The sequence below is a fragment of the Nerophis lumbriciformis genome, linkage group LG21 (assembly GCF_033978685.3).
Source record: "Nerophis lumbriciformis linkage group LG21, RoL_Nlum_v2.1, whole genome shotgun sequence".
Classification (NCBI taxonomy): domain Eukaryota; kingdom Metazoa; phylum Chordata; class Actinopteri; order Syngnathiformes; family Syngnathidae; genus Nerophis; species Nerophis lumbriciformis.
The window spans coordinates 6,703,593-6,775,681 of NC_084568.2; the positions used below are offsets into that span (position 1 = coordinate 6,703,593).

General features: G+C 39.3%; 2 protein-coding genes across 8 annotated transcripts; both read left to right on the top strand.

The window, feature by feature from the left end:
• The first annotated feature begins 5,963 nt into the window (after positions 1-5,963).
• On the top strand, positions 5,964-55,107 carry ago4 (argonaute RISC component 4). Of its 7 annotated transcripts, none has more exons than XM_061983166.2 (20): positions 5,964-6,169; positions 20,232-20,406; positions 20,538-20,658; positions 23,580-23,761; positions 24,054-24,190; positions 26,497-26,631; positions 27,774-27,815; positions 28,135-28,222; positions 32,160-32,307; positions 32,388-32,507; positions 35,865-36,026; positions 39,797-39,945; positions 42,181-42,365; positions 42,450-42,609; positions 42,713-42,884; positions 42,972-43,115; positions 44,426-44,560; positions 44,638-44,739; positions 46,917-47,116; positions 54,163-55,107. In XM_061983166.2, the coding sequence occupies exons 1-20, from the start codon at positions 6,151-6,153 to the stop codon at positions 54,269-54,271; spliced, it is 2,685 nt and encodes an 894-aa protein (XP_061839150.1). In that variant the 5' UTR covers positions 5,964-6,150; the 3' UTR covers positions 54,272-55,107. The 7 variants fall into 7 exon arrangements, with proteins under 7 accessions (XP_061839150.1, XP_072771636.1, XP_072771638.1 ...); XM_072915535.1 differs by having other exon boundaries at positions 26,497-26,630; positions 27,755-27,815; XM_072915537.1 differs by having other exon boundaries at positions 26,497-26,630; positions 27,755-27,815; positions 39,812-39,945.
• Positions 55,108-67,123: 12,016 nt separating this feature from the next.
• cldn35 (claudin 35) lies at positions 67,124-68,559 on the top strand. Its single transcript, XM_061983457.1, has one exon. The coding sequence runs from the start codon at positions 67,808-67,810 to the stop codon at positions 68,495-68,497; it is 690 nt and encodes a 229-aa protein (XP_061839441.1). The 5' UTR covers positions 67,124-67,807; the 3' UTR covers positions 68,498-68,559.
• Positions 68,560-72,089: the final 3,530 nt, after the last annotated feature.

Consider the following 72,089-nt stretch of genomic DNA (forward strand, 5'->3'; position numbering starts at 1 on the left):
CAATAAAAAAAACAGAACACGGAAGCTGATACACAATTTCCAAAATAAAATGTTTTAAAAGAAGATATTCCAAAAAAAAATTCAAAAAAGTTTGTCATCACTTCTGAGAATACAGAGCGTAGAAGAAAAGGTCATTTCAAACATCAGTATTCAAGGACAACTTTAAAACAAATGTGTATATCAGTGGTGGGGGTTAAACTATGGAATTATCTTTACAATGAGATAAAAGACTGTTAAAATATATTCAAATTGAAAAATATATATAAAGACAGAACTATAAGATCATATGGACATCCATAAGTGTTTACATTTTGCTTTGTATTTATTATTTTACTTATTTTTTGCCTGTGTTTATTACTTTTTTTTTTTTTTTGTTCGGTTTGTACTTCATGAAGTTTTGCACTTGTTGTGTTTTTTGTTTGTTTTCATTATATTCGGATGTAATTGTTGGTTTATATGATATCCATTAAGTAAGGCTACGTATTCTGTTGAAGGGGGCAGGAAAATATAAGATTTTTCTTCATCCTGCTCCTTCTCAGGCATTGCTGTGTAAATGTATAGTTGAATAATTGAGGTATAATTGTCTATCGATCAAAGATGCACATCAATAAAGGAGATAAATTAAAAAAATAAAAAATAAAAATAAAACGTTTTTTCACAAGCCTCGTGGTGTAAGTTGATCAACGCACATAACGGAAAACAATTTTTTTTAAAATAGAACACGGAAGCTGATACACAATTTCCAAAATAAAATGTTTTAAAAGAAGATATTCAAAAATTTCCGGATACTTGATGTTACCTGCACCTTATGTAACATGCATCCAGAGACTGTTTACCACCTGTTTTGGACTTGTGAAAGCACTCGATCGGGCATCTGTCGCTTCATCCTGGACAATATTCATGACAAATTTGTGCTATGTTTTAAAGATGCGCTATTTGGATTTACACTGTAAGAAAAAAAAAGAAAAAAAAGATTTTTACCTTTGCAACCTCATTATACTATTGGCTAAGTTTTATATTCATAAATTGTAAGTTTCTCAATGCCCGACCTGTTTTTTGTGCCTTTAAAAAAAGAATTAGAACTCTACGTTAAAACACTCTCTACCTCTAACAACCAAAAAGCTGTGAAAATGATGATGCTGTGTTCCAAATTTAAATTATTTACTGAACTTGTGTGAGTCTATGGCTTTGCACTTTGTTATATATATATATATATATATATATATATATATTGCATTCTATTTTAGTTACTTTATTGAGTTTACAACCCACTGGCGCTGTTTTGTACTGTTTTTGTAGTGTTTTTGTACTGTTTTTGTACTGTTTTGTACTTATTGTGATTATTATTATTTTTCAATTGTTTGTAAATGTTGCAATTTATAAATAAATGTTTATAAAATTCAGAAAAGAAAAAAAAATACATATATATATATATATATATATATATATATATATATATATATATATATATATATATATATATATATATATATATATTTCCAGATACAATGGTGATACAATTTATCGCAAAATAATGTTATTTTTCTGCATTTTATGAGGTCCTCGAGTTACATTAAGGCAGTGTTTTTCAACCTTTTTTGAGGCAAGGCACATTTTCTTCATTAAAAAATACGGAGGCACACCACCAGCAGAAAACGTTAACAAATGAAACTCCACCAGGTCGTCGTGCCTTATTTTGAGTTTGTTGGTGTTTTCCCGTGTGTAGTGCTTTAGTTCTTGTCTCGCGCTGTTATTTTGGTGGCTTTTCCTGTTTTGATGGTGTTTTCCTGTAGCAGTTTCATGTCTTCCTTTGAGCGCTATTCCCCGCACCTGCTTTGTGTTAGCAAGCAAGACTATTTAAGTTGTTGCTATCCTTCTTTGTGTGGACATTGCTGATTGTCATGTCATGTACGGATGTACTTTGTGGACGCAGTAAGTTTTTGCTGTCGTCCAGCTTTCTGTTTACTTTGTAGCCAGTTCAGTTTTACTTTTGTTTTGCATAGCCATTGCCTTTTCCTTTCGTTCATTTTTGGTTTAAGCATTACATACCTTTTTTACCTGCACGCTGCCTCCCGCTGTGGTCTGCATGTTGGGATCACAACAAACCATCCTCGTCTCACCCGACACATTCCGACTTTTACAACGCAATGAACTACCTGCTGCCACTTACTGATATGGACTATTATGTGGTTACTCTGCCGAGCTCTACACAGCACAGACACTAAGCAACAGCACATTATTTGCAGATTATAATGATTGATTTGCCAAAAATATTTTTTGGACCAATTAGGTGAAGTTGCATAATTTCCCACGGCATACCAGACAATATCTCACAGCACACTAGTGTGGCACGGCACAGTGGTTGAAAAACACTGCAAAGTTTATACTAGGCATACCCCTTTTACTGATAGCTTGTTCACTCCCTCTGTTTACACCAGAGGTGTCAAACGTACGTCCCGAGGGTCGGATCCGGCCCGCAAAGAGGTTTTATCCGGCCCGCGGGATGAGTTTGCCAAGTATAAAAATGAATGAAATAAATAGCTGTTCTAAATGCACTTTTTGGGGGGAGCATGTTGTTATTCAATCAATCAATCAATCTTTATTTATATAGCCCTAAATCACAAGTGTCTCAAAGGGCTGCACAAGCCACAACGACATCCTCGGTACAAAGCCCACATACGTTTTGTACCGACACAATTGTGCATGATTGTAGCAGTTAAAACAATCGACCAGATCTGTGAATTTCAATATTTCTGATTAATTTTTATTCATCCATTTATTGTTATTTTTGTTTAATTTATTCCACCCATTTATTTCGAAATAAAAAACAGCTACACAATTTAAACGATCAAGCATCTCCAATAGAATATATTTATCTGCAAAAAATAACCAGTAATGATATTGTAAAAAGAAAAGGAACAGGAAGAAGCAAAAGCTTATACTGCTAATGTAGCTTATATTGCTTATGCAGTACTGTATTGCTAACAAATATATTGCTATATTGTTTATATTGCTAAAAATATTGCTTATATTACTAAAAAAACAACAACAATAGCATTATTAAAATAAAAATTAAAAATTAACAAAGGCAATGGTATGTGTCTGAAAGGGAGCAGGAAGAAGCAAAAGCTTATATTGTACTCCCGATCACTCAGATAATCTGATTCTTAATTATCAATACAATACATAATAACATACACACACACACACACACACACACACACACACACACACACACACACACACACACACACACATATATATATATATATATATATATATATATATATATATATATATATATATATATATATATACACATATATATATACAATTTCATTCGCATTACCTTAAAAATAATAAACCTACTCATTTTTTCATCAATAGTTTTTTATAAATAAATTACACCCTTAAGATATTTTTTGTTACCAACTCTTGAATATTTTTATATATGTATTTATTTAAATATTTGGACATTGAACAATCCAGATACATTGTTCGAGTGATTTAGCACATGTGCTAATTCGCAACACTGGTCCATAATAAGATGATGAAAATAATTTAAGTACTTAGAATAAAAAGAGGAAAAAGAAAGAAAATGCATTGTGCAATATGATTATAATAATAAAAGAGAGGCATTTTTCTACATTAAAACATAGGCAACAAAGCATAGGCAACATGGTCAAGCAAACAGCCAATTAAGCTGCTAAAATATAAATAAAATAAAGTATATTTGCTCTGCTTTTATACGTATCTGAATGGGGGCCACCTGCAACATCTCTATTGCTATCTATACATATATATATATAATAATAATAATAATAATAATAACTGGGATTTATATAGCGCTTTTCTAAGTACCCAAAGTCGCTTTACATGTAGAACCCATCAATCATTCACACCTGGTGGTGGTAAGCTACTTTCATAGCCACAGCTGCCCTGGGGTAGACTGACGGAAGCGTGGCTGCAATTTGCGCCAACGGCCCCTCCGACCACCACCTCATTCAATTTACCGGTGTGAGTGGCACCGGGGGCAAAGGGTGAAGTGTCCCGCCCAAGGACACAACGGCAGCGATTTTTGGATGGTAAGAGGCGGGGAGCGAACCTGCAACCCTCAGGTTTCTGGCACGGTTGCTCTACCCACTATGCCATGCCGCCCCATAATATATATATATATATATATATATATATATATATATATATATATATATATATATATATATATATATATATATATATATATATATATATATATATATATATATATATATATATATATATATATATATATATATATATATATATATATATATATATGTCTTAATAAGGTTATCCAAAAAATAGTGCTCGATACCGTAGTAGAGCGCAATATATGTATGTGTGGGGAAAAAAAATCACAAGACTATTTCATCTCTACAGGCCTGTTTCATGAGGGGGGTACCCTCAATCTCCTGACGATTGAGGGTACCCCCCTCATGAAACAGGCCTGTAGAGATGAAATAGTCTTGTGATTTTTTTCCCCCACACATACATATATTGCGCTCTACTACGGTATCGAGCACTATTTTTTGGATAACCTTATTAAGACATATATATATATATATATATATATATATATATATATATATATATATATATATATATATATATATATATGTCTTAATAATCGTCAGGAGATTGAGGGTACCCCCCTCATGAAACAGGCCTGTAGAGATGAAATAGTCTTGTGATTTTTTTTCCCCACACATACATATATTGCGCTCTACTACGGTATCGAGCACTATTTTTTGGATAACCTTATTAAGACATATATATATATATATATATATATATATATATATATATATATATATATATATATATATATATATATATATAAATATATAAATATATATATATATATATATATATATATATATATATATATATATATATATATATATATATATATCCATCCATCCATCCATCCATTTTCTACCGCTTATTCCTTTTGGGGTCGCGGGGGGCGCTGGAGCCTATCTCAGCTACAATCGGGCGGAAGGCGGGGTACACCCTGGACAAGTCGCCACCTCATCGCAGGGCCAACACAGATAGACAGACAACATTCATATATATATATATATATATATATATATATATATATATATATATATATATATATATATATATATATATATATATATATATAATACACACACATATATATATATATATATATATATATATATATATATATATATATATATATATATATATATATATATATATATATATATATATATATATAAATATATTTATATATTTTTTTTATAAACCTTTATTTATAATATGCAACATGCAAAGAAATAATAATAATCAGAACAAGTACAGAAACAGTACAAAAACAGTACAAAAAACCGCCAGGGGGTTGTAAACTCAATAAAGTAACTAAAATAGAATGCAATATATATATATATATATATATATATATATATATATATATATATATATATATATATATATATACATATGTATCAAAGTGTTACTTTATTGGGTTGTAAACTCAATAAAGTACGGTAACTAAAATAGAATGCAATATAAATATATATGTATCAAAGTGTAAAGCCATAGGTTCACACAAGTTCCGTAAATAATCCAAATTTGGAGCACAGCATCATAGTTTTCACAGCTTTTTGGTTGTTAGAAGTCGAAAGCGTTTTAAAGTAAAGTTCTAAGTCTTTTTTAAAGGCACAAAAAAACAGGTCGGGTATTGAGAATCTTACATTTATAGTAAGTATAATAGTATAATGAGGTTGCAAAAGTAAAATTAATTTTCCAATTTTTTCTCATACTATGTAAAACAATATTACTCATGGATTTGCTGTAAGAGTTTAGTCAGCAAAGTTTTATTAGCGCTCAATTGTTTTACGCATGCGCACAACGCGACCGACTGCCTCGGACTGGCGCATGCGCAGTTACAAAATGCCCCAGCGCCAGAAGCGACAGTATCAGTAGTTCGGGTCAAGCAGCCCAGTCAGCAGCAGCACACGTCGCTGTCTTTTATTCCTTTTTCTTAAATTAGCCACTTTAAGCTTCGCGATACCGCCCCCAATTTCAGCGTCGGTACGGAGCCGCCAGGCCGGGACAGAGTCGGAGAGAGAGGCCTCGGCAATGGAAGCGCTCGGACCCGGTAAGGAAGCGAAGACAAACGAGTAGTAGGGGGGGGGAGGAGAGTGACGACGACGACGTGAGCCGCGCATGCGACTCGTGTGCTCAGGTGTGCCGCTTCACTGGGGGCCGCGGCTGCAGTGAGGCCTCGACGCGCTGGCGACGAAACCCACCGAGGGCCCACGCCGTGCGTCTCGTAGCGTGACAATGTTGACGCTGGGTGAAACGTTTCGCCTTTACGTCGATTCTGCGTGTATTGCGCGTACGTCCGTGGGCTTTTATTTATGTGAGGCACGCACAGCTCCGTCGTGTCGGGGCTGGTATTGTGTGAGTGGGGATTTAACTAGGACCTTCCTCCCTCCCTCCCTTCCTTCCTTCCGCGTCGTGGTGTGTTTACCTTCTTAACACACGTTTCCACATTTCAGACAAAACGAGGACAATTTTCGCTTAGGGTCAACTGGCGAATTTTTACCGATATTTCGTCGCAAACTGCGCGGCATGTTTTCACATCCGAACCCTTTCATCTTGAGTCGTCGCCATCAGCAACGGCGTGTCTCCGTCCAGGATGGCTGATACATTCAATATCAGACCGAGAATCTAACAGTGACTTCGAATCGGTCTTGATATTGGCAGCCATGCGCATGTGAGGGCACAGCGGGAATAGACGGACTGATGTCGCTTTTTAGCCATCACACACGGTTGCAGCATCTGCCATATGACAACAAAGCCACTTCCCGGCAGTGCAGTCGTCTCAGGGAAGCGTACACCCACAAAATTATGTTTTTTTTACACAAAGGCATCCTTCCTCCTCTTGTTTGAGATTGCTTAACTGGAAGTCTTTAGGACAGTGGTTCTTAACCTTGTTGGAGGTACTGAACCCCACCAGTTTCATATTCGCTTTCACCGAACCCTTCTTCAGTGAAAAATAAAATGTTTTTTTCTTAATTTAATCTTCCATCCATCCATCTTCTTCCGCTTATCCGAGGTCTGGTCGCGGGGACAGCAGCCTAAGCAGGGAAGCCCAGACTTCCCTCTCCCCAGCCACTTCGTCCAGCTCTTCCCGGGGGATCCCGAGGCGTTCCCAGGCCAGCCGAGAGACATACCGTATTTTCCGCACTATAAGGCGCACCGGATTATTAGCCGCACCTTCAATGAATTACATATTTCATAACTTTGTCCACCAATAAGCCGCCCCGGATTATAAGCCGCGCCTACGCTGCGCTAAAGGGAATGTCAAAAAAACAGTCAGATAGTTCAGTCAAACTTTAATAATATATTGAAAACCAGCGTTCTAACAACTCTGTCCCAAAATGTACGCAAATGTGCAATCACAAACATAGTAAAATTCAAAATGGTGTAGAGCAATAGCAACATAATGTTGCTCGAACGTTAATGTCACAACACACAAAATAAACATAGCGCTCACCTTCTGAAGTTATTCTTCATTCGTAAATCCTTCGAATTCTTCGTCTTCGGTGTCCGAATTGAAAAGTTGCGCAAGCGTGGGATCCAAAATGGCCGGTTCCGTCTCGTCGAAGTCATCGGAGTCAGTGTCGCTGTTGTTGTCCAGTAGTTCTGTGAATCCTGCCTTCCGGAAAGCTCGGACCACAGTTGTGACCGAAATATCTGCCCAGGCATTTACGATCCACTGGCAAATGTTGGCGTATGTCGTCCGGCGCTGTCTGCCCGTCTTAGTGAAGGTGTGTTCGCCTTCGGAGCTGTGTGAAAAAAGCCACCCGGCCTCTTCGCGTAAACTTCCCTTAACCACTCGCTCATCTTTTCTTCATCCATCCTTCCCTTCGAGTTAGCTTTTATGATGACGCCGGCTGGAAAGGTCTCTTTTGGCAAGGTCTTCCTTTTGAATATCACCATGGGTGGAAGTTAGCATGGCAAGCTAGAACCACAGTGAAGGATGACTTCTCATTCCCTGTGGTGCGAATATTCACCGTACGTGCTCCCGTTCCACAGTGCGGTTCACAGGAATATCAGTTGCTGTGAAATACGGTAGTAATCCGTGTGCGGATGGAGAGATTGCGTCTTTTCATGAACCGGGTCCTTGTCGCTTAGTAGGAGCCATTTTGTGGTCTTTACAGATGTAAACAGGAAATGAAACGTACGGTGATATCCGCGCGTTTTTTTTTCTTCTTCCGGGGGCGGGTGGTTGCTTACAGTAGAAGAAGAAGCGCTTCCTGTTCTATGGGGGCGGGTGCTTACCTTGGCGGTTGCTTGCGTAGAAGAAGAAGCGCTTCCTGTTCTACCGGGAAAAAAGATGGCGGCTGTTTACCTAAGTTGCGAGATCGAAACTTTATGAAAATGAATCTTAATATTTATCCATATATAAAGCGCACCGGGTTAAAAGCCGCACTGTCAGCTTTTGAGTAAATTTGTGGTTTTTAGGTGCGGCTAATGGTGCGGAAAATACGGTACCCGTATTTTCCGCACCATAAGCCGCCCTGGGTTATAAGCCGCGCCTTCAATGAACGGCATATTTCAAAACTTTGTCCACCTATAAGCCGCCCCGTGTTATAAGCCGCATCTAACTGCGCTAAAGGGAATGTCAAAAAAACAGTCAGATAGGTCAGTCAAACTTTAATAATATATTAAAAACCAGCGTTCTAACAACTCTGTTCACTCCCAAAATGTACGCAAATGTGCAATCACAAACATAGTAAAATTCAAAATAGTGCAGAGCAATAGCAACATAATGTTGCTTGAACGTTAATGTCACAACACACAAAATAAACATAACGCTCACTTTCTGAAGTTATTCTTCATTCATAAATCCCTCGAATTCTTCTCCTTCGGTGTCCGAATTAAAAAGTTGGGCGAATACGGGATCCAAAATGGCCGGCTCCGTCTCGTCCAGCAGTTCTGTGAATCCTGCCTTCCGGAAAGCTCGGACCACAGTTGTGACCGAAATATCCGCCCAGGCATTTACGATCCACTGGCAGATGTTGGCGTATGTCGTCCGGCGCTGTCTCCCTGTCTTAGTGAAGGTGTGTTCGCCTTCGGTCATCCATTGTTCCCACGCCGTTCGCAGTCGTGCTTTAAATGCCCTGTTGACACCAATATCGAGCGGTTGGAGTTCTTTGGTTAATCCACCCGAAATGACGGCGAGTGTTGTATTTGTGTGCTTCACTTGTTTTTTGACACCATCTGTGATGTAAGTTTAAATTCTGCGTTATACGCGTGTCGCTTAGTAGGAGCCATTTTGTGGTCTTTACAGATGTAAACACACAAATGAAATGAAACGCAATATCCGGGGGCTTCTTCTTCTACGGGGGCGGGTGGTTGCTTACAGTAGAAGAAGAAGCGCTTCCTCTTCTATGGGGGCGGGTGCTTACCTTGGCGGTTGCTTACCATAGAAGAAGAAGCGCTTCCTCTTCTACGGGGAAAAAAGATGGCGGCTGTTTACCGTAGTTGCGAGACCGAAACTTTATGAAAATAAATATTTATATTAATCCATATATAAGGCGCACCGGGTTATAAGCCGCACTGTCAGCTTTTGTGAAAATTTGTGGTTTTTAGGTGCGGCTTATAGTGCGGAAAATACGGTAGTCTTCTCAATGTGTCCTGGGTCTTCCCCGTGGCCTCCTACCGGTCGGATGTGCCCTAAACACCTCCCTAGGGAGGCGTTCAGGTGGCATCCTGACCAGATGCCCAAACCACCTCATCTGGCTCCTCTCCATGTGGAGGAGCAGCGGCTTTACTTTGAGCCCCCCCCGGATGACAGAGCTTCTCACCCTATCTTTAAGGGAGAGCCCCGCCACCCGGCGGAGGAAACTCATTTCGGCCGTTTGTACCCGTGATCTTGTCCTTTCGGTCATAACCCAAAGCTCATGACCATAGGTGAGGATGGGAACGTGGATCGACCGGTAAATTGAGAGCTTTGCCTTCCGGCTCAGCTCCTTCTTCACCACAACGGATCGATACGGCGTCCGCATTACTGAAGACGCCGCACCGTTCCGCCTGTCAATCTCACGATCCACTCTTCCCTCACTCGTGAACAAGACTCCGAGGTACTTGAACTCCTCCACTTGGGGCAGGGTCTCCTCCGCAACCCGGAGATGGCTCTCCACCCTTTTCCAGGCGAGAACCATGGACTCAGACTTAATTTAATCTTAATTTATAAATATTAATAATGAAATGATGTTATTATATTAAATAAATACTAATAAAGATATATTTTACAAACAGAACGTTACAGGATTGTACACATGATCCCATGTTTACATCTCATTGTGCAAAATGTGAATGTTTTAGTGGGAACTGAATGGGATATCGGAGAGGGGTACAAATTATTTCCAAAGCAGGACCCCCGCCCAGACATACAATACTAGTACACAGCTCATGAAAAACAATATGTTGTGTTACTGTCATTGTTAGTGGGCCAAAACACTTTATTTTTGAAAATAATCCCATGGAAATGACTGCTGTCATTTGATTATAATAATAAACCATCCATCCATTTTCTACCGCTCGTTCCTTTTGGCGTCATTAACTTGGTTATTAGTCAGGTTTGGGACAGGTGTGCTGCTGGTGTGTCCACAGTGTGCACATCTAAGTTAAAGTACCAATGATTGTCACACACTAGGTGTGGTGAAATTTGTCCTATGCATTTGACCCATCACCCTTGTTCACCCCCTGGGAGGTGAGGGGAGCAGTGGGCAGTGTCACGCCCGGGAATAATTTTTGGTGATTCAACCCCCAATTTCAACCCTTGATGCTGAGTGCCAAGCAGAGAGGTAATGGGTCCCATTTTTATAGTCTTTGGTATGACTCGGCCGGTTTGAACTCACAACCTACCGATCTCAGTGTGGACACTCTAACCACTAAGCCACTGAGTTAGAGGGAACATTGTTTGGGGGTATCCATAATACGCCGATAGGGAGAAATTTTATTTACACGATGAGTCGGGTGTGTCTTGACCTCCGCGGCGGAGGCTCCGCCGAACCCCTGAGGCCAACTCTCCGAACCCCTAGGGTTCGATTGAACCCAGGTTGAGAACCACTGCTTTAGGGGGAGATCATATCACCGTTTTCTTCAACAGTATCTGCGTTTACATACACCACGTAAAGAAAATCTGAATTATGGCACGGTTTGGTTTGAAACTAGTGTTCTTAAATACAATTTTAATTAGTTTGTGTTCTGACGCGTGTATACCAGGGGTAGACCGCGCTTTTTCTGCCGGCGAGCTACTTTTCAATTGATCAAGTCGAGGGGATCTACCTTCATTCATATATATATATATATATATATATATATATATATATATATATATATATAATGTGTGTATATATTTATGAAAGAGACATTTTTGTTAACAAGTTAAAGGTATTTAATAACAAGAGCATGTTTAACACATATAAATTAATTTCTTTCATGAAGACAAGACTATAAGTTGGTGTATTACCTAGGGCTGGGCAATATGGCCTTTTTTTTTAATATCGCAATATTTTAAGGCCATATCACGATACACGATATATATCTCGATATTTGCCTTAGCCTTGAATGAACACTTGATGCATATAATCACAGCAGTATGATGATTCTATGTGTCTACATTAAAACATTCTTCTTCATACTGCATTAATATATGCTACTTTTAAAACTTTCATACAGAGAAGGAAATCTCAACTAAAAAAAAAATCACTTTTTTTCATACGGTGTTGATCTGGAAATGTTTTCCTCGGCATTTTGATGGTGTGGGCGTGTGGCACCGAACGAAGATGTTGACATGCGGAGTAAGCACTCTTCATTCTCTAGCAGGTGACTTTTCAAATGATGCTACATATTAGCAGTAATGCTACTTTTTATAGCAACGCTTTCGCCCCACACTTGACAAATTACGGTTGTCTGTTCGACATATTCCCACTTGAAGCCAAACGACCGCCAGACGATGGACACCCTGCTGTTGTTTGGGGGAATTAATTATTCCTTTATTTGTTACCAGATCCGCACCGTCTCTCTCGTATTAAAACTCGCACGGCTGCGCTAGCATCACAGCTAACGTTACCCATGCTGCTACCTCTTTGCTGCGCGAGAGCGTATACATATGTGACGTATGTCGTGACAGTATGTGATGTATGTAAGAAGGTGCGCTTGTCTGTCTGTGAGAAGGAGACACAGGAAAGAGCGAGGAGAGCCTGTTGTGTAATGTTAGCAGCTAAATGCAACTGCGTGAGAACGTATACTCGAATATCACGATATAGTCATTTTCTATATCGCACAGAGACAAACCTGCGATATATCGCATATATCGCCCAGCCCTAGTATTACCTGATTCTGATGACTTGCATTGATCGGAATCAGACAGTAGTGCTGATAACGTCAGCATTTTCAAATGGAGGAGAAAAAAAGTCCTTCTTTCTGTCCAATACCACATGAAAGTGGTTGGTTTTTGGCGTCTTATTTGTCCAGCTTCCATACTCGTTTTTATACACTCTACGAGAAATACATTGCACGTTGCACGCCAGCTTTCTGAGACTCTTATTTTGTTAGCGCAGGCAGGATGAAGTTTATTGTGAAGACAGGAACTGTGCAGTCGGTCTTTAGAGTTTTGACGGTACGGCGCGAGAGTCTGTTGAAATAAAAAGGGCTTCTCGCCTTACTGTCGGTCATTTTTTCTTAATAATGAGCTCGCAGCAGCCAGCGTCATCTCAGAAGACCCTCAGGTGCCGTGAATGTCAGTCAAGTGACGAAAGTGACGTCTTGGTGAAGACTTATGATCGCTAATTTTTAGGTCTATTTTTCTAATACCTGGCTGGCGATCGACTTAATGAGCCCCCCTGGTGTAGACGATGGCACTTCACACAATATACCAAATCTGATTGTTTTCCTCTCAAGTGACACAGATTGGATATCCAAGGTACTTCAAATGTGATCTTTTCACATCAGATGAGGGCCACATCAGGAGGTAGTCTCAATCTGATTGGAATCTGATATTTCAAATGTGACTGCAGTTTAAACGGAAATGCGACCTGATTGCGACTTATACGTCATCTTTGGTCAGCTACGTCATTCGTGTAGCTGTAGGTTCCTTTTTGAAATTCTCTTCTGCCTCTGCCTGCAGTTGTTTTCCGTCATCTGCCGCCTTCCTCTCCACAACAGCCATGGCACAAACCCACTAACATGCTGATCCATGGCGTCCATGTTTTCACGTGTAGTAGCAACTTCCTCATTTACGGAATTTGGTATTCTGTCGAAATTAGTTGTCTCGTCAAAGAAAGCTACCAGCGGTGTCTTATCGATTTGCGCTCTTGCCACATCAAAAAATACCGTACGTTTCAAAACGGATTTAGATATCAATTTAAATATTTAATGAAACGATTACTTGTAGCGCCAATGACAAGTCCACTCTTAATCTACAAGCACATTTTGACGGATCAACTTCCTTTGTCTGCACTTTATCGAACTGCACATGCAAGTGACGTCGTGGCCACATTGGGCCTGTGCGCGTTTATTCTGGAGTCTGATAAAGATCACATTTTACTTGCAATGTAAACAGTCTGCTGGAAATAATCTCATTTAGAACACATCAAATCTTGGGCCACTTTGGCATGCAGTGTAAACGTAGTCTTTTAATGTTGCCTGGACGTCACTTGCATGCTCAGTTTGATAAAGTGAACACAAACAGGAAGTTACATGGAACAAGAAGTGACCCGGAAAAACAACAACAGAAGAAGAAGAGCAATGTACATGGACCCGTTTTCCTGCTTGATAGAGAATAAATAAAATGTGTAACTTTCTTTGTCTCTGGACACTTATAGTAAAATAAGTAAACATTGATTGATTGATTGATTGACATTTAAAAAGATAGAAGAGGGAACTCTTGACCCCGACAAACTTGTTTTGACGTCGCCGTTCTTTGTCTTCTTCTGTTGTTGTTGTTCCATGTCATTCACTGACAAGGATACAGAAGAGACAATGCGCATGATCTTATAATGATAAAAAATTTAATTTCTAATGCACTTTTCATCAAACAAGATCTCAAAGTGCTACAAAGACAAGATTGAAAATCATATTTGTAATTGGCAATCAAATTGAAATACTTTTCCATTTTCGATTTTCATATACATCAATGAAATCGGATAATTATAAACGATCTGTTTTCTGTTTTTTATTATTATAAAACCAAAAAGCAGGAAACATTGATTTTTATGTTAAATATTTTTTCTATTCCACACAAAAAACAGATGTCCGTGACATACACAGACCGAAAACAACTGCAGGAGGAGGAAGAACAGAATTGCAAAAAGGAAAGAGACTGTCTTTTAGTCTTTTCTTGCGTACACGAATGACATAGCTCGACCAAAGATGCCATAAAAGTCACTAAAAGGTCGCGTTGCCGTTCTGACTGCAGTTATATTTGAAAAGATCAAATTCTAAACAAAATCAGACCATCTCTTGGTGTGGCCCAAATCTGATGTGAAAGGATCAGATTCGAAGCCCTTTGGAGCATTTAGACTGGCAAAAAATATCCGATCTGTGCCACTTGAGTGCAGAAAAATCAGATTTGGCGTCCCGTGTAAACAAGGCCTTTGATCAGATCACATCATCTTTTTCTGGCAGAGTATCTGCGTTTACATGCACCACATAAAGAACATCTGACATTATTACATGATTTGATTTGAAACCAGCTTTCTAAAACACATGTTAATTGGATTGTGTTCTGAGGAACCGACTGACATGTGTAGACTGTCATCAGAAACCAGATCCCTCTTGCGTCTGTACACTTACTTGATTGATCGATCGATCATAAGCGCCGGTCTCACCAACATTAAGTTCACAGGAGAAGAAGAGAAGCCCAAAGGAGGGGGACTGTTTTACGTCAGTGGTCTCCAAACAGAAGAATGTAACCATGCGAGGGACAGGGGGTCCACTTTGATACATCACACTTAAGCTACACTATCTGGAATAAGTAAACATTTTTATGGACACAACACATACTACCCGTTCAATACATATAACTTTTTCGATGAAGACAGCACATCCCCTGTGGGTAGAAACGTATCAAACACCCTTTTCAAAATAAAATAATTTTATTCAAAATTAAAATGTACTGAAAATAATATGTCTGTATTTTGTTCGTCAGTGATAAGTAGATAACAATAATGGGGTTAAGAAAAATCCCTGCCTCTCAATGCCTTTTAAATGGGTCATAGTATAGATCTTTTTTTTAACTTTTAAAACACTCATGGTGTAATGGTGGATTTTTGATCAAAATGTTGCATTGTAACAGACCATCCAAAACCTGTTTTCTGGCTGTCTCTTCAAAACGCGCTGTTTTGTAGTCTGTCTTATTTACGTGCCTGAAGCTTTCCCTCCAGGCCAAGCCTCCTTCGACTGCATCTCGACCCTGTTGTAGTTTTTAGCGCTTCCATACCAAGTCTACTGACAGATAAGTTAGAAATATACACTTATTTGTATTAGAAATGGCAACAGCCTAGGATTTTTGCATGCAGAACTAGATCGATCGGTCGGATCTGAGTCTGACTCTGATCTGAGTCTGACTGGGGCGACGTGGCTAAGCTAGTAGAGCGGCTGTACCAGCAACTTGAGGGTTCCATGTTTGATTCCAGCTTCCGCCACCCTAGTCCTTTCTCCCAGTGCCACCCACACTGGATTAAATGTAGCCTAAATATGGAGATTGGGTTTCACAAGTTAAAGCACTTTAAGTCTCTTGAGAAAAAGCGCTATATAGATATAATTTACTTAATCTCACACTTCACTAAAATGGGTCGGATCTGAGTCTGACTCAGATGGGTCGGATCTGAGTCTGACTCAGATGGGTCGGATCTGAGTCTGACTCAGATGGGTCGGATCTGAGTCTGACTCAGATGGGTCGGATCTGAGTCTGACTCAGATGGGTCGGATCTGAGTCTGACTCAGATGGGTCGGATCTGAGTCTGAGCATAAACTGATTTAAGCCTGCTCGAATGGAAGGCGAAACTAAGACAAACTGAAAAGTTCAGTTGCGACCGATTGAACGCCCTGAGAAAAATAAATTCATAAATTAAAAATCATTAATAGCGTAGTGGTAAAGTTTGTTTTCAAATAATCGCGGTCAATGCAAGCCATCACAATTGTATTTTCTCCTAAGCCTCTGAGGAGCACCATAACTAGAAGAACTAAACTAAACTCCCGTTAAAACAGCTATTGGCATCTGGCATTCTCTTCCTCTACCCACAGCTAAACGAGCTGAAATGACCAAAATCCCACCCCCTAGCATTTCGGAGTCATACAGCGTTTGGGGAAGGAAATAATTTGTGCATGTAAACGAAGACATCACTTTGAAAATATAGAGCGACCGAGCATTTAAATTTACGCACTGTGGAGGTACATTTAATATCCAGGGAGAGAGAACTGGAGAAAATAAAAATATGTGGAGAACCTAGTATATATTTTATTTAATGTCCCTTCCCATTTACTGTATATTAATTTACACACTTTATCAGGATACTTTATCAGGTACACCTGCTCTCTCTACTCGGACTGATCATATCATTTTGAGTCTACAAAGAAAATATTGCTTTGATAATGTGTTTTACTGTGGCGGTAGTTCACTGTTAATAATCTACGCCCTAGAAAATATAATGTTCACTGGTGTTTCTAATATTTTGGTCTTATTTTATCTGGCTGAATAGAATAGTAGAGAATATTTGCAATGCTCTAGATTTTGCAGCTGTAACCAATGCTCTGACTTCTACAGAAATTGTGTGGTTATGTAGCTTTGTCAGGAAGTGACACTGACTCAAGCTTGCAAGACATCCTACTCTCTCACTATCTGGGATTTCTTTACAAATGCAAGCAGGAAAACATAATTTTCCAGAGATGTACAGGTACCTTTTTATTAACTCACACTCCGGTACCTAGTAGAATTCCCCCAATGTGTGATTGATAAAGTCTATCCTATTTCTACAACTGAGCAAACTGAAGACTAAATAAACAAGAACATGCATAACGTCAATGCAAACAAGTGAACCTTTTTTATAGTGTAGTGCAGTTCCTTAATCCAGGTATTTGCAGGTGTGGGCGTAAGTGCACCGCTCAGTTCTGTCAGTCCCTGAGTCATCAGGCCCAGCCATCATCCTCATCCTCGGTACAGTCCTAACTGCCCTACTGCTTGATCACGCTGTGGTTACCAGGGACACATTTAACGCTTAGTAGACTTTCTACAGCTACGATGGGAAAAAATCAAATGGCGTGTCCACGCAATCGGAAAACCGGGGACGGTACCAAAATAACTGCTCTGTAAAGTGGCAAGTGCGTTTTGAAGCTAGTGGAAAGAACATACAGGGCTAGATGTTCTCCATTGTTGTCATTTGTTTATTATTCCATTAGGTTACACTACAGTATTTCACCTCGTTACATGGCTCTCTCAGTTCCGCCTACACACCTTTTTATAATGGAAAAAACAACCAGATGACTGCTTGTTAAAAACCTGACTTTGGTCTCTGTTTTTTCTACCGCTTGTCCATCTTGAGGTCACGGGGGGGTGCTATCAGTTTATTTTATTCAAATGAATTGAGGCATGACGTCTATTCAAAACAAGGCCTCTATTTGAAGAAATATGAGACTGTATATTGTTAAGATTAGAGTAAAGTTGAGATACTGATATTGACAGTGAGCTCTGAGCAGCATACCACAAAGGAGAATGTTCTAAGGCTTTCTTGCATGGAAGGTTTCCTGCATACACAGGTAGCACGCAACACAAACTGATATACTTATGAATACTATAACCATTTCAATGTACACTTGGAGAACACCAATATAATGTTTTATGGCTCAAAGTACAGTGTTGAATGCAGCACAGAATGAATATATAAATCATTGTGATGAGTGTTGCACAATATAAACAATAATAAAGGCTTTTAATACTACCGTTATATCGAGATAATGCATGTTGATGACACGTTCTAGCTGTGTCCCGCAAGTTTGACAGCGACAAGCAAACAGACGCGTCCTCGACACACTGTAGCATTCTCGTTAGCGGCTAACGTCCCTCCACACTGCAAAGCCACTTCTAATTCAGCAATCTTCGCCTCCATGGCAGCAAATAAACAAAGTTTCTGACAAGTAACATCACTGGAGGACAAGCTAAACATGCTACACGACACACGTTAGGAGGATATGCCAACTGATAAGTTAAAGCTCTTGAACGTAAACGGAGGTGGGCAGATCGATACAAATATTGACAGTAACGATGCCAAGTATACTATCAGTATATGTTCGATACTACAGTGTTTGTTAGATTGATAAATTAGCATTTAAAAAACATTTTTTGTTGTTTACAAACTCTGAAAATTAGTCCCCGGACATAAAGAAGGCTTTCAGGTCAAAAACCAAAGGATTTAGATTAGAATCAATAATAATTTGAATATTTAATTGCGATGCTGTGTTATTGTCTGACTATAATTGTGATCAAAAATTGACATTCAATGATCTTTAAAATTTGAACTTTTAGCATTGGTATGGCCAATACTGGGCCCTTAACTAACTTGGTACTGGATTAATACCCATATTTTTAGTATCGCTCAACTAATGTAAAGTTTTCAAACCGAAGAATAAATGCTTATTACATATTAACGTGTGTAGATAAAACCATGTTACAATAGAAAGTGACCAGATATTAACAGTAAATTAGCAAGTAGATGTAATAATAGTTTTGACATAATAATACCACCGGAAATGACGCAATATGTCAGCAGCCTAATTTGGAGCCTTTGTAACCCGTTGAATTAATCTTTTATCTTTACTATAACAAATAATGTATCGTGATATACATTATCGCAATGTAGATTTTAGGCCCTATTGCCCATTCCTATTTTTGATTGACAAACCGATTCAATGCTTAATTGAGAACCAAGGCAAATGTATGCAAACACATAGACAAGCTGACATTCACACAAAGCTAACAATAGGAAGACGGCACTCAAACCACCGCTATTACGATGGAGGAGTGGTAGTAGGGAAAAGGGGGGGAGGACATTTGGGGCCCAGGCTTGATAGGGGCATGCAGGCAAATGTGTTTTCAAGAAGCAATGGGGTCCCGATTGTCTGTGCTCTCGCGCCTCACTTGCTAACTGGAGCGTGCGGCCGCATGGAGTTCAGTAGGACCCCCACAGTCCTTTTAGCTGTCAGTTGACAAAAGCATCTCCCCAGCCTCCTTTAATACCACCTACGCCAATGACGACATGTGCATGTGTTGCCAATGGATTCAGACTAATTCTATACAGAGCAGTCAAAAACAATTTAGACAGAACTACGAATTATTATTCTATCGTCCTGCCATTTAAATATTAATGAGTATTGATTGGAGGTAGATGAGTCAGTATCTGGTGGAGGGAGCTGGGTAATGTCCACATAAGAATTGGTATGCATCCCTGCATAATTCTAAAAAATTCTGAATAAAACATAGATTGGGGGCATGTTGTTCAACATCACACAATTTAGGCCAACATCTTGTCATTTTTTTGGCACAGTGCCGGTAGGCATAATGATGTAATGATGGGGGGTTCTACTAAAAACAATATTCCCCAATCCCTGTAAAAAGGATGACTGCGCTCTTAAAGCTGCAAGCTACACAAGCCTGATTAGGATTGTATGCATAGGTGAGTAGTTGTCTTATGCATTGTGAGAGGTCTGCGCTATATGTACCGAGTGTAACGGTAATCCCAGACTCGGCGCGGCACCCCTCCATATGGCGCTGCTGCTGTCTGTCTGAGAGGAGCTCGGGCTTTGTCTCAATGTTTGGGGTGGATGCCCTTGTATGTCTGGGTGGAGCCGGGGGTGGGAGGGATAATTGGGGGTCATTGTTTCGTCAGCCTCTGGTTGACCCATGTGGGTCAGGGGCCAACGTTGTGGATCAATCAGGGTGTCTATGTGTTTTAGTAAATTCATGCAGGTGACGTTGATGAAATTAAGAAGCCTGACATTGGCCGAATGCGATAAATTCTCACTTTCCGATATTGTGACGCGTGCAAAGTGACACGTTTGTTATTGGTGAACCCTGAGACAATTCTGTTTTCGGTAATCAGTGTTTGACAAATTGGGAATTGACCACTGTTCTCCTCCGTCTCCAGGCCCTCCTCCTGCCCCTCCCTCTCTGTTCCAGCCGCCACGGCGTCCCGGCCTTGGCACGGTGGGGAAACCCATCCGTCTCCTGGCCAACCACTTCCAAGTGCAGATTCCCAAGATTGATGTCTATCACTATGATATCGACATCAAGCCTGAGAAACGGCCACGGAGGGTCAACAGGTAAATCTACTAAAGGTTTTTTTTTTCTCCCGCCCACAAAGGTTGATTTATAAATGAGGCTTTATTTATTGCATTTGTACAGCACAGTTTAAGTGTATGAGCACCTCAGCAACCGTTTTCTGGTCTTTTAGGGAGGTGGTGGACACCATGGTGCGGCACTTCAAGATGCAGATCTTTGGAGACCGACAGCCTGGTTACGATGGGAAGAGGAACATGTACACAGCACATCCACTGCCAATCGGGAGAGACAGGGTTGGTATACACATTAGCTGAATCACTTTCATTTTTTTATTGTTTTGATTAGGGATGGGGGATATTGCCCAAAACAGAGGTCTTCAACAATGGGTCGCAGAGTTACTGCTGGGGGGTCGTAAAATATTTAGTTGATTGGCCTTTTTCATATATATTATTTTTCCTCAAATTTAGATGTTTTTAAATACTTGAACATTGGTTTAACACACTGTAGTGTTGTTTATAAATGGCAGTGCCATGGACACCCTACTCACAGTACTTTGCAGTTTTTAAATTAAAAACTTAAACTATTACTGTATTCATGTTAGCATTTAAGATAGCTAGCGATCACTGCCCTAGTTAACCAGCTAGTGATTAGCGTGTTATTTGCCAACTAGCTGTTAGCAGCACTACTGCTATTTTTTGAATATCTTAGTATTGGACCGGGGTGGTGGTTCTTCTCTTTAAGAAGGGGAACCGGAGGGTATGTTCTAACTATCGTGGGATCACACTCCTCAGCCTTCCCGGTAAGGTCTATTCAGGTGTACTGGAGAGGAGGCTACGCCGGATAGTCAAACCTCGGATTCAGGAGGAACAGTGTGGTTTACGTCCTGGTCGTGGAACTGTGGACCAGCTCTATACTCTCGGCAGGGTCCTTGAGGGTGCATGGGAGTTTGCCCAACCAGTCTACATGTGTTTTGTGGACTTGGAGAAGGCATTCGACCGTGTCCCTCGGGAAGTCCTGTGGGGAGTGCTCAGAGAGTATGGGGTATCGGACTGTCTGATTTTGGCGGTCCGCTCCCTGTATGATCAGTGCCAGAGCTTGGTCCGCATTGCCGGCAGTAAGTCGGACACGTTTCCAGTGAGGGTTGGACTCCGCCAAGGCTGCCCTTTGTCACCGATTCTGTTCATAACTTTTATGGACAGAATTTCTAGGCGCAGTCAAGGCGTTGAGGGGATCTGGTTTGGTGGCTGCAGGATTAGGTCTCTGCTTTTTGCATATGATGTGGTCCTGATGGCTTCATCTGGCCAGGATCTTCAGCTCTCGCTGGATCGGTTCGCAGCCGAGTGTGAAGCGACTGGGATGAGAATCAGCACCTCCAAGTCCGAGTCCATGGTTCTCGCCCGGAAAAGGGTGGAATGCCATCTTCGGGTTGGGGAGGAGACCCTGACCCAAGTGGAGGAGTTCAAGTACCTCGGAGTCTTGTTCACGAGTGAGGGAAGAGTGGATCGTGAGATCGACAGGCGGATTGGTGCGGCATCTTCAGTAATGCGGACGCTGTATCGATCCGTTGTGGTGAAGAAGGAGCTGAGCCGGAAGGCAAAGCTCTCAATTTACCGGTCGATCTACGTTCCCATCCTCACCTATGGTCATGAGCTTTGGGTTATGACCGAAAGGACAAGATCACGGGTACAAGCGGCCGAAATGAGTTTCCTCCGCCGGGTGGCGGGGCTCTCCCTTAGAGATAGGGTGAGAAGCTCTGCCATCCGGGAGGAGCTCAAAGTAAAGCCGCTGCTCCTCCACATCGAGAGGAGCCAAATGAGGTGGTTCGGGCATCTGGTCAGGATGCCACCCGATCGCCTCCCTCGGGAGGTGTTTAGGGCACGTCCGACCGGTAGGAGGCCACGGGGAAGACCCAGGACACGCTGGGAAGACTATGTCTCCCGGCTGGCCTGGGAACGCCTCGGGATCCCCCGGGAAGAGCTGGACGAAGTGGCTGGGGAGAGGGAAGTCTGGGCTTCCCTGCTTAGGCTGCTGCCCCCGCGACCCGACCTCGGATAAGCGGAAGAAGATGGATGGATGGATGGATCTTAGTATTGCACAATAACAACAGCTTGTCCCTTTCAGGGTCTTTGACAGGCTGGTGCCAGTTTAATAATATGAAACACAATATATGATAAGTCCCCTCGTCATTGTTCCGGACAACGTTGAATACCCTTTGCTTAAAATCCGTATCGCGATGTATATTGCAGCCTTTTGCGATAATATATATCACTATATTTTTAAATGATAATAGAATTTCAAAACGGGTTACAAAAGTTCCCAATTGGCTGCTGACATGTGCGGTAACATTGCCGCGTTTCAAGTTGTATTTTGTTCTGAAAACTATTATTAATATATTTGTTAATTTACAGTTGATAGTTGGTTACTTTTTACTGTAGCACTGGTACATCTAAATGTCTGTTAAAATGTACTAAGCATGTATTCTTCTGTTGTTTGGGTACTTTATATTAATTTTGGGAGATACTACACATTTGGGCACTGATCCCAATACTAAATAGTTACAGGGACAGAATTGGCCATACCAATTTTCATATTTGAAATTTTTCAGGATCATAAAATGTCAAAATTTTTGATCACAACTGTAATGCGACAAAAACACAGGATAAGGGTGTATCAATATCAATTAATATTTAAATTATTTCCTTATTCCCTTTTATTACATACTATATTTTTAATATAGTTCATAGTGCAAAATAACTAAACAAAAGCAAAGACTTTTGGCTTTTTTTTTCTGAGTTCATAAATAATGAAAACAACAAAGATGTTGTGATGATAAATATTGATGTAATTAATATAGTTACGAGGTATCATTACTGTTGATACTTGTATCGATCCGCCCATCCCGGTTTACATTCAATAGCTCTACCCTAGCAGTTAGTGTTTTTGTATCCCCTTATGGTGTGTAGTGTAGCATGTTCAGCTATTGCTTGTCTTCTAACGCTCAAGTCATAATGATACTTGTAAGAAACATAGCTTATCCGTTGCCAGAGAGGGCCATTCAGGCACATTTCCCTCAACTTTCCACCCTTCTAAGAGTCGCAGTGTGTAGGTGTGTTTTCTTCAGAATGAACTTCTAGTTTGTCAACTGATTCACAAAATCTTTCATTGTTTACTGCTCCTCAATTCCCACCTTCTAATCTATGTCCATGAATCGCAGGTGGATCTGGAGGTGACTCTACCTGGCGAAGGGAAAGATCAGACGTTTAAGGTGTCCTTGCAATGGGTGTCTGTTGTCAGTCTTCAGATGCTGCTGGAAGCATTGTCCGGTCACCTGAACGAGGTCCCGGAGGACTCCGTTCAGGCCCTGGATGTTATCACACGGCATCTCCCTTCCATGAGGTCTTTATTAACGTCTATTCTTCACTTGTTTTCAAGATCCATGCTTGGATTATTGCTTTTCACATTTTATGAAGCTTTGACTGAATTTCCTGCCGTCTTGCATTCTGATCAAATTAGATTACACGCCCTAATGGATGTGTTTTTTTTAAAGGCTTTCCCTGCGTATTTATTAGGAACTTTTATTACAAATTAACCTCTGCTCCTATTTTACTGCACATTTACATACTGATACACACAGTTCATCATTTAAGAAGAATCTGATTTGTGATTTCCTTTGTGTCAATGTACACAGATACACTCCGGTGGGCCGTTCATTCTTCTCCCCTCCTGAGGGCTACTACCATCCTCTGGGCGGAGGCAGGGAGGTGTGGTTTGGTTTCCATCAGTCCGTCCGTCCTGCCATGTGGAACATGATGCTCAACATCGATGGTAGGGCGACAGAACTGTAAAAAAGCAGTCACTTTGTTGTTTCACTTAAAAATATTACCACTCGTCATATACACCAAGTTTAGGATCATATTAAAAATAATTGGTGTTTTTTTTTTTTTTTTTTTTTCATGAAAATTGCAATTGCTAATATAGTATTCCATTCAGTCTTAACAGGTAGAGTATATCAGTACATTAGTGTCATGGTTATATTATGCTTACCGTATTTTTCGGACTATAAGGCGCACTTAAAATCCTTTAATTTTCTAAAACAATCAACAGTGCTTGTTATAACCTGGTGCTCCAAATGTACGGAATAATTATTGTTGTGCTTACCGACCTCGAAGCAATTTTATTTGGTACATGGTGAAATTATAAGTGACCAGTAGATGGCAGTCACACAAAAGAGATACGTGTAAACTGCAATATGACGCCAGTGAACACCAAAACTTAAAATGTTCCATTAAAAATAAAGAACATTACACACGGTACTCAAAAATCTGTCAAAATGTTTTAGTATGACTTTGAAGCTGCACCGCTCGATGGATTGTCGACCCATTATGGCTACCGTAGCCAAAGATACAAGTATTACTATGGTGTGTGTATGAGGACCGCAAAATGGCACCCATTAGCAGACATATTATCTGCCGTTTTGTTTCACAATATTATGCAAAACCAACTTTTCTTACCTTCTGGTACCTGCTGATGTGTATTTGAGATCTGCGTAAGTCCTGAAACTTTGCGCACGTCCGCCACTGTAGTCTGTGCCGATACCGTAGTCCAGGGGTCGGCAACCCAAAATGTTGAAAGAGCCATATTGGACCAAAAATACAAAAACAAATCTGTCTGGAGCCGCAAAAAATTAAAAGCCATATTACATACAGATAGTGTGTCATGAGATATAAATTGAATTAAGAAGACTTAAAGGAAACTAAATGACCTCAAATATAGCTACAAATGAGGCATAATGATGCAATATGTACATATAGCTAGCCTAAATAACATGTTAGCATCGATTAGCTTGCAGTCATGCAGTGACCAAATATGTCTGATTAGCACTCCACACAAGTCAGTAACATCAACAAAACTCACCTTTGTGCATTCATGCACAACGTTAAAAGTTTGGTGGACAAAATGAGACAGAAAAAGAAGTGGCATAAGACACGTCCCCGAAAGTCGGAGAAAGTTGTACATGTAAACAAACTACGGTGGGTTCAAGGACCGCCAAAATTAGTAGGACAAAACGGCGCTCGCCAAATACTCGAATCAGTGAAGCATGTTTAATATAAACAGTGTGCTTTATAACAATTAGGGGGGTTTGTGTCATGTTTGTCCTCCTACAGAAACAATATTTAAACAAAAAATATATTTTTTTCCCCTCATCTTTTTCCATTTTTCATACATTTTTGAAAAAGCTCCAGAGAGCCACCAGGGCGGCGCTAAAGAGCCGCATGCCGTAGTCGATAAGCTTCTTTTTCTCCATCTTCTTGTAATGCTGTTGCCATTTCTTATTAAAAGTAGCGTAAAGTTCTAACTTTATATCTTGCACATACGGAACTTTAGTTATCAAAGAGTTCCGGTCTGACGGTTTTTCACGGGACACATTCCCGGCGTTGTTGTTGCACTAGTGAGCCATGGATGAGGAGATGCTGCTCCGTTATTGATTTAAGTAAAGTCTGAATTTCGTTAAAACAGTTGGCTCCATCTTTTGACACTTCTTCCACTCCCGTCCTTGCACGCTACACCGGTACAACAAAGATGGCGGAGAAAAAATGATGTCGAAAGTGAGCCATTTAAATAAGACCGCCCACAAAACGGCGCTTACTGAAGCGACGGTCAGAAAGCGACTTAAAGATGATCTGTAAAACATAATCTGTGCAACATTTTGACCAAAGAACCACCATTACATGTTATGTAGACCACAAAGAATTGTTTTAAATTAAATTTTTTTTATAATATGACCCCTTTTAATGCGCCTTATGATGCGGTGCGCCTTTGGTATGAAAGTAGACCTAAATAGACCCGCTCTTCGGCAGTGCGTCTTATAATCCGGTGCGCCCTATGGTCCAGAAAAGACGGTACTTAAATACAGTTTTTTTTTTTTAAGAAACTAAGTTATCTTTGTTGATATAAGACCACCCAAGCTGTTGTTAAGAGCATCTGTACTGCTTATACATTTCTTCTTGCCAGTTCAAGAGAAGCCTTTGCTCGGCCTGTGTTATTTTATGCATGAAATTGTTCTGCTTATCGTTATTAACGGGAGCCGATGAATCACGTGGCATTTCTCTTCCCTCCTTCCAAACCCCCAGTGTCGGCCACTGCTTTCTACCGCGCTCAGCCTGTGATTGAGTTCATGTGCGAGGTGTTGGATATACAGAACATCAATGAACAGACCAAACCTTTGACTGACTCGCAGCGGGTCAAATTCACCAAGGAAATTAGAGGTGAGTATTTGTCTGTGTTTTATTATATTTGGTCCTCTCATTGAGGGGCAGTATGATACAGTGCAGCATAAAACCCCTGGGGAAAAAAATGATGGAATCACCAGTCTTGGAGGATGTTCATACAGTTGTTTGATTTTGTAGACAAAAAGCAGATGACAAACGTGACACACAACTAAAGTAATTTCAAATGGAAACTTGCTGGCTTTAACAAACGCAAAAAGAAATCTAGAGAATATGTTTTGGTAGTCAGTGACGGTTTCATTTTTAGATCGGAGTGAAAAATTATGGAATCATGAAAAACAAACATTACAACACACTACTAGTACTTTGTTGCAATATTTTTTAACAGCTTGCAGTCTCTGAGGTGTGGACTTGTGACAAACTGTACTCCAGTTTTGTCAGTCAATTTCTTCAATTTCCACCACTGATGTTCACTATTTGACTACTAAGACATTGACCTTATGTATCTTTCTTCAAAGAAAGTTTTTACAGTTTTTCTTGAAAATTATGTCATACCCAAACGTGTTCAAAATGTCAACATAAACGTGTCCATTTAATGAAAATGTAATGACAGCCATTTCCCCAGTGCCATTACCTGTCATGCAGCCCCATATCATCAATGACTGTGGAAATGTACATGTTTTCTTCAGGCAGTCGTCTTCATAGAGCTTATTGGAACGGCACCAAACAAAAGTTCCAGCATCATCATCACCTTGCGCAATGCAGATTCACGATTCATCACCGAATGACTTTCATCCATAGTCGACGATTGCTTTTACCTAGCCCTTTGGAACCTTGTTTATTTCTTAATGACGACTGTCCTTTCAAATTTTGTGTACATTAATCCCATTTCCTTCAAGCGGTTTCTTACAGTTAGGTCACAGATGGCGACTCCAGTTGCTGCCCATTTGTTCTTAATTTGTTTTGCTGTGCATTTTCTGTTTTCAAGACATATTGCTTTGTTAGTCCACCAGTGTGCTTGCCTTTTACAACCTTCTCATGTTGTTTGTACTTGGTCCAGATGTTAGAGACAGCTGACTGTGAACAATCAACATATTTTGCAACATTGTGTGATGATTTACCTTCTTGAAGAAATTTGATAATTCTCTCCTTTGTTTCAATTGACGTCTCTCGTGTTGGAGCCATGAATCATGTCAGTCCACCTGGTGCAACAGCTATCCAAGGTGTGAACACTATTTTTAACTGCAGACTAATGAACAGATTTAATCTGATGCAGGTGATAGTTTTGGAAATTAAAACTTGCAGGGTGATTCCATAATTTTCTCAGAATTGAGTGATTCCATAATTTTGTCCACGGGTTGTAGAAGTAAAGGTGTTTACGGAGACTAACACTGCTGAATGCTTGACACCACATAAGTCACTGTCGAGATCAATTTGAGATTAGAACACAGTTTTATTGATTTTTTTTTTTCTTTAAAGAAAACTTGATTTACTCGAATCCTGCATCATTTTGTAACTCTTGTTTATGTTGTGTTTTGACAGGCTTGAAAGTGGAGGTGACACACTGTGGTCAGATGAAGAGGAAGTATCGAGTGTGCAATGTCACTCGCCGACCAGCCAGCCACCAAACGTGAGTGTACTCCTCGTTCCACCACTCTTTTTGCATTTTGTGATTTTAGTTTGCACTTACTAAAATCTATATTGTGGCATATATTGCAACACAATATATTATTTTGTATGTAATTAATAATAGAAATATTTCAGAATTGGTTACAAAGGCCCTTAATTTGGCTGCTTATGTATGTTGTAACACATTTTACTTTGTATTATTTGATCAAAACAATTATTAATCTCCTTGCTAATTTACAGTTTAAATCTGGGTACTTTCTGTTCTATCTACATTTCTGTTAAAATGTAATAAAGACTTATTATTTTGTATGGCTACTGCTACACATTAGTTTTGGCCAATAGTACAAATTTGGAATTCGACGGGGCGACGTGGCTCGGTTGGCAGAGCGGCCGTGCCAGCAACTTGAGGTTTCCAGGTTTGATCCCCGCTTCAGCCATCCTCGTCACAGCCGTTGTGTCCTTGGGCAAGGCACTTTACCCACCTGCTCCCAGTGCCGCCCACACTGGTTTAAATGTTACTTAGATCAGTGTTTTTCAACCACTAGTGTGCCGCGGGATACAGTCTGGTGTGCCGTTGGAGATTATGTCATTTCACTTAATTAGGTTAAAAATATTTTTTTACAAAGCAGTAATTATAATCCGCAAATGTGCCGTTATTGAGTGTCAGTGCTGTCTGGAGCTGGGCAGAGTAACCGAGTACCGTATTTTTCGGAGTATAAGTCGCACCGGCCAAAAATGCATAATAAAGAAGGAAAAAAAAACACATATATAAGTCGCACTGGAGTATAAGTCGCATTTTTGGGGGAAATGTATTTGATAAAACCCAACACCAAGAATAGACATTTGAAAGGCAATTTAAAATAAATAAAGAATAGTGAACAACAGGCTGAATAAGTGTACGTTATATGAGGCATAAATAACCAACTGAGAACGTGCCTGGTATGTTAATGTAACATATTATGGTAAGAGTCATTCAAATAACTATAACATATAGAACATGCTATACGTTTACCAAACAATCTGTCACTCCTAATCATGAAATCTTGTACGTCTAGTCTCTTACGTGAATGAACTAAATAATATTATTTGATATTTTACGGTAATGTGTTAATTTCACACCTATGTCGCTCCTGAGTATAAATCGCACCACCGGCCAAACTATGAAAAAAACTGCGACTTATAGTCCGAAAAATACGGTAATACTCTTCCATATCAGTTGGTGGCAGCAGGTAGCTAATTACTTTGTAGATGTCGGGAACGACGACGATGGTTTGCAGGTAAAAAGGTATCTAACGCTTAAACCGAAAATAAACAAAAGGCGAGTGCCGCTAAGGAAAGGCATTGAAGCAAAACAAAGCTAAAACTGAACTGGCTGCAAAGTAAACAAAAACAGAATGCTGGATGACAGCAAAGACTTACAGTGTGTGGAGCAGACGGCGTCCACAAAGTACATCCGAACATGCCATGACAATCAACACCAAAATAGGAGCGCAAGACAAGAACTAAAACACTACACACAGGAAAACACCCCAAAAAATCAAAATAAGTCACAGGGTGATGTGACGGGTCGTGACAGTACACCTACTTTGAGACAAGAGCTATAGTGATGCATGGTTGGTTATGGTTTGAATTCATATCCAACAATTGCGAGAACGACTTTCTACTGTCAATATCGGCCGCTGAGTTTCATTTTTTTTAATGTTTTCTGCTGGTGGTGTGCCTCAGGATTTTTTCAATGAAAAAATTTGCCTTGGCTCAGAAAAGGTTGAAAAACACTGACTTAGATAATGGGTTTCACTATGTAAAGCACTTTGAGTCACTAGAGAAAAGCGCTATATAAATATAATTCACTTCACCACTACCAAGTAGTTACAGGTGCAGTATGGGTCATACCATTGCATACCTCAAATTTTCAAGCTCATTGAATAATTTTTTTTCCCGCAATTACAATCGGACAAAAACGCATGACGGTGCAACAATATTGCATACTGTATTTTCCTGACTATAGAGGGCATCGGTATATAAGCCGCACCCACTAAATTTGAGAATATATATATTTTATTCCATGTATCAGCCGCCCAGGACAATAAGCCGCAGGTATACACGTTGTGAAATGAGTTATTTACACACAGATTCTGTACATTTTTTATTGATATACCTTAATTATTTCCAAACGGTGTCTGTCACACGGCAGTAAAACGGCTGATCAAACAAAACGGATGCCATCGTCACGGACCCACTAGCTGCGAAAGTTAGCTCTTCAATCATCTAAACAGACTCAATAACTCTGCTGTGACATTTTGGTGAATTTACTAGAGAATTTGTGAAACAAAACAAAAAGAATGCCATTGTAAGTTTAAAATACTTGTGAACGTGTTGGCGTAATAGCTAATGCTAACGACGCTAGCGTCATTACATTACGATGGCTCATACAAATATGCATTAAAACACTCCTAAAGACATCACACATGGGACGGTTTAGTAAGTATGACTAGTTTGTTTTATTGTAAAACTTACAGACGTTGCTTGTAGTGATGAATGAAGAATCCATAAGTGTAAAAACGCTATGGATAGACTAAAAGACTGAACAGCACTTGTATTCCAGTTTAAAGCACGGAACAGAAGGAAATACTGTAGACCAGTGGTTCTTAACCTTGTTGGAGGTACCAAACCCCACCAGTTTCATATGTGCATTCACAGAACCCTTTAGTGAGAAAAAAAAAAAAAAAAAAAAATATATATATATATATATATTTATTTTTTTTCAAATTCAAGAAAAAGTCGTATGTTTTTTTACTGGTGCACAAAATGAACCGTGCATGAACATCGCCTTGTTCAAAGAACAAAACCAACATAGTGCATGAACTCACAACATATTACACACCTTACACACATTATCCTGAATTGATTAACGTGGACCCCGACTTAAACAAGTTGAAAAACTTATTCGGGTGTTACCATTTAGTGGTCAATTGTACGCAACATGTACCGTACTGTGTAATCTGTACTGTGTATTCTCTTCCTTTGCAATCTGCTAGTAAAAGTTTCAATAAATTAATCAAAAAACCTGCAAATTAGAGGGAACATTGTTTGGGGGTATCCATAATACGCTGATAGGGAGAAGTTTTTATTTACACGATAAGTCGGATGTCTCTTTACCTCCGTGGCGGAGGCTCCACCGAACCCCTAAGGCCGACTCACCGAATCCCTAGGGTTCGATCGAACCAAGGTTAAGAACCACTGCTGTAGACATTCACTCCGCAGCACCTGCAGTGAACGAACTCATCCAAAAGATGTCACGATAGTACAAACAATAAAACACCTTTTCCATGTTTTTGCTTGTGTTTAGTGAAAACTATTTGCATTAGTGTTCAAAGCGTACGAAAAAAAAATAGAGGTTTATAGTTTATTGCCTCTGATTTAAGTATTCAATTATTTCCTGAGTTAGTAAAAAATGACCAAAAAACTATAGTTTATAGTTTCAACATATACTGATACTATACTTGGTATAGTTACTGTTGAGGTATTGATCCGTCCACCTTTGTTTACATTCAAGAGCTCTAGCTAGTGGTGTGTATAGTGTAGCATGTTTAGCTATTCCTCCTCCTCCAGTGATAACACTTGTAAGAAACGTAGTATAATTTCCGCCAATGAGGCGAGGTTTGCTTACTTAGAACTGGCTTTGCACTCTGACGGGACTTTAGCTTGCTAGTGAGGACACTACAGTGCGTTGAGGACGTGTTTGTTACCTTGTCGCTGTCAAATTTGCAGGACACAGCTAGTACGTGTCATCAACGTGCATTATCATGATGTAACAATACTGTTAAAGTCTGTCATCGGATAAATTTATATCATTTGTATCGTCTATTTTGTGCAACTGTAGTTTGTACCAACAAATAATTCTGAGAAGTTTATTTGTGTTGTTAATTTCTTCACAGGTTCCCCTTACAGCTCGAGAACGGCCAGGCCATGGAGTGCACCGTCGCTCAGTATTTCAAGCAGAAGTATAATCTGCAGCTCAAGTATCCACATTTACCCTGTCTGCAAGTAGGGCAGGAACAGAAGCACACTTACTTGCCCCTAGAGGTGAGAAGAGACCATTTTTCAGTATTCCTTCAAAATTGCTCTTTTTAAGTCACAACTTAATGACTTTATTACTTCTGTAGGTCTGTAACATAGTTGCAGGCCAACGCTGCATCAAGAAACTGACCGACAACCAAACATCCACCATGATCAAAGCTACAGCTCGCTCTGCCCCTGACAGACAGGAAGAGATCAGCAGATTGGTGAGCGAAGATCTTACCGGTCTTTTGATGTTGACAGTTGACTTTTTACCAAGCACTTTATGGGATTTATTCAATCAAGGCTTCAAAAAAAGCAGATTACGTTTTTACTAAATAGTGGTAATTTGTTTCTTTCACTGTCCTCTGTCCACCTTGGTGCTTTTTTTTTTGGCTATATGTCAACATGGCCAAATTATTTATTTTATTCAGCAATTTTTGTAAAACTTAACCTATTATGCAAAATTATTTTAACAGTAAAATGTCTATCAAGGGCCTGATTATCGCCACCAAGCATTAGAATCTTTAATCTCGCTCTACTTTTGAGAGAAAGTCACTTCCTCTGCGAGTGAACGGAAAATTGCTCTCCACTGATTTTGACGTTTTGGCCCATTTTTCCTTACTACAGTACCTAGGCCATAATTACAGATCTGTTAGACGCCATAGGCTTGAGTGCCATCTGGCGTAAGAAGAGCCATTTCCGATAATCGCTAACACGATAAGATAATGTCCGAACTTCAAAGGTGTTGACTACCAACGGTAGTAATGAGCAGAATATAGATTTTTCCTTTGCAGAAAATGAAGAGGAGTAGAGCCAGGAACCAGGCGCACTACGAGAGATAATGGTGGTGTTGAATGACGCGAGGAAGGAGAACTCTGACATGAAATACTTATGAAAACATGTTAAGGAATTGAAGAAGGATAATGCATCTCAAACAAATTAATAGGCGAGAAGAAAAAGTGGATGCCTTTCTAGAAGCAAAACGATGAAAAGCGCACATTGTTCAGTTGGAACATGACAAACACACTTAACAATGATTGTTACTGGGCTCCACATAACTTGAAGCTCTTATGTCAGGGCAGCTGATAACCGAGGAGAAAAGGATGATGTTAGCATTTGGTCAACTGTCTGCAATCAAAGTGGTTAGATGTGGTTGTCAACAACATTGACACTATTGGGGAAAAAAACAAAACCACACCTGTCATCGTCATAAATGTCACCAACACAAAAAGCAAAGTGTCATTGCTGAGGCAGAGCAGCAAGCTAAAAAGAACACATTTTTACATCAATAGCTATGTGTACATGGGCAAAATGTATTAATCTGATCATAATTCGGATTATTTTGTGACTGTGTACATGGACCCTGAAAAAAAATATCCGATTATGACATGCATCACACCTTAAGTCGGAATACTTTATTTTGAAATGTGTAGCACGTACTGTAAACGAAAGCAGAAGAAGAAGCAGTGACTACTGCTGTAAACAAACATGGCTCTGGTGCAGCTCTCCTTGTCCGACGTAGTTATTTATTCATCAAATGTTCCTTCTGTTTGCTACTTTAGTTGTAATTCTCTTTTTAAAATGGAGATGTTCCGTGCCCTCCATGTCGTGATATGTGCGGTTGCCGCACGTCTTCTTATTACGACATTGTGTACGTGCCTGACGCTAGCAGTTAGCACTTGGAGTAGCTGTAAAATCGTGAATCAAACAGCTCGTTGAGATGACAACTGGATCCCTTCTTTTATTGTTACATAGGCACATGACACGCCAGACCATACTTTTGTTTTTACTAGTCACTGTTTTAGAGCAACAATCTCAACAGTATATAACGCTACTTCTGTACATGTTGAATGGGGGGAGACGGCAGCAAAACAATAATTTAATTCCAAGACTATTCAATTTAGTCCCCTCCACCACCAAAGTATAGCTGACCTCAAATACATGATTAATGTCTGATTAATTGTGTTCATCTGCACATAGCTCGTGAGCATCTGACAAAGCACAATACTGATATCACCCAAGTTAGCACGGAACCTAAGGCAGCAGGGGAAAACGTTCTGCTCCAGGTGGCGTAGGACAGATTGTAGTGCGGTCGTGCCAGCAATTTAAGTGTTCCGGGTTTGATTCTGCCATCCTATTCACTGCTGTTGTGTCCTTGGGCAAGACATTTCACACACCTTTCTCCCAGTGTCACCTACACTATATTAATGCAGATAATGGGTTTCACAATGTAAAGCGCTTTGAGTCTCTAGAGAAAAAGCACTATATACATATAATTTGCTTCACTTCACACTGCCAAGTCTCAGAGAGAACAAGAGCCAATGTACTTGTCAAAGACATTAACAACTGGACAAATACTAAGGATGACATCCTCTTGTCTACGAGGAAATAAAAGACACAACTCACAAAGACTTGATGCAGCTTGAAGTGCACAACAAATAAACTACAATAAAACATTAAAAAACACAGATTGTGCCAAATTCAACACATTTCACTTAATCATCACCTTAATTGTGCAGAAAGATGGGGATATAACTACAAAAGTACACTTCATTCATTAACCGTGTGACAAAAAAGATCAGAATAATACATATTGTTGGAGATAGAGAACATTCAAACCCTTTATTTATTTAATAGTAAATACTGAAATTCCACGACATAGTGAATTTGCAAACAGCTGAAATTATGCACAAAGCAAACTATAACCTGCTACTGAAGAACGTACAACAATTCTCAACAATAGAGAAGAAAAATGTAATTTAAAACATTTGTATGCACATATAAAATTTAAGACCTTTAGTATATTGGTATGTTGAATTTAATTATGGAATGGATTAAGCAAATAATTCAAACAAGGTACTAATATGATCCAATTCAAGAAACTCTTCAAACTTAAAGTGTTTACAAAGTACAAAGAAGAAAAATCATGATAAACATTGTGAATTGATTGATAATCTTATTTATCTCGCCATATGAAATACAACGTACTTCACTAATTATTTATTACTTATAGAGTATATTGTGAATACATTGAGAACAGGAAGTGAATAAATGTTTTAGCAACTGCTATATAAAGGAAAAGGGGTAGGATTAAATAAATTCTGCTTCTTCCTACTCCTTTTCGAACATGTTGAAAATGAAAAACTGGAAATTGTGATGTATCATGTTGCATGCATGTTGGAAATGTAACTCAAATTTATATACAGACATTACTTTATCAATGTTTTACTTTATTTAATGTCGCCACTTATGCTAACTTATTCTTTGTTTAACCCTTTTTTTTTTTTTTGCTTAATTTTATCCTTAGTTTAACATATTTATTATGTATTCCTTTTTTTTTTCATTTTGATTTAGATTTTTTATAGTTCGTATATAAAAAGTGAATAAAGTGCACAATAGCACTTTTTGGAGCCAAGCTACAGTTTCTATTAGAGCTTAATAAAAGCTATAGTTTTTTTTCTAGTTGACTATATTGTTGAAACCTAAGTGTTTGTATATGTTGTGTAACACTCTAACGACACACCTTTTTACTCTTTTTCTTGGCTTTTTGGGTTTGTTCTGATCTTCTCCTCTTTGCTCAGGTCAAAAGCAACAGCATGGTTGGGGGCCCAGACCCATATCTGAAGGAATTTGGCATTGTGGTTCACAATGACATGACCGAGGTTACAGGGCGTGTGCTCCCAGCGCCCATGCTTCAGTATGGGGGCCGGGTGAGTACGGATACTGGGAGGGACTGTGGCAGGGTGAGTACCGAAATGGGGGTCACACACTGGGGTCACCAGCATAGGGTGGGGGTTGGGGTCATCAGAGTGAATGTTGATCCACGGGGGTTTTCTCTTCCAGGTTCGTTAATAAATGTATCCATTTATTAACGGTTGCACACTCTAAAATTGGTGCTATTGTTGATGAATTTAACAAGTGTTAGAGGATGTATCAAGGCCTAACAGCATGAAAACTGTTTCATACAAACTAACCAGTACTGCAATTTGTGCTGCTTTTTGTGTTAACGAGACCTGTACAACCTGGAACTAGCCCTTAGTGGGTATCCTATGGTGCAGCTCAGCAGTCTCTGTGTGCAAACATTCTAATACTCCCTGTGTGAAAATACAATTATAATACACAGTGGCTGAGATGAATGTCTAATCACGGAAGACTGCTGACTCGCACCGAATCTTAATTCAGCCATTAGGAAACTTGGGTGATTGATGCCAAAAACTGCTGTTTCCTGCTGACTCATTTGGAAATCGTAACACTGGGTCATTTTTATCCATGTTGGAACATTGCAGCCTATATTCATATTTTAAAGTAGGGACGTGCCGATCAATTGGAAAAAGTATGTGACATTGCTGATTAATGCCGATCACAAATACAGATTTTCTCTGGTTTACAAGCTGCTAACCGCTAATTATATGTCTTCATACACAGCTCCCCCAAACTATCATGGCAAATTTAAATTTTTTGTAGTATCTTACGTACCATTATCACTGGAAGACAAGGCTATAAATATATTACACACTGATAGCAAGCCAGGAGCAGGCATGCTAATAGCTAAGCTAACCTAGTAGAAAACAACACCAACAAATAAGTGCTTGGTAAAGTTTAAGAAGTTTAGATGAAGTGCGTTACTGCAGTAAGCAGATATTTACAGGAAATTAACAAGTAGAATATCAAGAGTCTACAGAGAGGATAATATAACAACTGTTTGTGGGTCTGAATTGTCAGTCAGTCCACAACACGTAAATAGGAGGATCAAATTGATTCATAAATTGGTTGCGTCAATACCAACGTAATATTGGTATATGATCACTACTTGAAAGAGCAGATCAATATTTAAATTTGCTCAATATAATTAGTTTGTTATTGTTAATGTTTACAAACACAAAATAGTTTATTGGACACAAGAAAATGTTTTCAATGAGTAATAGTTTATGCTTTTGTTTAGTTATTGTGTAATAAAGTAGACTAAGGAACACGTTTAAATATTGTGTTGATATTGTTAAACTGTCAATGAAACAACATAAATTGAAAATGTACAGTAAATACATGTGATCGGTATCGGTTCGGCAGCACAAAGCTTTGATCGGAACATCCCTGTTTCAAAGACACCGATATCATCACCCTGTTTTCTGGTGGCAGAGGCTGAATAGGGATTCAAGGATTGTGTGGAAGGAGCGATGAATGTGTTGTCACTGGGATGTCGATGAGACTTGTAGTAACCGGCACAATGAGTGTCCAGCTGTAAAGTTAGTGGAGTAGCAAGTTGGCTTTCATACAGGAAACACAACACCCTGCAATTCTGCTGACACTTGCTGAAATCCCTGTTTTGTATCAGTGTTTTCACAAATGTCCCATTCTTTGTTCTGCACTCCTTGTGCTGTTTCACATTTGATTTCTCCAAAAGTTCAACAGAACTCAATCAAACAGTTGGCCTTTAGTCTCCTGGGACAGCAAGTCTAATCGGCTTCCAGTGAAATACCTTTTTGAATGTATGACAGTTGAAGCCTTTCCCATTTCTCTCCTCACGCTGAATGAATGGAATACATGCACTTCATTGTGAAACTGCAATGCTTAATATGCATTAATGATGGGGAAGGCTTTTTGTCTGGCTTGTTTGTAACATGCTCTGTGATTTATATTCGGACTAAGGGTGTGACGAGATCTATCCAGATTAAAACGTAATATTTAGGTGAAAAGCTCTCTCAAAGGCACTGGACCGAAGCCTTGCCAACTTCTTGAATCTCACTCCGGTGCCAAACAAAGCTTTGCGCATACCGTAAACTTTGCAACCCGTCCGTGGTGTTAAACAGGCTACTTGTTTACCCAGGCTGGTTAGTCAAAAGTGTTTGTCCAGTTAGAAACGGCTACAGCCACCACATTGTTTTGTGATGAGAAAAGTCTTACTTACGGTGTCTGAACATGGTGTAAATAAGTTAAACGGTTAAAAGCTCATGCTTAGGTCAAATTTCTAAACAAACATTATCTGGTCACTGTTAAAGCCTGTAAAGTTCAAATATCCTTGTCAACCCAGGAGCAGTGTATCGTCACACCCCCCCTATTCCTGACCTAAACCTGGACTAAAATCCCCTGTGTTGCATTAAATTTAAATCGGTTAATTAGAATCTATCCATTACGATTTTAGAAGCTCATTATTTGTTACCATGTGACCTGAGTAGTTGCTTAGAGGGCCTAGGAGGCAGCTAATAGTCTTTGGTAAAGCTTGTTAACTGAATAGAAACCTTCTGCCCTTTGGGATTTATTGTAGATGTGTAGCCACACTGGATTTTGGAGAACTTGCATCTCATTCAAGAGATTGTGTTCAGCTTTGGTTACGAATGCCAGGGGTCTCCAAACTTTTTCCGCACAGGGTCACATACAGGGAAAGAAAAGAAGCAGGCAATCACACGTAGGTCAATATATGCTAAGAGATTTGCACAAAACATTGACATCTTAGGTTTGAGTTACATGTTACAAAGCAAGTTGGTGTGATATCTATTTCTTTAAAAATGTATAGGTACATGTTATGATTAATTAAAAAGGAAAAAAAATAGCTGCTTCTGGCTGACAATGGCCCATGGGCGACACTTTGGACACCCTTGATATATGCTGTGAATTTCACACTAAGTTCGTAGCAATTCATATAAAAAGCTAAGCACTATACTTTCTGTGCAAACATACAGTACAGGCCAAAAGTTTGGACACACCTTCTCCTCATTCAATGGGTTTTCTTTATAGATAGATAGATAGATATAAAGATAGTACTTTATTGATTCCTTCAGGAGAGTTCCCTCAGGAAAATAAATATATATTTTTTTAATTTAAATTATTTTCATGACTATTTAAATTGTAGATTGTCACTGAAGGCATCAAAACTTGAATGAACACATGTGGAGTTATGTACTTAACAAAAAGGTGAAATAACTGAAAACATGTTTTATATTCTAGTTTCTTCAAAATAGCCACCCTTTGCTCTGATTACTGCTTGTACACTCTTGGCATTCGATGAGCTTCAAGCACACCTGTGAAGTGAAAACCATTTCAGGTGACTACCTCTTGAAGCTCATCGAGAGAATGCCAAGAGTGTGCGAAAAAGTAATCCGAGCAAAGGGTGGCTATTTTGACGAAACTAGAATATAAAACATGTTTTTAGTTATTTCACCTTTTTTTTGTTAAGTACATAACTCCACATGTCATGAAAATGAAGAAAACACATTAAATGAAAAGGTGTCCAAACTTTTGGCCTGTACTGTGTATGAATACAATGTATTTGTATTATAAAAGGTTTGTGGAATATTTTCTTTCATAGAAGAAGGAAAAAAATGTACTCCCAGTCCTTACACAAAATAACAGTGCATTACATTTTGTAGGAAATCCTACAAAGTGACTTGCCAAGCTAGATGTGTTCAAGTGTAGCATGTGGATTTCCTGTTGACATTTTTTTGTGCTGTATTTGGAGACGCAGTAAATGTACCTTGTGTATTGGCTCCTCTAATCGGTGGGTTGACTAAGAGTGTAGGGACTCTCGCCGCAGAATAAAACGGTGGCCACGCCCAATCAGGGCGTGTGGGACATGAGAGGCAAGCAGTTCTACGCCGGCATCGAGATCAAGGTCTGGGCTGTGGCCTGCTTTGCGCCACAGAAACAGTGCAGAGAAGACCTGCTCAAGTGAGTCCTTTTTAAAACCTCATACAGCAGTACCTCCACTTACGACCGAGCTCTTAACTCAAAACACTTGAATTTTAAATCAGCGCCGCTCATTGAAATGAACTGAAATCTATTTTTCTGTGCTTTTCTAAAGCACCACAATTTTAACAAGCCTTTTAGATAATAATAATTAGCTTTATTGTCTCTGAGGAGAAATTTGTCTTGGACATCAAGACACAGCGTTTTACATACACACATACAGTTCATTCGACAATACAGTGACGACCGTAAACAGTGCGCAGGTATATCAGTTAGTTATGAGATCACACATTACATTCCCCCTGTATTGCCCTGTCCTAATATTGCACTCCTTATTAATGCGTCCGATAAGTGTTGTTTGAAAAAAATACTTTAATAGAATGTACGACAAAACTAATTTTTGAATTAATGTACAATATTTACTTTGGGGCTTCTGCAAATGTCTCCTATGGGGTGCTTCTCCGTTGTGTAACTATTGAAATGAATGTTCATGTTGCACACTTATATTTTTGTGTGACGGATCGAAGGTCAGAGTTGACCGCAAGCAATATATGTCTGTGTGCTAAGAGTAATGCTCGATCGTCCAGTTTGTAGAGTCCGGAAACCGAACAAACAAACACGTTGACGGGGATGGGAAGTGATACGATTTTTACGATTCCAATCCCATTTTCGATTCTGCTTAACAATTCGGTTCCTTATCCATTTCCTTACCCATTCTTATTTGGGGACAAAAAGGATAACAAAATTGTTAAGCATCACCTTTGTTTAGTTTAAAAGAAACATGAGGTCTTCAGAGACCCACAGCCTAGGACTCCTTGATGGGGTAAAATTATAAATAAATGATAAATGGGTTATACTTGTATAGCGCTGTTCTACCTTTGAGGTACTCAAAGCGCTTTGACACTATTTCCACATTCTCGCACACATTCACACACTAAAAGGTGGTCCCCAGAAAAATATTTTATTTTGAAAGTATCGTATTTTTCGGACTATAAGTCGCTCCGGAGTATAAGTCGCACCGGCCGAAAAATGCATAATAAAGAAGGAAAAAAACATATATAAGTCGCATTTTTGGGGGAAATGTATTTGATAAAAGCCAACACCAAGAATAGACATTTGAAAGGCAATTTAAAATAAATAAAGAATAGTGAACAACAGGCTGAATAAGTGTACGTTATATGAGGCATAAATAACCAACTGAGAAGGTGCCTGGTATGTTAACGTAACTTATTATGGTAAGAGTCATTCAAATAACTATAACATATAGAACATGCTATACGTTTACCAAACAATCTGTCACTCCTAATCGCTAAATCCCATGAAATCTTATACGTCTAGTCTTTTACGTCAATGAGCTAAATAATATTATTTGATATTTTACGCTAATGTGTTAATAATTTCACACATAAGTCGCTCCTGAGTACAAGTCGCACCCCCGGCCAAACTATGAAAAAAAAAAACTGCGACTTACAGTCCGAAAAGTACGGTAACTACCGGTATTTAAACTGATGATATAATAAATATTCTGCTGTACTGTAAACGAAATACAACAGATTATTCTGACAATTACCAAAGACTTTCCAGCAACATGTTGAACATTTTTGTAACATAAATGAAAATAGAACTGTGCATTGTGCGGTTTTGCAACCATCATTTATGAAAATGATCCTTTATTTTGCAGAAAAATTAGCATATGTGCTTTTTCAAGTGGGATAAGTGATTTTTCTGACCACTTATGGTCCTTTCTCAGACAGGGAGGAGGCGTGCGGCCTCTGAGCCAGTCAGACACCGGTCTCGTCATGTACTGTAATGCATGAGTCTACAGTTAATAATAGGATCGACAGTGTTGGTTATTTACCTGTGGTAGCTGATGTTTCTGCAACTGCTGCTGGTGGAGCGTTATCAAATGCTTTGTGTGCCGATGTAACGGTCAGACATGTTTTGATTGGTTTGTTTCTCTTTGGTGGAGTCTGCTTCTTCTCCTTGGCGCTCCTTCGCACTCGCTTTCACCGTTCTGATGGTTGGAGGGCAAGGTCTAAAACACAAAACGAAACTCGTAATCCAAAATTATTGATCACTACCTAAACGTAACAAAAAGCTGCAAGTTGAGGTACTACTGCACTTGGAGACATTTAGTCCCTTTTTGTTAATGTGCCCATGCAGATTTATCTACATAATTTGTTGCTGATTTTAATGAGCTTGGGTTCTTTTTTCTAGGAGCTTCACTGACCAACTGCGTAAGATCTCAAAGGACGCCGGGATGCCTATTCAAGGCCAGCCATGTTTTTGTAAATACGCCCAAGGAGCGGACAGTGTGGAGCCCATGTTTAAGCACCTCAAGATGTCTTATGTCGGTCTGCAGCTTATTGTGGTCATCCTGCCTGGCAAAACACCCGTCTATGGTAAGCATAGACATCATAGCGCATGAGGCAAAAGACGTCCGTTCCGTTTGTCTTTAATGATAATTTGGTCATCGTTATATACAGCTGAGGTGAAGCGGGTGGGCGACACCCTCCTCGGCATGGCCACCCAGTGTGTCCAGGTGAAGAACGTAGTCAAGACCTCCCCACAAACTCTCTCGAACCTCTGCCTCAAAATCAATGCCAAGTTAGGAGGCATCAACAACGTCCTGGTGCCTCACCAGAGGTTAGTATCCTTTAGGATCTTTTTTTATTCCACAGAGCAATAAGCATTATGTGACATTGTTGGTTAAAACAGCATTCATTCTGTGTTTCCTGTCTCTTTTCAGGCCCTCCGTGTTCCAGCAGCCTGTCATCTTCCTGGGTGCAGATGTCACGCATCCTCCAGCGGGTGACGGGAAGAAGCCGTCCATTGCGGCGGTGGTGGGCAGCATGGACGGCCACCCCAGCCGTTATTGTGCTACAGTGCGAGTCCAGACGTCCCGGCAAGACATGTCCCAGGTTTCTATGGCTTGTTAGTTTGCAACTTGATTGAGGGGAAAAAAGGTCAACTTTTCTAAAGGTAACCTGACTCTGTGGTCTGTTTAGGAGCAACTCTTCAGTCAGGAGGTCATTCAAGATCTGACCAACATGGTGCGGGAGCTGCTGATCCAATTTTACAAGTCCACACGCTTCAAGCCTACACGCATCATTTATTACCGCGGTGGCGTTTCCGAGGGCCAGATGAAACAGGTGCCATATTATATGCATCTTTGGGGAATAAGGTTTTGCTTATTTGACTATACCACTTACCGTATTTACAAGGCGCACTTAAAATATTTTTTTTCTCAGAACTCGACAATGCACCTTATGCCTAATGTACGTAATAATTCTGGTTTTGCTTACCGACCTCGAAGCAATTTTATTTGGTACACGGTGTAATACGTGTGAGCAGTAGATGGCAGTCAAACATAAGAGACATGTGTAGACTGCAATATGATGGCAATATGACTCAAGTAAACAACACCAACATTTCATATGTTCCATTGAAAATATAGAACATTACACACAGCGCTCAAAAATCCATCAAAATGTTTTAATACGACTTTGGTAAGCTATGAAGCCGCACCGCTTCATGGATTGTCGGCGCATTAAACATAGGAGTATTATTATGGTGTGTGTGTGTATAAGGTAAGACATATTATCTGGCGTTTTGTTTCGCAATATTATGCAAAAGCAACTTTTCTTACTTTCTGGTACCTGCTGATCTGTATTTGGGATCTGCATAAATCCTGAAAAATTGCGCTGGTCTGCCATTGTAGTCCATGCTGACACCGTAGTCGATAGGCTTCTTCTTTTTCTTTATCTTCTTGTTATGGGACATTCATCCTCCACTGTTGCCATTTCTAATATAAAGTAGTGTAAAGTTCTTACTTATATCGGTCCGTAAACTCGCCATGAAAGTGCTAAAACATACCGGTATAGTGAGTTTACATTATTCACCCAAGGAACTTTAGTTATTAAAGAGTTCCGGTTGGACCATTTTTCACGGGACACATTTCCGGTGTTTCCGGATGAGGAGAGGCTGTTCCGTTATTGATTGAAGTAAAGTCTGAATGTCATTAAAACGATTAGCTCCATCTTTTGACACTTCTTCCACTCCCAACAAAGATGACGGGGAGAAGACGCTGTCGAAGGTGAGCCACGTAAATAAGACCGCCCAAAAAACGGCGCATCCTGAAGCAACTGTCAGAAAGCGGCTTGAAAATGATCTGTAAAACATCATCTATGCAACATTTTGACCAAAGAACCACCATTGCATGTTATGTAGACCACAAGGAAGTGTTTTACATTTAGAAAGAAATAATAATAATAATATGACTCCTTTTTAATGCGCCCTATAATCCGGTGCGCCTTATATATGAAAAAAGATAAAAAATAGACCATTAGTCGGCAGTGCGCCTTATAATCCGGTGCGCTCTAAGGTCCGAAAAATATGGTAAGTGTTTTCAGCTTACCTCGTTAAAGTGTGGTCTTTTTTGTTTTATTTTTTGCATTTTTAGGTAGCGTGGCCGGAGCTTATAGCCATCAGGAAGGCATGCATCAGTCTGGAGGAGGACTACCGGCCCGGCATCACCTACATTGTGGTTCAGAAACGTCACCACACCCGACTTTTCTGTTCCGATAAGGCTGAGAGGGTCTGTATGGCAAAAATGTTCACGTATTCATATACTTGGTTTTAAAACCCTTCCTACTGTATATGTTTGGCTTGCAGGTTGGGAAGAGTGGTAACGTACCAGCTGGCACCACAGTGGACAGCACCATTACACATCCGTCCGAGTTTGACTTCTACCTGTGCAGCCATGCTGGGATTCAGGTGTGAGATTCTTCCATTTAAAGATACTTTGATCAATCTGCCTCTGATCTGTATCAGCCGATTTTCCTAAAAATGTACAGTCCCAAACGCTAAAACCCACTGGTTTAAATTATTTATTTATTTTTACTCCCCCATTCTTACAAGCTATCAGCTAATTATATCCATACATAGTGTGGAGCTGCTCCCCTACACTAATTGCAAATAAACTGCATTTCTTAGTATCTTAAGTATCATGATAGCTGGAGGGCGAAACTAAACGTGTTACACACACACAGAGAGAGCAAGCCAGGAGCAGGCATGCTAATAGCGAAGCTAACTGCTAAGCTTGCTTGAAACAGCACAAGAAATAAGTGTTGGTAAAGTTTAAGAAGTGTCGATGGAACCAAGTTAAAGCAGAAAGTAAGTTGGTACTAACAGGAAATTAAAAGTAAATTAATAAGAGACCTTCCATAAATTGGTGGTCTCGACACCAAGGGTAGTATCAGTATATGATTGATACTGAAGTGATAAGGTCGACACCTACTCAGTGGCCTAGTGGTTAGAGTGTCCGCCCTGAGATCGGTAGGTTGTGAGTTCAAACCCCGGCCAAGTCATACCAAAGACTATAAAAATGTGACCCATTACCTCCCTGCTTGGCACTCAGCATCAAGGGTTGGAATTGGGGGTTGAATCACCAAAAATGATTCCCGGGCGCGGCACCGCTGCTGCCCACTGCTCCCCACTGCTCCCCTCACCTCCCAGGGGGTGATCAAAGGGGATGGGTCAAATGCAGAGGACAAATTTCACCACACCTAGTGTGTGTGTGTGACAATCATTGGTATATTAACTTAACTTTCTAGTTTCTCAAAATCTTTTATTTATAATTTTTTTTGTTATGTTTACAAAAATCCCTGAACTCGAGGACCAAAAAAACAAAATATAAAATGATTAGTACAGAGTAGTTTTTCTTGTTCTATACTAGATCTGGGCAATTTAAGGCCCGGGGGCCACATTCGGCCCGTTAAGCTTTTCAATCTGGCCCGCCGGACATTCCCAAGTAATTTTATTAGATCTTTAAGATGGAAACTGTTGCTGCCAGTATGATGTGCAGTGATGTTTTCAAATGACCGTAAGTTTTAAACTATACAAAGTATTTCAATGGTTGGAATCTGCGCTTTTGCATTATATCCAAGTTATTATGGTAATCTATGTCACAGCATCTCAGATGAGGTGCCAAGCAGTGTCGGCGTGGTTTGTTTCCACAGAGTGTTTCCAGAGCGGTCCGCCTGAAATGTGGGTGTCAGGGATAGACGCGGAAAAAGATTGTTACAACAAAGTTCTAAAGCTTAGTGATATATCAGATATATCAGATTGTAGGTGTTTTTTAACCTTCGCGTTCATATTTCGCTGTTTGTTGCATTTTTGTTGTTTTGCTTGATTGTAAAATGTCGATTGAGAGGGTGTATTACATTCATATGGTGTCAATATTCAGTGTTTTATCGTTCATATTTAATACTGTAAATCCCACATTCTTTATTTTCATGTAAATTCTGGGTGTTTCTTTCAGTAAAAACAATTAAAATTCCATTCTGTTTTTTAAGGTGGTCTGTCATCACGTTTTTAGCATTCAATCAGACATTATTGTGAGGTTTTCTATTAGTGTTCCTAAAAATAGATATACTGGCCCCCAGACACATTTTTTTCCTCTAGATTTGGCTCCCGAGTCAAAATAATTGCCCAGGCCTGTTCTATACTGTTAACTTTGTTTTGATCAAAAAATTGTACTGGTGTATATAATTCAAAAGAATAGGGAAATTGTTTGAATTATGAGTTGATATTGTTAAACTGTCAATAGCACTCGAAATAAATAAAAGGAAACATTCACAGTACATGATCGGTATTGGTATCAGGCCATTTCACTCATGGAAAATTGGAATCAGCAGCATAAAACCCTGATCGAACATCCCTAATGATACTCCTTAAGTGTACTTCAGAGTACATATATTATTTAATGACAAGCTATTATGTGGCTTGGCATAAAGCTAATTTATAACTCAATGGAATCATTAGATTCTTTTTAAATTTCATTGCTACACGTGCTGCATTATTAATATGCAAGTTTTAGGTGATTGCCAGATGACACTTTAATCATGGTGTCATGGGAAATGAGGGAATTTTTCTTTTGCACATTTCCTCAGGGAACCAGTCGTCCGTCCCACTACCACGTCCTGTGGGATGACAACTGTTTCACTGCCGACGAACTGCAGCTCCTCACCTACCAGCTGTGCCACACTTACGTCCGCTGCACGCGCTCAGTCTCCATCCCGGCGCCGGCCTACTACGCCAGGCTGGTGGCCTTCCGTGCCCGATACCATCTGGTGGACAAAGACCACGACAGGTGAGGAGGCGAGACGTTGACACCGACCGTTTTTATGCTTCCAGTCGGCCCATCTTACAACCCATTAAGTCTCAGTCCACCGTGTTCTAAAGGCTGAAAAGTGCAGGCGTTTGTTGACATAACACTTGCGATCTAAAGGGGTGGTTTCTGTTGTAGTTTGTTAAAGGTAAACTACACTTTATTTTTTTACTATGCCCATATCGACAGTCCCTATGTGAGACAAGAACACGTCTTTCTCTTTTGTGTGTGTAAATTGATAAAAACAATGCTAGTACAATGCGGAAAATTGGGATTGATCTCTTCCGCCTATAAAGAGCTCTATAAAACACTTTTTTTTATGCATGCTGTGACCTGCATATTACCAAGTTGTATCGACATTATTGTAGGAACTACTTTTTTGGCATCGTGACACATCACCATGCCCACATTTCTCAAGCTACTTCAGTGGTTCTTAACCTTGTTGGAGGTACCAAACCCCACCAGTTTCATATGCGCATTCACCGAACCTTTCTTTAGTGAAAAATATAATGTTTTTTTTGTTTTTTTTGCAAATTCAGGACAAATTTATGTTTTTGGTAGCACTTTAGTATGAGGAACATATTCTAAGTAACAAATACTTAATTTAGAGTTTTTTGGACACTAGGGGATAGAGATGCGCGGTTTGCGGGCACAACCGCGGAGTCCGCGGATTATCTGCGGATCGGGCGAATGAAATTTAAAAAAATTAGATTTTATCCGCGGGTCGGGCCGGGTCGGGCGGTTGAAATAAAAAAAAAAATTAGATTTTAAATAGATTCAGGCGGGTGGCAGTTAAACCAATTCGGAAATATATATACATAGTTAAATGTTGTTACCCACATACGAAAAACGAGCAGGCACCTGCTGCATATGCCACAACAGAAGAAAAAAAAAAAAAGAGATGGACACTTTTACGGAGCGGAGAAGGGACACCTCGCCGGGGTCCTGGACCGAGGCCCCTTCCTCCGAGAGGGCCCCACCGGGAGCCGTAGCTGAGGCGATCCGCGAGAAGGGCCCGACGCACGTCCAGGGTCACCACCGCGCCCACTGCACCGACACCCCGCCTCGTCCGCCTTCGCCGCGGCCGGCGTCACGCGCAGCAGGTAAGCAGCTTACCTGCCCGCCACCCCCGTGGCCGGGGGCTCGTAACAGGGGTCACTCCGCCCGCGCAGCTTACCTGCCCGCCACCCCTGTTGCCGGGGGCGCGTAACAGGGGTCACTCCGCGCGCAGTGCGCTCACGAAAGGGGTGGGGCTCACCCCGCTTGGAGGTGCGCTCAGCGTGGCTCCCATATGATTGCGCACTGGTGTGCGTCTGGGTCGTGACAGCGTGGCACGCGAAAGTTTGTGCTGCATTGGATCAGTCTCCTTTCTTTAACAGGCAAAAGCTTTATAACCTCACTAATGCCTTGCATCGTCTATATTAGATATATAACAACGGGCGGGTGCGGTTCTGATCAAATGTTACATCGGGTGGATGGCGGATGGTTGACGACTTTCTGATGCGGTTGCGGATGAAATAATTGCCTATCCGCGCATCTCTACTAGGGGAACATATTCTAAGTAACAAAGACTTAATTTAGAGTTATTTGGTTAGGGTTAGTGTTAGAGGGTTAGGGCCAGGGTTAGAGGGTTAGAGTTATAATAAGGCCATGCCGAATAAGGCATTAATAAGTACTTAATAATGACTAGTTAAGAGCCAATATGTTACTAATTTTCATGTTAATAAGCAACTAATTAATGGTGAATATGTTCTCCATACTAAAGTGTTTTTTTTACTGGTGCACAAAATGAAGCGTGCATGAACATCACCTTGTTCAAACAACAAAACCAACACAGTGCATGAACTCACAACAAATTACACACCTGCAAACCAGTCATCTGTTGTTGTATCCGTAATACGCCGATAGGGAGAAGTTTTTATTTACACGATGAGTTGGGTGTGTTTTGACCTCCGCCGAACCCCTGAGCCCGACTCACCGAACCCCTAGGGTTCCATCAAACCCAGGTTAAGAACCACTGAGCTACTTATTGGTTGCGACCCGCCATAATATAATTGAGCTGCTTCTGCTGCTTTTGAGTTAGTAAAAGTTAATTGTATGTCATAAATCATGCGTCATTTGCACCAAGCTGAGAAGTTGGGTCACCTTTGAAAATCCACATGCGACCAACATGATGCTATATGGCTCAACAAATGGAACACAGCATAACATTGCGACAAAACACTTTTTACTTGCAAAGTGAGGATTATCCCAAATTTAGCAGCTCACAAGTGCTGAAAGCTACAACCATCCCGGCGAGAGCCTACATTGTAAGTTAGTTTTATATTCTTTTTTTAAACTGTAGCAATGGTGCTACGTGGTAACGCTCTAAGGCTTCCACAAAGTCTGCCATTTAAAGGTCGTAAACACAGACAGTAGTCTTTGTTGTGGTTTTAGAGAAAAGTGGCACTCTATGCAATCAATGCACCCACACTGCAAAAAGTCAGTGTTCAAAAACAAGAGAAAAAAAATACAAAACTTCGGGGTATTTTATTTGAACTAAGCAAAATTATTTGCCAAAAGAACAAGAAAATCCGGCTTATCAAAACTTTCCAAAACAAGTAAAATTAGCTAACCTCAATGAACCCAAAATACCTTAAAATAAGTATATACAAGTGCACTTTTCTTGGTAGAAAAAAAAAAGAGAACTTTTTGCTCAATATGTTGAAAAATATTCTTAAATTAAGTAAATGCTAGTGCCATTATCTTGACCTACTCAGTGGCCTAGTGGTTAGAGTGTCCGCCCTGAGATCGGTAGGTTGTGAGTTCAAACCCCGGCCGAGTCATACCAAAGACTATAAAAATGGGACCCATTACCTCCCTGCTTGGCACTCAGCATCAAGGGTTGGAATTGGGGGTTAAATCACCAAAAATGATTCCCGGGCGCGGCCACCGCTGCTGCCCACTGCTCCCCTCACCTCCCAGGGGGTGATCAAGGGTGATGGGTCAAATGCAGAGAATAATTTCGCCACACCTAGTGTGTGTGTGACAATCATTGGTACTTTAACTTTAACTTTAACTTTAATGATATGCGCTCGGCATCATTTTTTTTTTTTCATGCTTGAAGTAAGAAATTATTACTTTAAAAAGTAGTTTTATACTTGTGAGTGTTGATGACACAGCTTTGCAACAGTTGATATTCTAGTTTCAAGCATGTTTTACTCAATATAGGTCATCAAATCTCAGCAACAAGCTGTAATATCTTACTGAGATCATTTAGGACCAAAACCCTTAAAACAAGTAAAACACTAACATAAAATCTGCTTAGTGAGAAGAATTATCTTATCAGACAGAAAATAAGCAAATATCACCCTTATTTGAGATATTTCATCTTACTTAGATTTCAGTTTTTGCAGTGCAGGAAACAAAATACTGTAAATACTACATGTTATCATGAATGTTACTATGTTACATACATACTTACAGCATGTATATCAAGCAGTTTTTAAGGTTTTTGGGTGGTTTTAGAGGGCTTTATAGGCAGAACCGATCGTACCCCCATTGTGCTGGCAGTTTTTCACTATTTAGAACGCACAGATAAGTGTTCTTGTCTCAAATTGTGGATGAAAAATAAAGTGCAGATTTTCTTCAAAATTCCCTTGTTCCAGTGGCATCAAATCAGTCCCTCTGATTTCGCAGGCTTTTAAAAAAAATTGTTTCAGCGTAAAATGCCTGAATTTGCGACAGCTTTTTCAAAAAGTTGCCTAACAGTTGCATTATTTTGAGGTTTATTAGTCTTTTATTAACAATAATATTGAATTAACTTGTGATTTTATAAATTAACTATGAAGTACAGGAAAAAAAGCACAGGATTGCAACAAGAATGGGAAAACAAATACTGTATTGCTTTACTTCTTTTATATCAACAGACTTAGAAGTAAACACAAGCTGGCAGTAAAAGCACATACTCAGAACTCATTATTGAATTACTGTTATGTTTCATTTCATTATAACAGTAATAATTGATTATAATTGTAGAAAGAAACAAGACCAAAAGCTTCCTTAAGGTCCGATGTCTGCTCCGTCGTCCACAAATTGCAGACATTCTGTGTTTGTTTTACGCTTGAAAAGTGTTTGTCCATCTTGAAAAATGTTTTTATGTTCCAACACATTTACCCCGACACCTTAAGAGCCTTTGTTAACTGTTGAGAGCGCTCTACAGAAGTCATTTGTGTTAGTCAATCATCACACTTCAACATCTCGAACGTTTAAATGCAGCCTCTTTGCTGGGTCAGCGTTGCAAACAAAAATGTGTTCTTAATTGCCTTACCATGGATATAAAAAAAAGTTATGTGAATACATGTAAAACAGGAACTCAAAATGCCAGTGTCTTGCTAAATGTTTATTTACTACATTACCCAGAAGGTTTCGTGCTTTAGACAGGAACAGGAAGTAGGTTTGAGCTATGCGGCAGGACGACAGTTGTGTGGTTTAAACATTGAAGAGTTGTTATAGTTCTACACTTTGCTGTTCCTGCTTCGTCTACACAAAAAAAAAAAACACACGTTTTGATTGGCTCGTTGACGTGCGCATTTGAGCGCTGCTCAGACAAATTATTTTGGTGAAAATGACGCTGATTGGGCAAAATGTGCTGGGAAGTTGCGAGGCCGCTTATCAGAATCAATCATTAAACCAAACTTTTCATGCACGGGCAACACAAAGTGCTTAACAAAAAGAAAAAAGGATGAAAAGACACACTATTGACAAAAACAAAACATGGCACGGCACTGGGGATTGAGGAAAAAAGCCACATTTGAGGCGTCCACACTGAAGAATAACTAAAATGAACGCCATCTAAAAAAAAAAAAATTGCATGAAACATAAGATATGTTTGGACACACCTTCTCATTCAATGCGCTCTTTATTTTCATGACTATTTACATTGTAGATTGTCACATCAAAACTATGAATGAACACATGTGGAGTTATGTACTTAACAAAAAAAGGTGAAATAACAGAACACATGTTTTACATTCTAGTTTCTTCAAAATAGCCACCCTTTGCTCCGATTACTTTTTTGCACACTCTTGGCATTCTCTCCATGAACTTCAAGAGGTAGGCATCTGAAATAATTTTCACTTCACAGATGTGCTTGAAGCTCATGGAGAGAATGCCAAGAGTGTGCAAAGCAGTAATCAGAGCAAAAGGTGGCTATTTTGAAAAAACTAGAATATAAAACATGTGTTCTGTTATTTCCCCTTTTTTTGTTAAGTACATAACTCCACATGTGTTCATTCATAGTTTTGATGCCTTCAGTGACAATCTACAATGTAAATAGTCATGAAAATAAAGAAAACGCACTGGAGAAGGTGTGTCCAAAAATTGGCCTGAACTGTATGTGAAAATTGCATATAAATAATACAATAATAAATTATAAAAAATATACCATTGCGAGAATAGTAGTAATAATAGCATAGATAAAACAGAAAATAACACAATAAATATGAATACCGGTAGTATACTTTTTAAAAAAGCATTAAAACTAGAGATGTCTGATAATGTCTTTTTTGCCGATATCCGATATTCCGATATTGTCCAACTCTTAATTACCGATTCCGATATCAACCGATATATACAGTCGTGGAATGAACACATTATGCCTAATTTTGTTGTGATGCCCCGCTGGATGCATTAAACAATGTAACAAAATGTTTTCCAAAATAAATCAACTCAAGTTGCCATATTTATTATTGAAGTCACAAAGTGCATTATTTTTTTTTAACATGCCTCAAAACAGCAGCTTGGAATTTGGGACATTTTCTCCCTGAGAGAGCATGAGGAGGTTGAGGTGGGCGGGGTTGGGGTGGGGCGGGGGTGTATATTGTAGCGTCCCGGAAAGAGTTAGTGCTGCAAGGGGTTCTGGGTATTTGTTCTGTTGTGTTTATGTTGCGTTACGGTGCGGATGTTCTCCCGAAATGTGTTTGTCATTCTTGTTTGGTGTGGATTCACAGTGTCGCATATTTGTAACAGTGTTAAACTTGTTTATACGGCCACCCTCAGTGTGACCTGTATGGCCGCTGACCAATTATGCCTTGCATTCACTTGTGTGTGTGTGTGAAAAGCCGTACATATTATGTGATTGGGCCGGCACGCAAAGGCAGTGCCTTTAAGGTTTATTGGCACTCAGTACTTCTCCCTACGTCAGTGTACACAGCGGTGTTTTAAAAAGTCATACATTTTACTTTTTGAAACTGATACCGATCATTTCCGATATCACATTTTAAAGCATTTATCGGCCGATAATATCGGATATCTCTAATTAAAACCTATACAGTATTTTCCCGTTTAGTGCGGATTTAGCTTCAAAATAAAAGTATGGCAGTATTGACCTGAATTGTACCACAAAGTTGCCGCATTTCTTCCTTTTTATTTCGTTGAAATTGTTACCCACCAGAAGAAAGTGTCATTGTCGTCACAACAACAAAGTAACTTCAGCAGCATGAACCTACCGAGAAAAGCCAAATAAATATATTGTAGGAGCCTAAATGCTGTTTAAGTTCATTTACATTTTATGGAAGGTGCTTTATGTTCAGCCAAAATGGGACTATTTACTTTATTTGCATGCTTAAAATAACTATGGTACACTTTATTCGTAATTATTACATTTGTCTAAATAATTCGATGACGTGACTGTTTAATTGCATATATGGCGGAAGGATCTGTGTGGTAAGAGGGTTTGGACACAATGTATTATGGGTAATGGCAGTCAGGTACGGGAATTTGAGCCACACAGTTTTTTGACCTTACTCTTACTTTTTCTAACTCTTTCTTACTGTAACAAACTCGCTTTATTTTTCCATTCCCTTGTTCCCACATCGTTATTGTTTGACGTTTTTGAATGATTAAGTCGACGAGTAAACGACACAAAACGAAGAGGAGCGTCTGGAGTTTTGTTTGTTGTTGCTGCAGCAAGAGGAGCAGGAGAAAGTAGAGGAGCGTCAAGCTGAGGCTTCATTAGGAAACTACATATATGTTGTTTTGTTTTGCAGTGCTGAGGGCAGCCATGTGTCCGGCCAGAGTAACGGCCGCGACCCTCAAGCTTTGGCCAAGGCGGTCCAGATCCACTACGACACCCAGCACACCATGTACTTCGCCTGAACAGGCCAGTCCTCCATCCTCTTATCATTTCTTTGCCAGTCTTTCGTCTTGTCTTTTTTTATTTTTTTCATTTTTCCTAAATCTTCACCAAAGCGGCTCTTTTGACGGGATCCGACGTCCAGTAGCTTTATAAACGGAACGAGCTCCAACGTTCCCCCGTCGAGCCGCCTCTCTAACCAGCAATCTTAGCACTGCGAACCCTGAGGTTTTTTTCCCCCGACGCTCAGAAGAAAACGAACAACACCCATACACGCATACTACTAGTTGAGCCATTATTATTATTATTTTTTAATTTTCTATCTGAATGTCTGCACTCGTGTTTTTGAACATACACTGAGCGACGGAGCGTGCGTCCGCGCACCTCCTTTTCGCTCTCCCAGCTAAGCAGGACTCTGATCTACTTTTACCTCAAAGCCCACCAGGGCAAAATCTCTCACAAGGTCTTGGGTTTTATCGGGAGGGGGGGTTGGGGGGGGGTAGGACTCCACCAAGCGATGGAGGTGACGCGGGGGGGTCGACCTTTTTGAGAATGAAATATATAAATATATATTATATTTTTTTCCTTTTTATGAGCGTGTGTTTTAACCTTTTTCCTCCTTCAGTCTTTTACAAATGAGGTGACCTGGGTGTTCATACCCACTACTACTTTCCCTCCCGCCTTTTATGAAAGTGTGTGTGTGTGTGTGTGTGTGTGTGTGTGAGAGAATCTCTGTATATACATTTTTGTTGTGCGCGCACGTGCTTTCATGGCAGGCCACTGAATTGCAAAGGGACATTGAGGAGATAACTGCTGTAAATGCCTCAGACTTGTTGTTTTTTTTTGTTTTTTTTTCTATTCACACATACAGTACATATAAATGTATATTTACATCTCCAGAGCAGCTTTTGAGAGACTTTAAACGGGGCTTCATAGAGGACGTGCGGTGGTGATTTCCAGCAGTCCCGGGTCACTTGTTCATTTTTTTTATTTTATTTTTTATTTTTTTTATGACTATGATCGGCGAGGTTTGGCTTGTTCGTGTGTTGCGTGGTTAAAGGCATTAAACTTAGCGTTTTCTTTGGATATTTTAGTATCGGAACAGATTTTATACAAAAAAACTGTTGTTTATTTCGTAATTCAAGGACCGCGACCCAGTTTTTTCCCTTTTTTTGTACAGTAGTACCGGCCAATTCACTGCACTGACCCGGGACGCTCGGCAAGCAACAGAGGGCACTCTTATTACCTTTATGCATTTATACATACGGATCAACAAAGCAGATTTGTAAAGTTTTAATATAAGATGTTTTGTGGTTATCTTTAAGGAAGAAAAAAAAAAAAAAAACCTGTTTCGGAATTTTTCCGTGCTATCGTTAACGTCGTCCGTGTTGTGACTGTTGTGATTTTTTGGAATTTTTCAGAAGTAACTTTTTATTGGCTGCAGGTGGGGAGTTTTTGTTGTAGCATCCCAAGCTAACGGCGTCGGATTGTGGGCTTTTGTGTAGCACTCCGGAGTGTGTGTGTGTGTGTGGTGCGTGCGGTGCGTGCGGTGCGTGCGGTGCGTGCGGTGCGTGCGGTGCGTGCGGTGCGTGCGGTGCGTGCGGTGCGGTGCGTGCGTGCGGTGCGTGCGGTGCGTGCGGTGTGTGCGGTGCGTGCGTGCGTGCGTGTCACTCTGTTGGTTTTGACCAGATAGATGGAGACAATCAGGGATCGTAATTGTTGGGCTGATTTGATTTTCGAGCAGGTTTGCGATAGGCAATAAGATTAATTTTCTAATGGTTTTGTGTGTATTTGAGGTATATATATATATATATATATATATATATATATATATATATATATATACACTCTCCCTCCCCCTTATAAGTGTTTTTTTTTTTTTTTTTATAAGATTTTTTTAATTTTTTTAACACTGGATTGAACAATCATTAAACACACACACACACACACACTGGGGGTGGGGGGTGGGAGGGGGGGGCGCCGCTTTCGGATAGACGAGGGTTCGGAGAGGAAACGGCCGGCGTTCACGCCTCCTCAGGGGGGCACAGCTCAGCATAAAAGCCCTTTTGTAATAAACCACCCGTAAAGCAGCAGGTTTATCATGAATGAGTTTGAGCACCTACCTGTCGAAGGCGTGCGCGTTGGCGAAAAGTAGGGGGCGGGGGGGCGGGGCGGGCGTCTTTTTGCATGAAGGCCAAGTGGTTTGATGTTCATCCGGGTCTGCAAAGTGGAATATTTGCATAGCAACGGAAGCCAGTTCTGATGAAACTGTAACGTTTTCTTTCATGTGTTTTTAATTTGCTTGTATCAATCAGTGGGGACGTGCATTTGGTGGTGTCGTTTTGTAGATTTTCCTTTGCTCGCCTGCATGCCAGATTATATAGTAAACGGAACAAAATAAAAACAAAAAATGTCGGAATAATATTTATAAGGAAAAAGTATAAATGCTTTTTTTTGGTGTAAATGTCGATGACTGTTTTTAGGCTAGCAATATCTCTTAATGTGTTTTTAAAGGATTCCCACACAAATGTCAGTAATGTAGTCATCAGGCGAAGAGGCGTTAGGGTCCGCGCTTGTTCGCTGGCGGGGTCATGTTCACATTCAAACGAGGTACTTTCTTCAAACATGCGCCCCGCGTTGACATAAGACGGAGCCGAGCGCCTCTTTGCCCAGTTCCAGTGTAGTGAGCGTCCATATTGTCTCCTTCTTCCTGGTTTCTACCTGTGGCCAAGCCTCTCTTTCGGGGGGGGGGTTCTTCCCGTCTTTTTAACAAGTCTCAAAGGAGTTACCTCTTTTTAAATATAAAAGTCTCAATGAGGGGAGCATGAAATGAACTTCTAAATTCCCTACACTTTGATATATCACTATCTTAATGGACTTGCAGAGTTCTTGAGTATTTTTTTTTTTTTTCTCGAGCCGCTCCACAGTTTTTGTTCTCTAATAGCAGTACGAAGGATCGGAAGGCTCATTCAATGTTCAGCCGCTCCAATCCTTTCTGACCAGTATAGCGGGGCAAGTTGTAGGCCGTCCCTTGCATCGGGCCATTCACACGGTATTGCTATTAAGAAAAAATGCTCCAATACTTCTTGTTTTAGCCTGCAGGGAAATATTGTGTTCATGTGCAAAGTAATAAATTGGTATTTTATGCCTCTAACATTGATTGTGTCATTTCTTTTATTAACATGTTTCTGATAGTGATGTGCGGATCGATACTGGAATATTGACTCTCAAATCAAGTAACAATAGGGGTGTAACAGTACACAAAAATTTCGGTTCGGTACGTACCTCGGTTTAGAGGTCACGGTTCGGTTCATTAAGGAAACAACAAAATCTACATTTTTGGGTTATTTATTTACCAAATTTGCAAAAACTTCCACCAAAAATATTTTTCTTAGTGGAATATTTGATGTGAAGTAATGGGAACCTTGGATAGGTCAATAATTCATAATAACATTGATTTTGATTCAATATTATGTTTTGAGCAATGACAGTTTGAAAGAAAAAAAAAACAGCTTTGTTTTATTAGTCAACATTGCAAATTTTCTAAATTACATTTAACCTTTAAACTTTTTTATTTCACTTTTGTTATGTTTTTGTTTATTTTAATAGTATTTTTAGAATGTGCCGTGGGCCTTTAAAACATTAGCTGTGGGCCTCCGGGGCACACTTTTGACACCCCTGCTATAGATAATAAAAAATTAAATGTGATAAATCTATGGATAAAAAGCAGAGCCTGGCGACACATGCACGTTTATCATAACTCTCTCTCTCTCTCTGTCTCTGCCCCTTCCTCACCAATGCTGCTGCGCACACAATTTGTTTTGTTTTTAACCCCTTCTTAACCCTGAACGTACATTGAAAATACACGCAACCCTAACTCAAAATGCCGGACATTTGAGGCATTTAAGAAACTCCGCCCTGACAGCTCCGCAAAAGAGGACATGTCCGGTGAAAAGAGGACGTATGGTCAGTCATGCTGTGTGTTGTGCCTCGGTGTGCATTGTTTACACAACGTGCGTTACACTACTTAATATGTCCGTGTGGAAACTCGTTCGGTACACCTCCGAACCCAACCGGAGCCCCCGTACCGAAACGGTTCAATACAAATACACGTACCGTTACACCCCTAAGTAAAATGCTTCTTTTTATTTTTATTTCTATTTTTTAATTGTATTAATCAATCCAACAAAACAATACACAGCAATACCATAATAATGCAATCCAATTCCAAAACCAAACCCGACCCAGCAACATTCAGAATAGCAATAAACAGAGCAATTGAGAGGACACACAAGCATGACACTAAAGTAGGGGTGTAACGGTACGTGTATTTGTATTGAATCGTTTCGGTACGGGGGGTTCGGTTCAGAGGTGTACCGAACGAGTTTCCACACGGACATATTAAGTAGCGTAACGCACGTTGTGTAAACAATGCACACCGAGGCACAACACACGGCATGCTAGCAGCTAACGGGCTACGACAGACTGACCATACGTCCTCTTTTCACCGGACATGTCCTCTTTTGCGGGGCTGTCAAGGCGGAGTTTCTTAAATGCCTCAAATGTCCGGCATTTTGAGTTAGGGTTGCTTGTATTTTCAATGTACGTTCAGGGTTAAGAAGGGGTTAAAAACAAAACAAATTATGAAGGTGCGCAGCAGCATTGGTGAGGGAGGGGCAGAGACAGAGAGAGAGTGAGAGTTATGATAAACGCGCATGCGTCGCCAGGCTCTGCTTTTTATCCATAGATTTATCACATTTAATTTTTTATTATCTATAGCAGGGGTGTCAAAAGTGTGCCCCGGAGGCCATTTGCGGCCCACAGCTAATGTTTTAAAGGCCCACGGCACATTCTAAAAATACTATTAAAATAAACAAAAACATAACAAAAGTGAAATAAAAAAAGCTTAAAGGTTAAAGGTAATTTAGAAAAAGTTGCAATGTTGACTAATAAAACAAAGCTGTTTTTTTTCTTCTTTCAAACTGTCATTGCTCAAAACATAATATTGAATCAAAATCAATGTTATTATGAATTATTGACCTATCCAAGGTTCCCATTACTTCACATCAAATATTCCACTAAGAAAAATATTTTTGGTGGAAGATTTTGCAAATTCCATCCATCCATCCATTTTCTACCGCTTATTCCCTTCGGGGTCGCGGGAGCCTATCTCAGCTACAATTGGGCGGAAGGCGGGGTACACCCTGGACAAGTCGCCACCTCATCACAGGGCCAACACAGATAGACAGACAACATTCACACACTAGGGCCAATTTAGTGTTGCCAATCAACCTATCCCCAGGTGCATGTTTTTGGAGGTGGGAGGAAGCCGGAGTACCCGGAGGGAACCCACGCAGTCACGGGGAGAACATGCAAACTCCACACAGAAAGATCCCGAGCCCGGGATTGAACCCAGGACTACTCAGGACCTTCGTGTTGTGAGGCAGACGCACTAACCCCTCTTCCACCGTGCGGCCCGATTTTGCAAATTAGGTAAATAAATAACCCAAAAATTTATATTTTGTTGTTTTCTTACTGTACCGAAAATGAACCGAGCCGTGACCTCTAAACCGAGGTACGTACCGAACCGACATTTTTGTGTACCTTTACACCCCTAAAAAGTAGTGAAACAAAAATGAATAATATCAACAACAGTATCAATATTAGTAACAATTCATACCTGCCAACTACTCCGGTTTTCCCGTAATTAGTACGGTTTTCATCAACCTATTCCGGGTTACGGTTGCAGTGATAAAAAATACGGTTTTTCATTAATTAAAAAAAAAATTTTTTTTTTAATGCGCGAGGCTATTTATAGCACCGCTGCCAAGCACGAGGCACCTGTTGCCATTGTTTCCAAACGAGCGAACGATCATGGAATCAGCCGGAGAAAAATCGCAAACGAGTCTTAAACCGAAAAGAAAACTGCAGTCATTCCGTGAAGAATATTCAAAAGCCTATCCGGGAATAATTATCCGTTCCAAAAAGGGTGAAAACTACGCGAATTGCACCTTGTGCAGACAAGATTTTTCGATCGGACACGGAGGAATTAGCATGTAAAAGACCATGTTGGGACAAAAAAACACAAGTCTAATGCCGTTGCTAGCGATACAAGTGGAAAACTTTCAACGTTTTTCGGATTTTAGCCACAAAAAGGTAATGACACCAAAGTTATCTATTGGAAGAATTGTTTAGTACTGTTATACTGTTAAAAGTGTTTATACTATTTATGCTTTCAAGTCCAAGTTGAAGAAATCTTGTTAAATGTTGACAGCATAACTACCAAAATACAGAAGTATGTCCTTAATATTTTTGCAGTGCTATTTCTGTTGAAAAGTTCAAATGATTACATTAGAGATGTGATGTGCCACTTTTCAAGTGTCTGATGGCTTAAATTAATTTTCATTAATTTTTCATATTTTGAATTCTTTTGAAAGGCTTACAAAAAAACTACATTTGAATTGTAATTCCATGCTATTGACAGGACTATTAATTTTAATGAAGTTAGCTTACCATGTTTACAGTATGATAATTGTGATAGAAATGTGAATTTTAGGCACAGAATATTTTTTACAATTGAACAAGGCAGTAGATTATACAAGCTTGGACAGAAAGTTAATAATGACACCAATTTTTTTTTTTATGGAATTGTTTAGTACTGTTTTACCATTTGTTTACTGTAAAAAGTGTTTATACTTTCAATTAACAAATTGAAGTCTTGTGAAAGGTTGACAGGATAACTGGCATTAACTGTCAAAATAATTTCAAACTATTGAAGTTAGCTTACAGAATAAACATGTCAATCAACCCATATGATTTTTGCTGTAATATTTTTGTTTTGAAAAGTCACTGTGACTGATAGAAAAGTGATGGTTTTAGCAACATTTTAACCTGTCTGAATGCTAATAATCATTTTGCGTCGGGGGGCGAAGCCTGAACCCCCCACCAGGACTTTGTCCTGGACCTACCGGGGCCTGCGGCCCCTGGACCCTGGCTACTAGGTTTTTCTGATTTCAAAAGTTGGCAGGTATGACAATTTCAACATAGCAGTGATTAAAAATCCCTCATTGACATTATCATTGGACATTTATAAAAATAAATAAATAAAAAAAAATACAAATGAATAGTGTCTCATAATCTTAACACATTGTGTCCAATATTTCCACAAAGATAAAATAAGTCATATTTTGTGTTCTTTTAATAGTTAAAACAAATTTAAATAATGGATCCCATATTCCAATATGACATATTATAATCTAAACTAAATGCAGTGTTTTCTACTGATCTCATCTCCATAGCTTGTGTGTACCAGTCAGTATGAGTTAGACTATCAACGTCTATTTTAATATTACCCTTTTTGTTATGATGCATATTGAAAGAAATGCATTTTTACTCTTTGATGACACGTTACTAAATTGATGTAGATCCCCAAGAATACAAGTTTGCAGTGTCATTGGGATGTTTATATTAAGGAATGTGATTGCTTCTTTTGTTGTTTTCAGCCATAACTCTTTTATTCTGACATTCCCACAATAAATGAACAAAAGTCCCTCAGCTGCCCGACACTTCAAACATAATATGACTTTGGAATATTTAGGAGCGAGGAAATTTCACGACTGGATTTGTTGCACAGGTGGCATCCTATGACAGTTCCACGCTGGAAATCACTGAGAGCGGCCCGTTTTTTCACAAATGTTTGTAGAAACAGTCTCCATGCCTAAGTGCTTGATTTTATACACCGGGCCAAGAGATTAGGACTCATTTGGATGGGTGGCCAAATACTTTTGGCAATATAGTGTATGTAAAATTCCGAAATGTGGGACTATTTTGATCTCATACACCAAATAAATCGGAATCAGAAATACTTTATTACCGTATTTTCCGCACCATAAGGCGCCCTGGGTTATAAGCCGCGCCTTCAATGAACGGCATATTTCAAAACTTTGTCCACCTATAAGCCGCCCCGTGTTATAAGCCGCATCTAACTGCGCTAAAGGAATGTCAAAAAAACAGTCAAATAGGTCAGTCAAACTTTAATAATATATTAAAAACCAGCGTGATGTGGGCGCGCATGGAGTCGTATATCAACATGGACAGAGCTGCGTGAAAAAAGCCACCCGGCCTCTTCGCGTAAACTTAAACTTACCTTAACCACTCGCTCATCTTTTCTTCATCCATCCCTTCGAGTTAGCTTTTATGATGACGCCGGCTGGAAAGGTCTCTTTTGGCAAGGTCTTCCTTTTGAATTTCACCATGGGTGGAAGTTTCTGGCCATTAGCATGGCAAGCTAGAACCACAGTGAAGGATGACTTCTCATTCCCTGTGGTGCGAATATTCACCGTACGTGCTCCCGTTGTATCCACAGTGCGGTTCACAGGAATATCAGTTGCTGTGAAATAGTAATCCGTGTGCGGATGGAGAGATTGCGTCTTTTCATGAACCGGATCCCTGTCGTTTAGTAGGAGCCATTTTGTGGTCTTTACAGATGTAAACACACAAAGGAAATGAAACGTACCGTACGGTAATATCCGCGCGCTTTTTCTTCTTCTACGCGGGCGGGTGGTTGCTTACAGTAGAAGAAGAAGCGCTTCCTGTTCTATGGGGGCGGGTGCTTACCTTGGCGGTTGCTTGCGTAGAAGAAGAAGCGCTTCCTGTTCTACCGGGAAAAAAGATGGCGGCTGTTTACCGTAGTTACGAGACCGAAACTTTATGAAAATGAATCTTAATATTTATCCATATATAAAGCGCACCGGGTTATAAGGCGCACTGTCAGCTTTTGAGAAAATTTGTGGTTTTTAGGTGCGCCTTATAGTGCGGAAAATACGGTAATCCCGGAGGGGAATAATAAGTAATTATTTTCTGCGCAACTAATCATTTAAATGTTGTTGTTTTTTTGCATTTGTAATCCAGCAGATGATTATTAGAGAATAGAATAGACTTTGTCATTATATTTGCATATAACGAGATTAAGGACTCCATTTTAAGGTGCGGTAGTGGGAACAAAAATGGGGTAAAAATAAATTACACAAAAAACAACAAATGAAATAGACTGCTATCCAATAAAAATAATAAGCAATCCTGTACTATATACAAAACACTAGAAATACAAAATACTGTACAATATACAGAACGAGACAAGAGTATTAAATAGCAACACGATGTCAGGCAGTGCAATGTCAATACAGCTAATGAGTGCACCATACACTCACTCACTTGACCCGTCAACTGTTTTTAGCGTATAATTCGCATAAATGCTTTTATTTCATGTATTAAACATGTTGACACTAAGCAAATTACTGGGGCACTCTACTAAAAGACGTGTTTTTAAATTCTAAAAACAATTGCGATGACAGGATATGGCTGACATTTTAAAATGGTTCACTAAAGCTGTAGGCCAAGTGACTACGTGTTGCCAAATGTGCGATAAGTAGTGTTTCACCCTCTGTATGATTAAATATTCCCAACATGCCATAATGTACAGTGTGATAAATGGACGCCTTCACTACATGGTTATTAGCAAATAAACATGATAGCATGGGTCTGATTATAGCACGTTGCCTCTTTACAGCCAGATGGGGGCGCTCTTGTGCTAGTTTTCCCCGACAACATTTCACTGTAAATACAATATTAAAGTTTCTAGTGCGGTGTTTTGTCATTTTCCATCTGGCAACGCTGCCTTTAAGGAGACAGTCTAACAAGGCAAGTGAGCTTTAAAACAAGAAAAACAAGATTTTAAGTTCTTACTGCTTAATTTAAATGATTTTGGAAAGTATCAGGGAAGAATGCAGCTTATAATGCTCGTACGAGCCTTCATTTTCGGCCAATATTTGACATAATCTTAGCTCTCTGCTACATGCTAACACTGTCGTGCACATAACAGCGAGTCATCTTAAGATAAACTGTCATTTATTTATTTTGCATTTAATTTTAAAAAGATGTATTCATGATTTAGCTTAAACGTCCTCGCCTCTTTAATGAGACTTCACAGCGTCCAAGAATGTGTGAATGACGACTTGATGCAGCGTACGCATGCGCGACACAGCGCTTTACGGCACATTACGTCACACTGTCGTGAGGCCGCAGCCCGCAACATACACCTGCTACAAACTGGAGGTTGTAGATGGGTTTTTTCTGTTTTAGTAGCAAAGATATACAGTATCTCAAATATTGAATTTTTTGATCACATTTAATTTTTTATCTCGTAATTAGGACTTTTTAATAGTTTTTTATTTATTTATTTATTTTTTTAAATACGATTTTCTCATAATTTTGTTTATTTTCGCCTTCTTTTTGTGCCCTTGTGCCCAATCCTTTCCATCCTTACCCTTTCCATCCTTTGTAACTGAGCTACTGTGGAACAATTTCCCTTGTGGATCAGACCAATTGTTTTCTCTCACCCGGTTAATAAACTGATTCTGATTAAAGTTTGTGTAAGTCTAATAATTTAGACTTTCCTATCCTATAATTTCGACTTTTTTTTCTCAATTTCGATTTTCTTTATTTATTTTTTTAATTTTTTTATTGGCATCCAGTATCAGACATTCCTATCCATTACGTCATATTCACATACATCATATATCTGTTGTCTGCCCTAAATGTCAAAATATTTTTTGTTTATCCCAACCTTACCCCCCCCCCCCCAAAAAAAAGGAACAGCAAAAAAAACAAAAATCTATAAATACATAAATTAAATAAACAAAAAATAAATACATTAATAATAATAATCAGAAATAAAATAAAAAAATATAAACAGATACATATATACACATACATACATATACACATATGGGAGTAATCCTTTTTTTTTTTTTTTTAAGCAGTACAATCACTAATTCGAAAAATTAAAGTCAGGCTTATGGGGCGTGACATACGGTAGTTGACCCAGTTCGATTTTCTTATCTAATCATTTCAACTGTATCTCTAATTTTGACGTTTTATCTAATTAATTTTTTTAAATCTCACAATTTAGACGTTCTTATTTCAAAATTTTGATTTTATTTAATAATTTTTACTTATAATCCCAACCGTATACATGTTTATAATTTAATCTATCTCGTGTGACTTTCTATCTCAAATTGTGAGATATAGCGTCATAATTATCTAATTTTATTATGAGATAAAATCTCAGAATTATGAGTCACAATTCACTTTTTTTCCCCAATTGTTTCATATGTCTGTACAGCACTTTGGCCAACTGGGGTTGTTTTTAAACGTGCTATATAAATGAATAAACTGAACTAAACATTTTATCTCATCATTTTTACTTTTTATATCAATCTTATAATTATGAATATCTCATAATTTTGACTTCATCTTATACCTTTATAGTTATGCCTTTTTATCTCATAATTAACTATCTCTAATTTTGACGTTTTATTTAATTTAAAAAAAATCTCATAATTGACGTTTTATCTCATAATTTTGATTTTATGTCTTTTTTTTTATCCCAACTGTATACATGTTTATAATTAAAAAAAAATGTAATCTCATTTTATTATGAGATAAATCTCAGAATTATGGGTCATAATTAAGACTTAAAAAAATAAAAAATAAATCATGTCTGTACAGCACTTTGGCCAACTGGGGTTGTTTTTAAACGTGCTATATAAACTGAACTAAACATTTTATCTCATCAATTTTACTTTTTGTATCAATCTTATAATTATGAATATCTCATAATTTTGACTTTATCTTATACCTTTTATAGTTATGCCTTTTTATCTCATAATTAACTATCTCTAATTTTGACGTTTTATCTAATTTTTTAAAAATCTCATAATTGACGTTTTATCTCATAATTTAGACTATTTCATAATTTTAACTCTCTAATTTTGACGTTTTATCTAATTTAAAAAAAATCTCAATTGACGTTTTATCTCATAATTTAGATTTTATGTCTTTTTTTTTTATCCCAACTGTATACATGTTTATAATTAAAACATTTTTTTATCTCATTTTATTAGATAAATCTCAGAATTATGGGTCATAATTAAGACTTTAAAAAAAATAAAAATGTCATATGTCTGTACAGCACTTTGGCCAACTGGGGTTGTTTTTAAACGTGCTATATAAATGAATAAACTGAACTAAACATGTTATCTCATCATTTTTACTTTTTATATCAATTTTATAATTATGAATATCTCATAATGTTGACTTTATCTTATGCCTTTATAGTTATGCCTTTTTATCTCATAATTTTAACTATCTCTAATTTTGACGTTTTATCTAATTTTTTAAAAATCTCATAACTGACGTTTTATCTCATAATTTAGACTATTTCATAATTTATCTCATAATTTTAACTCCAATTTTGACGTTTTATGTAATTATTTTAAAATCTCATAATTGACGTTTTATCTCATAATTTAGACTATTTCATAATTTTGATTTTATTTCTTTTTTTTTAAATATCCCAACTGTGTACATGTTTATAATTAAATATCTCATAATTGTGACTTTTTATCTCATAAATAATGATACAATGTCATACTTGTGAGTCATAATCAATCAAAAAATAATAAAAATTTAATTTTATTATGAGATAAATCTCAGAATTATGGGTCATAATTAAGACTTTTTTTTATTTTTATGTCTGTACAGCACTTTGGCCAACTGGGGTTGTTTTTAAACGTGCTATATAAAAGAATAAACTGAACTAAACATTTTATCTCATCATAATCTTATAATTATGACTTTATCTCATCATTTTTACTTTATAGTTATGCCTTTTTACCTCTCAATTTCAACACTACATTTAATCTCACAATCTTATTAATTTGACTATCCAATCATTTCAACCCTCTCATAATTTGTCTTTTTCCCCCCCCTCATGGATTCAATTATTTCACAACACTCTGACGCTGTAAAGCGGTTTACAGCACTTCCTTTTCCTCCGTCTCATTACCATCCCGCCGTCCCCCTCCCCGTCCTGCTTCCGGTGTCCCGACGTGTTGCCATGGCCACCGTTACCTAGGCGAGCGGGGCGCTACAGGAGAAAGGAAACCTGAAACAAAGATCTTGATTCCACGATATTTAATTCATTAGCACGTCGAGGTTTAGTATACATTATGCAAAAAAATGGTTGAACAGTTTTGTCGCCTCAAAACTGACTTTGTCCGAGAAAAGGGCAACTTTTTGTGCGGGAAAACAAACCCGTGTAATCCCCGTTGTGGAGCCCCCCCTTATGTTGTCTTTGTGTCAAGTGATCCACCTATGGTAACCGCTCTATGACCGTCCATCCATCCTGGCCTCCCCTTTTGTTCCACTCTCCTCCCACCCCCAGCATCTGTGTGTGTTTGGGGGCGAGTCCAGTGCTGCTCTTTCAGCGTCCAATATATATATTTCGGGTCCGTAAGCAAAGGAGGCGCTTGATTTGAGGGTGAAACCGGGATCTCTGAGTGATTGGTGGACTTGTTTTGTCTTGCGTCCCATCGAGGTTACTGGACCTGGCTGGTCACAGGCGGCTGCACGGCTACTCAATAATGCATTGAGTAAAAGTGGCGGATGTCTGACAGCGGGAGAAAGCGGGACCCGTAAAGCGGACTTTGGATAGAACCATGGTGAACACGGGGCTGCAACTGATCAGCTTCACCTGCGCCGTGACGGGCTGGATCATGGCCATAGCGGTGACCGCCCTGCCCCAGTGGAAGGTGTCGGCCTTCATCGGCAGCAACATCCTGACGTCGGAGATCAAGTGGGAGGGCATCTGGATGAGCTGCGTGTACCAGACCACGGGCCACATGCAGTGCAAGACCTACGACTCCATGCTGGCCTTGCCGCCCGACGTCCAGGCGGCGCGCGCCCTCATGTGCTTGGCCATCTTCCTGGGCTGGCTCTCCTGCACCGTGTCCTGCTGCGGCATGAAGTGCACCACCTGCGCCGGCGACGACCGCCAGGCCAAGGCGGGCATCGCGCTCGCCGGCGGCATCCTGTTCGTCGTGACGGGCCTGTGCGTGCTGGTGCCCGTGTCCTGGACGGCGCACACCGTGGTGCAGGATTTCTACAACCCCAACGTGCCCGCCATGCACAAGCGAGAGCTGGGGCAGGCCATTTTCCTGGGCTGGGCCGCCGCCGTCATTCTGGTGATCAGCGGGGCGGTGCTGAGCAGCACGTGTCCCCTCGCGGAGAGGCGGGGCGGGTACCGCAGGGGCTACGTGGGCCGCAGCTTTGCTAATTCCCCCACTTCTGCTCCCAATTTACCCAAAACCATCACGCCCACCAGCCTACCACTTAAAGAGTACGTGTAGGACAGGGGTCTCTTTGATCACTCTGATGCGGCTCAGCTGCATACTTGCCGACACTCCGATTTTTCCGGATTTCAGTGCCTTTCACCCGGACAACAATATTGAGGGCGTGCCGTGATGGCACTGCCTTTAACGTCCTCTACAACATGTCGTCGCGTCCGCTTTTACGCCACGCCATCTTCGTGCCGGCCCGGTCACATGTAGTATGTGGCCTCTGCTTACACACGTGAGTGACTGCAAGGCATACTTGGTCAACAGCCATACAGGTTACACTGAGGGTTGTGATATAAACAACTTTAACACTCTTACTAATAATGCGCCACACTGTGAACCCACACCAAACAAGAATGACAAACATTTCGGGAGAACATCTGCACTGTAACACAACATCATACCGATTTCGGGAGGTGGGGGGGTAGGGGGCGTGGCTAAGAGGGGAGGAGTATATTTACAACTAGAATTCACCAAGTCAAGTATTTCATATATATATATATATGTATGTGTGGGGAAAAAAATCACAAGACTATTTCATCTCTACAGGCCTGTTTCATGAGGGGTTCCCTCAATCATCAGGAGATTTTAATGGAAGCATTCACATACCATGGTTTATATAGGGCACAGAGTGGGTAGGTACAGGCTGGCGTAGGGGCGTGGTGATTGGCTCATGTGTTACCTAGGAGGTGTTTCCGTCTGTGGCGGCATGCTGATACAATTTCGCTGCGCTTGTTGAGGGATGACAGGTCTGGACGGTAAATAATAAACAGTTTCTCTTTCAAGCATAGGTTGCATCTTTTATTACCACTATTGTAAGGTGTGCTGGATGCAAGAATTTGCCATGTTATTGAATATTCAACATTATTGTCTTTGAGGTCCCAAATGTGTTTGCTGAGTTCTGTGGTATTCCGCAGGTTTTGGTTCCTGAAAGAAGCCTTGTGATTGTTCCATCTTGTTTTAAACTCTCCCTCGGTTAATATATATATATATATATATATATATATATATATATATATATGTCTTAATAAGGTTATCCAAAAAATAGTGCTCGATACCGTAGTAGAGCGCAATATATACATACATATATTGCGCTCTACTACGGTATCGAGCACTATTTTTTGGATAACCTTATTAAGACATATATATATATATATATATATATATATATATGAGGGGGGGAAAAAAGACAAATTATGAGAGGGTCGAAATTATTGGATAGTCAAAATAATAAGATTGTGAGATTAAATGTAGTGTTGAAATTGAGATATAAAAAGGCATAACTATAAAGTAAAAATTATGAGATAGTCATAATTATAAGATTGTGATATAAAAAGTAAAAATGATGAGATAAAATGTTTAGTTCAGTTTATTCATTTATATAGCACGTTTAAAAACAACCCCAGTTGGCCAAAGTGCTATACAGACATTTTTTTTTTTTTTTTTTTTAAAGTCTTAATTATGACCCATAATTCTGAGATTTATCATAATAAAAAGAGATAAACATTTTTTAATTATAAACATGTATACAGTTGGGATAAAAAAAGAAAAAAAAAGAAATAAAATCTAAATTATGAGATAAAACGTCAATTGAGATTTTTTTTAAATTAGATAAAACGTCAAAATTAGAGAGTTAAAATTATGAGAAATTATGAAATAGTCTAAATTATGAGATAAAACGTCAATGAGATTTTTTTTTAATTAGATAAAACGTCAAAATTAGAGATAGTTAAAATTATGAGAAATTACGAAATAGTCTAAATTATGAGATAAAACGTCAATGAGATTTTTTAAAAATGAGATAAAACGTCAAAATTAGAGAGTTAATTATGAGATAAAAAGGCATAATTATAAAAGGTATAAGATAAAGTCAAAATTATGAGATATTCATAATTATAAGATTGATATAAAAAGTAAAAATGATGAGATAAAATGTTTAGTTCAGTTTATTCATTTATATAGCACGTTTAAAAACAACCCCAGTTGGCCAAAGTGCTGTACAGACCCATAATTCTGAGATTTATCTCATAATAAAATGAGATAAAAAAAATGTTTTAATTATAAACATGTATACAGTTGGGATAAAAAAAAAGACAAAATCTAAATTATGAGAGAAAACGTAAATTGAGATTTTTTTTAAATGAGATAAAACGTCAAAATTAGAGAGTTAAAATTATGAAATAGTCTAAATTATGAGATAAAACGTCAATTATGAGATTTTTAAAAAATTAGATAAAACGTATATATATATATATATATATATATATATATATATATATATAAAATACTTGAATTTCAGTGTTCATTTATTTACACACATACTTGTTGAGTTAAGGGTTGAATTGTCCGTCCTTGTTCTATTCTCTTGTCAATATTTTTCGAGCCATGCTGAACATGATGATGCATTGCTGTGTGGTCACGCACAAAAGTGCTTTCATCAAATGCACTAGATGGCAGTATTGTCCTGTTTAAGAGTGTCACAACATTTGCTGTTTACGGCAGACGAACTGCTTTACGGTAGACCAAAACGTGACTGCTTGAGTCCGCCTGAATTTCGGGAGATTTTCGGGTAGATAATTTGTCCCGGGAGGTTTTCGGGAGAGGCGCTGAATTTCGGGAGTCTCCCGGAAAATCCGGGAGGGTTGGCAAGTATGCACAACATAAACACAACAGAACAAATACCCAGAATCCCATGCATCCTTAACTTTTCCAGGCTACATTATACACCCCCGCAACCACCCAACCCCGCCCACCTCAACCGACGCACGGAGAGGGTTGGGGGGGGGGGGGGGGGGTTTGGTGGTAGCGGGGGTGTATAATGTAGCCCGGAAGAGTTAGGGATACATGGGATTCTGGGTATTTGTTCTGTTGTGCTTATGTTGTGTTACGGTGCGGATGTTCTCCCGAAATGTGTTTGTCATTCTTGTTTGGTGTGGGTTCACAGTGTGGCACATATTAGTAAGACATACTTGCCAACCCTCCCGAATTTTCCGGGAGACTCCCGAAATTCAGCGCCTCTCCCGAAAACCTCCCGGGACAAATATTCTCCCGAAAATCTCCCGATTTTCAGCGGAGCTGGAAGCCACGCCCCCTCCAGCTCCATGCGGACCTGAGTGAGGACAGCCTTTTTTCATGACGGGAGGACAACAGGGTGACAAGAACTAAATCATCCAGACGAGAGATAAATTGTATTATGTTTATCTTACCTAAGAATAAATATATTTATTAATTAAAAAAAAACAACTAAATACATTTTTACTATATTTTGCTAAAAACATCAAAATTAATTGTATTTTTATTTGTATTTTTTCGTGACTCCTTATTACATCCAGCCATAGAATTATACATTAAAATAAACATATTTGAAATAATTAATTAATTTTAAATTATCATAATAATCCATTTAAAATGACCATATTTAATTATTAAAATAATTGCTTGTTTATCAACAACTTTAGCATTTTATTCATTACATTTTGAAACTCTCAGAAGCCAAGATATGTTATATTCCTTAAGATTTATTTATGCAAGTTTGAAGTATCAATTATCTAAACACAGTTTGTTTGCATATTTTCAGGATGTAGATATCTATATATCTATATCT

Excerpts from the sequence above, each read along its gene's own strand:
- ago4 (XM_072915535.1), top strand. Across the intron at positions 27,816-28,134 it reads TGGTGCAACAGCTATCCAAG|GCTTGAAAGTGGAGGTGACA; the intron begins GTGTGAACACTA and ends GTGTTTTGACAG. Across the intron at positions 44,561-44,637 it reads GTTCCGATAAGGCTGAGAGG|GTTGGGAAGAGTGGTAACGT; the intron begins GTCTGTATGGCA and ends TTTGGCTTGCAG.
- cldn35 (XM_061983457.1), top strand. The coding sequence starts at position 67,808 with ATGGTGAACACGGGGCTGCAACTGATCAGCTTCACCTGCGCCGTGACG.